The sequence below is a fragment of the Argopecten irradians genome, chromosome 1 (assembly GCF_041381155.1).
Source record: "Argopecten irradians isolate NY chromosome 1, Ai_NY, whole genome shotgun sequence".
In the NCBI taxonomy this organism is placed as follows: domain Eukaryota; kingdom Metazoa; phylum Mollusca; class Bivalvia; order Pectinida; family Pectinidae; genus Argopecten; species Argopecten irradians.
The window spans coordinates 14,197,934-14,255,326 of NC_091134.1; the positions used below are offsets into that span (position 1 = coordinate 14,197,934).

General features: G+C 34.6%; 2 protein-coding genes across 8 annotated transcripts; one reads left to right on the plus strand and one right to left on the minus strand.

Annotated features, from left to right (window-relative positions):
* Positions 1-7,220: 7,220 nt before the first annotated feature.
* LOC138318563 (F-actin-capping protein subunit beta isoforms 1 and 2-like) lies at positions 7,221-17,968 on the minus strand. Its single transcript, XM_069261041.1, has 7 exons — positions 17,837-17,968; positions 14,774-14,863; positions 14,065-14,186; positions 11,713-11,826; positions 10,963-11,104; positions 10,331-10,513; positions 7,221-9,724 (listed from the first exon to the last, which is right to left on the minus strand). The coding sequence occupies exons 1-7, from the start codon at positions 17,837-17,839 to the stop codon at positions 9,560-9,562; spliced, it is 819 nt and encodes a 272-aa protein (XP_069117142.1). The 5' UTR covers positions 17,840-17,968; the 3' UTR covers positions 7,221-9,559.
* Positions 17,969-18,046: 78 nt separating this feature from the next.
* LOC138318529 (protein kinase C iota type-like) lies at positions 18,047-42,939 on the plus strand. 7 transcript variants are annotated; one of them, XM_069260984.1, is made up of 20 exons: positions 18,047-18,316; positions 19,983-20,080; positions 20,559-20,680; positions 21,159-21,248; positions 21,705-21,755; positions 21,978-22,063; positions 22,515-22,649; positions 22,963-23,050; positions 24,054-24,085; positions 27,024-27,065; positions 28,548-28,586; positions 30,257-30,421; positions 31,425-31,522; positions 32,314-32,450; positions 32,568-32,653; positions 37,218-37,305; positions 40,018-40,143; positions 40,398-40,477; positions 40,765-40,970; positions 41,254-42,939. In XM_069260984.1, exons 2-20 carry the CDS (start codon positions 20,022-20,024, stop codon positions 41,339-41,341), a joined length of 1,818 nt encoding a protein of 605 aa, XP_069117085.1. In that variant the 5' UTR covers positions 18,047-18,316; positions 19,983-20,021; the 3' UTR covers positions 41,342-42,939. The 7 variants fall into 7 exon arrangements, with proteins under 7 accessions (XP_069117085.1, XP_069117077.1, XP_069117094.1 ...); XM_069260976.1 differs by lacking the exon at positions 37,218-37,305 and adding an exon at positions 36,482-36,569 and having other exon boundaries at positions 18,049-18,316; XM_069260993.1 differs by lacking the exons at positions 28,548-28,586; positions 37,218-37,305 and adding exons at positions 29,436-29,450; positions 36,482-36,569 and having other exon boundaries at positions 18,049-18,316.
* The last annotated feature ends 14,454 nt before the right edge of the window (positions 42,940-57,393 follow it).

Here is a 57,393-nt window from a genome sequence, read left to right on the forward strand (position 1 = left end):
CATTTTCATTTCATGTTCAAGTTCCATTTGTCTAATATGGATTTCTGAAGTGACTGTTTCCTCTATACTATCTAATACACTAGAGTCAAATTTGCCATTGTCAACAAAATGTCTAATAATTACATTTCTTATTTCAGCTTTCCTAGTAGTCATGTTTATCTAGCTGTTGGTTTCAAATGTAAACTTAAAGTTTGCTCACAAATTTTGAGAATTTCTTAATTTCTTAATTGTGAAAGTTAGATTTCACAAATTAAATATCGATCCCGGACGAGTCCCCAATTTCTGTTACAAGAAAGAATAAAAGAAATGAGAAACCAGCAGCTAAATTCAAAAACACAATTTATTTGTATATACAATATTATACAGAGATGGTTTACAATATCTAAAGTACTTGGTGGTGGTACAAGAGCCATACGATAATTTAAAGTGTTACTTATCTGTATGTGAAAGTCCTGGTATAATCCTTAATCCTTCAAGGTTCCTAATTAACAATATTCACAACTCCACGAGGAAAATGAATGTCCACAGATAATTTGTAAAGTTCCAGGCAATATGAATAAATCCACATAATGCGTTTTAACACTCCACAGATAAAGTCACAATAGCTCTCTCAATAGAATATAATATGGCGCTGTACAATTCTTAATATGTCTAATTACAGGTCTCATTACAGTTCTGATTAGCCTTGGGCAGCTGGAGTATATATAGCTAAACCCTTATTCAAGAATATTTGAGAAATTTCTGCTTCTAGAAATATTTAACTAAAACAGTAGTATAAACAAATAAACACACAGAACTTTCTGGAAATAGATTATTCTAAATCCCTACTTATAATCAACATGTTTACAAACATGTATGTTTACACATGATGATATTCTAGGAAGTTATATAACCTAAATTAATCATATGAACTTTATAGGATGTATATAGGATGACATAGCTGTAGGGGTTATCTCCCTTATCTAATAACTACATGTATTAAGTCTCAAACACAACAATAAGCGCATCATTTAAACTGCTATCGTCCTAATTATATACCTCTCTCCCACGCAAATGGTAACCACATGAGGTGGCCGTTTTTGGAGGTTATATGTTTCAATTTTCAGAGACCTCAGTGAAGACAGGAAGAGCAACATTGTAAGCATGCTTGAGTGTGGACTCGTGGACAACCTCAATGAAAGGTAAACTGGAGTCGCGAAAAACTATCAATTGCATTTATGTAAGTATATCCAGTTTACGTTCTAAGTTAAATTGCAAATAAACTGTTCTAAATAATGTATTTGTATCAATTTGTGTGACTATACGCCGTGCGAAAACTCGACAGTGTTTGTCGCATAGCCCATTGTTGCACTGTCGCATGGTATATTGTCGCACGGTCGCATGGCATATTATCGCACTGTAGCATGACCCATGGAAAGACCCAATATCATGACTGTTTCCTGCAGAAATAAGATTAAAGGATCTCTTAAATATATTTGTCAACGACGGTTCACTGCAGTCACTGGAGATCAATATCATGTAAATCATTAATGACTGTACGGCATATTTTACAGATTCCCTTGTTTTTTTAATGGCATATTTAACAGATTCTCTTGGTTTTTTAATGGCATATTTTACAGATTCCCTTGTTGTTTTGTATGGCATATCTTACATATTCCCTTGTTGTTTTGTCTGGCATATTTTACATATTCCCTTGTTCTTTTGTATGGCATATTTAACAGACTTCTGTTGTTGTTTTGTATGGCATATTTGTCGTAAAAAGCAACGTACATATTTGCCATTTTGACTATACATGTAGTTACAAACGACGTCCACTTGCGGTCACGTGCGAAACTTCAAATGGGTTGATTTCTCTCACCTTCCAATGTTATGTGTTAAAGTTAAATCAATAAAGCAGTATATTAATTTTAAATTCAAACTGGTACAAGTTAATATTACATACTTGACCACATACTATCAATGTTTTCTAGATCTGTCAAATTGACGGAAATATGTAGCCGCGCGCTAGTTCGTGTCAACTCATCAATCCAAAACGGTACGTGTTTACTCATACTTTTACAAAACCAAAGGATTAACAATGAACATGATGTTTTCTGCCAGAAAGATTAGATGTGCAATTGAATGTAGACTATAACATTTTAACAATATCACATTTACAGTGAAGGGCCCTGTCTAAACACAGAAAACGTACGAAAAGTGTATGTTCGAGTATACTACCAATTCTACTACGAGCAAAATTACTTCGATTCAAAACTTTGGTCCGAATGGTGCAGAAAAGTACAGAGAGTTGCAACACAACCCATGTATCAGTTTGTCTAGAATTCTGTATGGCATATGCTCGACACTATAAAATGCCGATACAAAGAGTATTTTAGTGACTTGCCTTGTTTTCTGCCAAAACGGCCGGGGCCGCCATTTTAATTCGTTTAACACACCAACTACAGACCACGGAATTCCCAACCGTGGATACCAAGTGCTGGACAACAAGGCACAAGGGAGGAGATATAAATATTTTAATGCTGCCTAGCAACACTGCTAGAAGGTCCCAAGCCCTTGAAAAAGCAGAGGGGAAATATTTGTATTCGCTGGAAAAAAATAAACACTGCGATAAATCATGTAGTGTTGATAGCAGTTCCTATGGTGAAGTGGTTATCACACTTGTCACTATGTGGCAGGAGATCCGGGTTCGATTCCCGGTGGGAATTTCAGCACAATTTGTTTGTTACAGCTTTTCGGTCAGATTTTAATATCTCAAAACTTCCAAACAACGTTGACACTTGCTTACTCTTTACTTACTGTATCTTTTCGTCATTTGAACTTGACGCTCTGGATATACGGTGTATTTTTCCCACCTGAAACACTTTTCACATAAAACAAAGAAAAATAAAAAATAAAAATAAAAACATATTTCACTCTGACTTTCTCACTTATAATATTTAGTATTTCTTGAATGTCTTGGCTTCAGTCACCAGTATTTTTTTTCCTACGATGTATTTTGTTTCATTTTTTTTATTTGCTGAATTTATTGTACTTTCATTTGAAAATCTTCAGTGTTTCTAGATTTCAAAGATGCATTTGGTGTTTTGATGTCCCACCAAAGAATTTCTTTCCGGGGGTAGTCATTAAGCTTGCCATAAAACTATTCTAATCCCGAAGTTCGAACGATCCATACTGTACATCTATGATGGTATAAGGGAGGCAACTCTAGAAAAGAACCTCGCAAAACTCCTTGGACGTGTGCTTGGAAATTAAATGACGCTTTAGAAGTACGTTACAGAAAATTGATAATTTGACATGACATTTTACAGAATATAGCTTCTTTTACATTAAAATATTCGTCCAACCTATGTGAATCGTGAAGCAAAACTGAACCAATTGACTATCTGACCAAAGCACATGTAGATGTCTATTAAATAAAGTATTTATGAAGTTGTTTTAAAGGAAATTCAAGGATGAGGTGTTTACACAGTTCATTAACCATTAACACCCTTATCAACACAATTAAAGACCATTATACAATTCAAAAAAATATATCTTATAAATGATAAAGATGAAAAAGTGAAACCTAAAATTGAAAATGAATGGAAGAAAACGGGAAAAAATAATAAAGTTATGATAGCACTTTGTCACACAGTTATTTTCTTAAGCCTATTTAAATCCATATTTATCATTATCATTCTTTTGCCAATCCCCAACTTCCCGGCACAAAGCCGAAATTGTTTTTTTTTTTTTTTTTTTTTTCCCATTTTTATACGTTATTCCAATGAACATATTGTTCCTCCGTCTCCATCCTACCTTGACCTTTCCAACTTTTCTTTATATTTTTTTTCTTTCTTCCTAACGATGTTGCTATTTTTTTCTTCTAACCCTGTCTTTGGTTCCTTTCCTTAAAGATGCTAACCGCCGACAGAGCATAAACGATATTTTCCATTTGAACAATAACTACTGGTGTTAAATCGTATTTAAGGATTAACTTGAATAGATTTTTTATGTTATGGAGATATAACACAAAAATCTGAGTGTACTCTAAATAAACCGCGAAGCGGTTTATGATGAGAGTACACTCAGATTTTTGTGTTATATCTCCATAACATAAAAAATCTATTCAAATTAATCCTTATAATTCAATTTACTAAAGATAATCTCTTCAAAATTTAAAATTCATTTTGGGACTCTTTTGTCTATGAAATTATTACGCCGTCATCTCAGCCAATCAGAAGCGACGTTACAAACGGCGACGCCATTTTTTCCTTTATGGGCTGATAAAGTAAATTTTTAAGCCAATGGAAATGCTCGTAACAAGCAACATTGAATTATATACATATATGTCTAATTAAACACAAAAAATTATATAAAATAATTCATTTTGCCTTTGGTGCATGCGCAATCAGTACTTCCTTCCATACAGGATATAGTGCCACAGATTTTATTCGGGATGCAATTAATTATTTATTTTTTTTAATATTTTCAACTTGAAGTAAAATTAGAAGCTCAAACTTTTCAATAGTGTTTATGGTGTAAAGTAAGTAACTTTTGCAACTGAAGAAAAATACTAAATCGTCAGCCTCTGTTTTTGATAGTGAAAAAATATCATTTGTCAGCGGTGGAGCATCTTTAATATTCAGTGCAATATAATTTTTTTCTCATCTTCAAACTTCTACGCAAAAAATCATTTTTAGTAATTATTGTATGTGTTTGGATGTATATGCATGTGTTAAATATAGAAGTTATTTTTTTATAGAATGTGTGTATATGTATTGAGTATATTAGTATATTGTACTGAATGAAAATCCAGAATAAAAAGATGATTATAAAAAAAGTTGTTTTAAAAAGTATAATTGAAAATCGGTAATATTAACTCGTTACATGTATGCTGACAAGGGATTTTTGAGGCACATATCAGCAAATATTGTACTGCTAATATAACTAAGTTGAATACCTATAAATCAATGGTTTAGGGCTATTTAATATTATTTTTTCATAGCAATGGTAACTATCACTGAAGTGTGTGATGTGTCACATCATATGCATCAATTCATATGTGACAACAATTAGGTTTGAACGGATTTACTCGAAAGGCAAGTTTTATGAATAACTAGTCATTTTACAAAAAATATCGTCGGTGACCCACGGTTGATAGCGTGATGTAGTGCAATCGCCCGTGGGTCACCAACGATGTATAAAAACCTGTTACATAGTTTTCATGGTATCATGCCAATCAAAATTTCGATAAAAGAAAATCAGTCTTCATGCACATCTACAAGTAGTTATCAACATTGTTCGAAATATCGTTGAAATTGCCCTGTACTTCAGCAGTTGTTTGGATAATGATTTTCTTAAGAAAACGTGTACATTTATGATGACCAGCTAGTTTACGTTGGCAAAAGAAAAACTACATGGTATCAAATATTGGGTTCATTGAAATTGACCCAGAGGTTAAGAATTTTTCTATAGACAGACAGCTACGTACAGCTAGAACAATAAATACTAGTCTACTGCATTGTTTCGGCTAAATGAAAAGTGTGTGCTGGGTTAAGATCATTTAAGATTAGAATCAGTTACAGTTTGGACCCACGTATACTGTAGAAGGAAAATTTTACTATTTGTTCTATATAAAATACTACAACGTCTAAAAATGGTCTATATGCACTCTGGTGGGTCTAAATTGATATAAATATCCCTTGCACAAATTTTTGGCCTCTTGGTCATCTTCAGGTACATAGAAACACAAGAAAAAGCTAGGTGAAATCCATCTTGAACGTTTTGATATTTGATCAAAACGTTCAAGATGGATTTCACTTAGCTTTTCTTGTGTTTCTATGTATCTGAAGATGGCCAAGAGGCCGAAAATTTGTGCAAGGGATATTTATACTATTTAATGTTTATATATATTCTCCCTCTGGAGAACTAGTATTTAAAAGTTTAAATTGATATAAGTTGTTTCAAATCCCTGTGTATCTTATAGCTCACAACCACTTCACCAGAAATGACATCATGACCTTAGCCTAAAGCTACTAATGACGTTTCTTGTTATATAGTCAACCCTGATTTCGATCACGATTGGATAAATCACAGGTACCTGGCTCGATTTTGAAACAAAAGGCCCAGTGAGCCTGTATCGCTCACCTGGTTATTGTAATGCCAAGTAATGTTCTGATTACAGGATCATTGATTTACCTCTAATTTCCCTATTGGAACCCATTCTTTCTGCTCCAGGGGGGTCAGAGCCAAAATTGATACAAACTATGTTCGGTTACATTCCATGCAGAACTCTATGACTAGTAGCGATTTAAAGGCTTTATCTTTATTTCCCCTATTGCACCCCACCCCTCCTGCCCCCGGGGGATCAGAGCCAAAATTTATACAAGTTCTGTTCCCCTTCACCAAAGGATGTTTCTGGCTAAATTTGGTAACATTCCATGAAGAATTAATGACTAGTAGTGATTTAAAGGATTTACCTCTATTTCCCCTATTGGGCGCCGCCCCTCCTGAACCCGAGGGGTCAGAGCCAAAATATATACAAACTCTGTTCCCCTTCTCCCAAGGATATTTCTTGCCAAATTTGGTCATATTCCATACAGAACTCAATGACTAGTAACGGTCTAAAAGAAATGTTGACGGACGGACGATGCGCCGCGACATAAGCTCACCAGCCCTTCGGACCAGGTGAGCTAAAATCGACATCATAATACATAATATATGTATAACAATAATAGTAATTACATGATGTGATTTTTTTTAAACGAGCCAGTTACTTCTGGATAAATGGAAGAGAATATTTTCTGACTGCATTCAGACTGAATGTCTACAATAGATAGGGACTTCCTTTCATCTTTTTTTTTTTTTTTTTACTAATATGACAATCTTGACCTTTAATATAAAACGCGATTATCAAGGTCATTTATTCGAACACACTTCAAAGTCGGTGGCCAAGTGGTTTAGATGTCCAGACATATTTCCAAAAGCCCTCCACATCTAAGATGCGAGTTTGAATCCCATGTGGGGCATTTGCCATATACTAACCGTTGGTCAAAGGTTTTTCTCTGGGTACTCAAATTTTCCTCCACCAACAAACCTGGCATGTCCTTAAATGACCCTGGCTGTTAAAAGGAAGCTATTAGCGTCATACTAAACTAATAATGAACCTACCCGCATGGGGGGTAACTCTGTAATGTGCAAAGATGGAATAACTTCTTACCAGATAAAACAACACAACAAAATTTGTATTACATCAGCATTTTTTAATAATAAAATGTGACCTTGACCTTTAAGAATCATGATCACGTATGCCCTTAAAGGCAATAGACTTGGTACAGAGTGACCAAGCATCAAAATGATTAAGACAATTCAAAGCTGGGACGACATTCTGTCGCCCATAATATAATAGTTATATATATACACAGATATATGCCCTCAAAAGTTAACATGGAGAGCTATTGATAGCTATTGTTATATCAATGATTTCTTTCAAAAGTTGATCAAATTAAATTTAAATTAATCTCAAAATTATAGTAATGAGCTGTACTTTACTGTGAACTTGGAATTTATTTCTGATAGATATGTATATTGTTAGATAAAGAAAACAGAACAGATGTTAGTATACAAAACCCTATCATATTGATATTGATATCTCACTAATTACTTTTGTTAATCATAGCATCTTAGAGGTGTCTAGGGAAGATTTTGTCAAACACCTGCTCAGGGATATACATCTGAGAAATAAGAGTTTGACATTGAGACAATTCCTTCTACAAAACAATAGCACTACCTTTATCATAAGAATGACATTGATGAATTTTCTTGCATTTTTAAAACTCAAAATCTCGCAACGAAATAATGATAATCTCAGTTCTTTGTAATTTTAAAAACCGCTTCTAATATCCTGTATCAACTCATTTTGAAGAACAAAAGCTACATTTTAATTTGTGTTAAAAACTTTCAAACTCCCACAAGCATTCTTGATTTGGCCTAGAAAGGGAATCCCTAGCCTTTGATTTTTAATCTAGTGTTAAATTATAATAACAAATAAATACTTCAACAAAAATCCTACTAAGTAACAGTGCTTATAGTGTATATATATATACAAGTTCATACTGGATAATGAGGGGCGCTATAGAATTTATATCTGCATTCTGGTGTTATCTACATATATTGCCAAATCTGTCAGTTTAGTCATTTGCTAAGTGTATGATGTGAGTCACCATCTAAAACCACTATGATACAGTAGTTAACTGTGTCAGTTACCATGGTAGCAAAGTGATGCTAGAACCAGCAGCAGAAAGTAGTCACTAAATATAATCACTATAAGTTACCATGGTAATCAGGTGATTTTAGTAGTACCAGTAACCATGGCAACTAAGTATTACCAGTAACAGTTACCATGGTAACTAATTAACATCAGAATCAATTACCATGGTAATTGGTTGTTTAGTGATAAGTTTTAAACTTATGGAAATAAAAGAACTGCTACAAGATTCATAGTAACCAAGTGATACTTGTATCAGTATCCATGGTAACTGTTACTAGGGTAACTTAAGAAATAAAGTGTCTGTTTCCATGGTAACTGATGGTTTCAATGGCAACTTCAGTATGAGCAGCATAGGTACCTGAGTAACCTAAGTATTATAGTATAATAGCATTTATGTTATCTGTTACCATAGCAACAAAGCTATGTAAGCATGAAGAGTATATTTACATTGATGGCAGTGAACTGTAAACAGGATTTCCTGGATTAACTCTAATTTCATAAGCATCTTAATCTTATATTCCTGTCTACTACATAATTATGCGTGTTAACGCTTTCAAGTACTGGCTGAATTATCAAAGTTCAGAGGTCACCTGAGAGACAATTTGGATCTCTATGATATACATATGATGGTGCATGATTGTCTAAAAGGTTCTAAACATACACATAATTTCATAAGCAGAGTAATCCATTACACATGTTAAAACTCTCAACAAAGTGGCCTACAGTATAACACAAAAAGTCTTTTTACAAGCCAGCAAATTAATGCTACGTCCAGTAAATTAAATATCTTGTTTCAGTTTATACAATTACTGTAAATTAATTCAATTTGTAATAAAATTATAACTTGTAACAGAATAAAGAGGAATACATGTGCATAATTTTCGTTATTCTGGAATATTGTACAGCATGCCGATTCACAAAATTTGTTCTTTCATACATGCAATCAATAATTAAGAAATCTCCCGAGATGGGAACTAGCTTTTTGTTAAGCTTCTTGTAAGGGAACTTTCAATTGGCCAAGAAATGGCTACTGGTTAGTTTCCTGTAAAAGAACTAGTGATTGGCTAGACCTCTGTAACAGAACCTCCCATTGGCTAGTTCCCTGGCTATAGACTGTTAGTAATTGTAGATGATGTGCTGTTTCGATGCTTGTTCGAGCCTGACAAGCTGATTTCCCTGATCCAGCTCCCCTCATGATTCTATCACACACCAGAATTTGTCACCAGCACATTTATGTTGCGTTTCTTTTATATAAGGAAGTGACATATGACCCCTATCACTGAGAATGACCTATGACCTGGAGGTCGTAGCTCACTGAGACTGGATGCGGTTTTGGAGAAATCCTTTAAGTTCCTTTCTAAGGTCATCTTGTTTCTTGTCGTTGATCAGGTCTACAGACCGTAGTCCATTCACAATGTCTCTGGTCTTACCAAAGTATATCTCATTTAACGTATTCCTAATTTTGTTCTCCATTTCCTGAAAAAGAAAAGTTTATGCAAAGTATGTTGAATTAACATCACAAGACTTATCAAACGTATTTTCATTTACAGTAAACATAAACAATTAAGGATTTGGAAATATAAAGGACATCAAAAATGGGTAAACAACCAGAAATTAATTAACATTACACTGATTGATCAGTAAGCTTTATAAAGCTGTTGGCAATCCTGATGGTATCCAGGGCCCATACATTAAATTTAAGGAATCTCTTAACTTAAAATTCTCCATAGGAAAGCATCACAGATTTTAAGGAAGGATCCTTAACTAAAGATTTTTCCTTGACTTCTGTAATGCTTTCCTATGGAAAATTTATGGAATTCCTTAAGGTTAAGGAATTTTCATGAACCTGGACCCAGGTATAAAGGAAACTTAGAATGGCTGATTTTTCCTAAGATACAACAGGGAATGTCAAAAAATGATTCTTGAAAGATGCTGTTTTTTATAATTATTATTTTCAATTGCCTGTTCTTATATTACAATGTCAGCTTTAAGTTATATACATTAATGTATGAACAGAAAGAAGAACACAGCAAGACAAAATGATTTACAGAAAGTAGCTATAGAGAAGGAGTGACACCGTACCTCCACCATCCTGCCAATGTTGTATATGTGAGGCGTGTTTTCACCAACAGTACAATCTTGCTCTATCTGACGTGTAAGACTGCCGCCCAAGTTCATCACTCCAGAGCTTTCCTTGGAGGTCTGGAGCCACAACATGGCTGTAGATGTGAGTTTGTACTGAGCACTGCGACCACTTGACCTCTCCTGTAACATAAATCAAATTTCTGGGTTTAGAACCTGCTTTATCACATAAACTTAATATATTCCTCCTAAAATACATTGATAGATACCTAAAGGGCTTAGAGTAATCATGTATGGCAATGAATTTCAAAATGTGACTGTGAAAAGTGTTGGATGTAAATATGAGATTTCCAATCCCTAAAACAATCATATTTCTCCTCATATCACCATTTACTGCCCTCTAATCCAACTCCATTGAGTACAGATCTAGATGTGGAACTAACTCTATATATACTCTATATAAGTTATCTCCCCTTGCAATTAGGTATTGATTGTGACGTCATGTGTTTGTGATTGTCACGTCTTAGTAGTTTAGATGCAAGTTTTATTCACAAAATAATGACATTATAATTGTTATCTCCCTCCAAAGGAGATAAATCTAGAAGATGCAAACACAGAATTCTGAACCCTACCTGGACTTCTATAACATGGAGAGAATCCCAGCAGCCTTTGATGTTTCTAGACCCATCACCAGCCTTTTTAATGAGTATAGCACCAGCAAAACCATGGTCGAGGTCCCATAGATAAACAGAGGATACACCACCCTCAAAGTACCTGATGGAATAAAGATGTCACACAATCATTAAAAGATAGGATTTTACTACCAAGTAGATAAAATGTAATTTTTACTAGTACTACAATTCCCTAATGAAATGTATGTAGAACCTAAAATGGAAGATAAAACGCCTGGGATCGGATGAGTCATGACACCGGCTTTTTTTTTATGTGAGGTGTATAAAAGATGTAACGTCATTTCAATACAACTTATATGTAACCAAAAAAACAATAAAGGCAAAGAAAAACATCACATGTGACCGATAACTAGATTCACCTACTATGCTTTCTTACTATTTCTATGTACCATGATAAACTTGGTGAGAGGGTTTTAAAACGTAAGTACTGTTATTTTCATTATATTTGATTTCATCTAAAAAGTTATCTACAGTATAGCAGGTCAGTTTAAAGGGCATTATATTTTTAATTTTGAAAATTTTGATTTTCAAATTGTGAATTGTTGAGACATGTTTGAATCATATATAACCAGAAAGACAGGTCATGAAAAATTTAAACCAATAAAATCTTAATTTCAAGTTCAGAAAATTTTAACCTACATGAAAAACATAAGATATGGTATTTTGAATAAAACATCTGTAAAGTCCTACATTTCTCTGTATTGGTCGAATGCGTTGTTGGCATCAATTTCTAACTTCCTTAATTTGTCTGACGGCATGGTTCCATCTTCCAGGGGAGGGTCGTAGGAGTTGCTCCAGGGTGACCTAAAATAACAACAGAACAAATGGTGTGATAAACTGATGAATCCTGCCCCACCTTGAATCAACTCTATGAATACGTATGATAAAATGAACTTGCAATTGTCTCCAGTCTGAAACCTGATGCGTTAGATACTCATCACCATAGGGACAGTCACCACTTTTCTTTTGTTACTTGTAGAGGTTCAACACAATTATAAAAGTATAGAGCCAATGCTGAGATTCTGTAGATTCTGTTAACCTGTGAAGGTTATATTAAATAGACTGGTTCCTGCCTCAGTAACCTCCCTTGTGTATGATTCACTGAAGACCGGTAGCAAATAACCATCTTACGTAGGAATTCCTGCACCAGAGTATGCATCATTTTTGCGCATGAAATGTCATCATGGAGACAGTTTCTTTCGTTAAGAGAACATAACGTCATTAACATTGTTCCCATAAGCATACTAGGCTCTGTTAGCATGAAATAATTTCAAAACTTTAAACCTAATTTATTTTTGTTTATCTATTGTCCTAATACCACATTTATTCTTTGCATGAAGGCTCGTCGCTTTGTGGGTAACAGGGTTTCCCATGTCTTAAATAAGTAACGCCTGCAAAACCAGATACAAGATTTACCAATCAGAAATTCCTAATGGTTACATTCTACCAGTCGCAAGTGAACGGAGCGCAGCCAGGCGGAAAGTACAGAACTAAGGGAAGGGAATAGGGCTGTGGATTGTCTAACATGTGGCGATCTGATCCGATCCACGATTCAGGGTTGACGATTCACAGATCGGACCACGAATCACCAGTTAGATACAAGCAAAAGATTCAATTGAAGTAAAACTGTTTGAATTGATAATAAAACCAATTTTAGCAGTTTTACATTCCTTATCATTAAGCAATAAGAGTTACAGGTGAAGTACAGCAGGATTCAGTCACTGTAACTGTAAAAAAATCAAATCATTTGAATTTTGAAATAACGTCATCTCAAAAATACTACTGCACATCAATAACGGCATGAATCAAAGTCAAACCATCTGTGAACAGGTACACTGTATATAAATTATCATGGTAAGGCATAAATCACCATATCAAAACATTTCATTGTTACTTTTACTTTGGTCAAATACAGAAAAACATTGAAATTAAGAAAAAAAATAATTTAAAATCTATAAGAGTAGTTACAATTTACTTTGGTTCTAGGCCTATAGTTTTTATTTTCAATCAGGTGATTTATTATTTTGACTCATAATTAGCCTACCTTTCGTTTTTGACATGGGGTTCACATCTACAGTACTCAGTTGCCTAATATAATATATTCGTATTTTTAGATATTTAGACCCGTAATGAAAACGAAATCGATAATAATCTTTTACATCTCTAGTCAATAAATATGTTTTATTATTATTATTTTATGAAGAATTCACAACATTGCATCGAAGTGTGGGTACGAAAATAACATGTTGCTAGCTTTACTTCACGCAGCTCTTGTGTACTTCCGGTCTACTTCAAAGTAAAAACATCGATGATATTCAGACTTTAGTGTACATTCTTTCACATTTTTGAGCTATGACAGCATTAAAGAAGGTATTATTTTTTTGCTTTTGAAAGATCGCGATCCACAAATATCAGGAGTAACGAATATTCGTATCCGATCTTTCTCAATAATTCGTGAATACTCGAGTACTCGGATACTCGTTACAGCCCTAGAAGAGAACCAGTCTAGGATATTTAAAGCGAATAGTCGGGCAAAGGAAACCAGTCTAAATGCATTCTTTGGCCTTCCAAAAGTCCTTGTATACCATAATGATGGTCGAATTCTGCTTATGGTGTCCAGTTTTGACCATTGAAATTATGGGGAAGCCCCGTGTAAATTTAGCACAGTTCTAAATATAAATTTGTATAACTGTTTGAAAACGAGGCTGCGTGGATATGTCAACATATGCGTTAAGAGTGAACTGCACTGATAGCCGGTCGGGAAGATGTATTAGGATTCCTATAATATATATTAATTTCTTCGCATACAGAGCGATTTTGATGGAAGCTTTTATTTTTCTATTTCATAAGAAATTATACTGGATATATTAATACCATTTTTACCGAATTTAGCCTTTGTTTGTCTAACTATTCGCTTTAAGAGAGTTTAAAATCACACAGCAGAATATTGAAAGCTATTAGTATGATTCGATAAACTTACCCACATAGTTAATTATGACAGTGTAAATTTGGATTTGAAACCTCAAGGTGACATTATCTTACCTATAAGAATCGCCATCTCTGTTATAATCACACAAGAGGTAGTCTTTGCCCACAGTTTTGTCCCTAGCTATCTTCAGAGGTTGGTCCACAGAGGAGAGTAAATCTTCACATAGACTTGGTACCTGGTTAAAATAGAGAATTATAGTTATAAGCGCCATTGTTTCCTTCTTACCATAAGTAGGAGTTATGTGCATTAACTCTTACTAGCTACTATTCTGTCTTTGCATATTACAGAGTTAGGTCCCTTGCGGGAAGGTATCGATTGTTACGTCATTATTTTGTGAGCGCAATTCACATCGTTTTCTCCAAAACGTATGTCGTTATGATCGCAAACACATGACGTCACAATCAATACCTACCCGCAAGTGCAGATAACTCTGTAATATGCAAATTCGGAATACCAGTACTTAATGTTTTCAGTTTGCAAGCAGTATGATGAACATTTTGAGTACTTCATTATTTTGATGAGAAATATATAGATGACATGATCTCTAGATTTGCATTATTAAGGAATATCGATGTATTTCAAAGAATGTGTAGTAGCTAGCACAGGTATGAAAAGGACACTCAATTATGCTTGCATCTGTTGAACACAAAAATGTTGTCGTCTTCATGTGTAAACCTTCTACTAAACCAAATTAATGTAATCTAAATTTCTCTGAGATATGAGTGAAGTTTCAAAACCACAATCCATATGGATTGGACTTACCAAGTCGATGAGATCTGTTAGGTTTTTCTCTATCTGTTGAGGAGGCAGACGCCTCATCAAATCTAAAGCGCAATCTAGCTGTTGTTCTGTCTGTAAAACAAAAAGTCTCTGTTAAGCAACATAGGAGTTAAAAGAGCTTACAATTAAGTTAAACTGAGTTAGTGAGCTACATTTATCTATGTCCAAATTCAACAAAAAATGATAGCAAGACTGGGTAACAGCCTAGGTATCCATGTCTTTAGAACAAGGTTGTGGGCAAAAATATATAACATAAGCTAATAAAACCCTAAAAAATATTTCAATTTACATGTAAATACAATTGCTGCCATTTTGTGGGTTACATCTTAAATTGAACTTTAATCTGGAATGTTTTTCAATTTTTTGAAAACCCCTTTAAAATTATATAATAATCAGCTAAATATGCTTAGGCTAAATACATTATTGGCTGACAAAAATGGGGAAAATAAAAGAAATTGGACCTGTTCTTTAAATATGATAACCAACAGGTCTACTTATGTCTCCGAGTCAAGGTGAGTGGCATTTACTTTTATGTAGAACTTATTAACATATATATACATATAGACATTAGACAACCATTCAGTATGAAGACGTCTGTGAAGGCAGAAAGGCCTTGAAACAAAGTCTTGAGTATTTTTATTATTATTTTTTTTTCTTCACTTTTTGATATACATACCTTTACAAGGAAGTGTTGATTTTTTTTACTTTACATAGACTACTAGTATATGTATGCCATTTATTTTGATCAATAAAAAAATTGTCAGAACTACTGACGGTAAATTCTTAAACATACAAGGAAGAAATTAAATAATCAGTAAATTAGGTCATGATCAGGTGTGTCAGGACCGGAGGTCTAATCTCTCTTATTTGTTAAGCTTTCTTCTGAAGTATCAGTTACAATTACCACTATGTACTAAGCCTTTATTTACTGTTAGGAAGAAATTAAATAATCAGTAAATTAGTTCATGATCAGATGTGTCAGGACTGGAGGTCTAATCTCTCTTATTTGTTAAGCTTCCTTCTCAAGTATCAGTTACAATTACCACTATGTACTAAGCCTTTATTTACTGTTATAATACAATCACTGACTATTTGTTACATTACAATCGCGATATTAAATAAGTGGATGCTTGCATGTTTGTTTGTCCTGCAGGTAGAGCGTTAGAATTGTACCTGCTGCCCCTTTTGCATGATCGTAAAAGGAGACTCAATTTAGGTTCTTATCTTCTTTTCTTTCTTCCTACATTACTTTATTCTTCCTAACATCTCCCTTGACACCACCTCACTTTTGGCCTTTGGTTGAGCGCTCGCCCCTGTGAGGAAGGCTCTGGATTCTGTCCCCTGGCCGTGACACACCAAAGTCTACAAAAGTGGTAGCGTCTGTTCCTGCTTAGTACTCAGCATAACGGGAGTAGGACGACTGGTTCGCCCGTTGTTAGTATAATGCGACCGGGTGGGGTGTGTTGCTTGGTGTCTTCGGCGACATGCTTCAGTGATCATGATATAGCACTATAAAAAGGGCAAGAGTTCCACTATACAAGAAGACTCAACATGAATATACTGCAGTCTCCCAAAACACATACATCACACAACATACACGCGACACACCGCATACATGGGAGGCCGTCCCTACATGACCATAGCTGTTAATAGGACGTTAATTAATCAAACAAACAAACAGACAATTGCACTTTTGTCTCTTTGTATGCAAATGAAAAGTTGAGAAACATGCTGTTGAAATGAAATTGTAATTTTACCATTTTGAAGCTTAAATCAAACCTTTTAAATAACTCTATATGACATATCAATTTGGTACATGCTTTTAATATATGGTTATTCCAAACTGTCTCAAGGACACTTTTTTAAATAAACATGATTTGGTTAGTGGGCAAATTAATAAATTATCTTCAGTGACTATGCTATATATGTTTATGTTATCTAGTTTATAGCAGCAGAGTTATCCTAAAATATATTTTGGGAGGCATATAAATTATCATGTGGTAATATTCCATCAGTGTACAGCCATTGAATATGCCACCATTTCATTTCAAATGTGCTTTAATTTTAAATAAAGTAATGTGGTTATAATTATGACTAAACCTGCTGGATGTTGCATCCCAGAAATAGCATATTAATACAAATTTATTTACCCATTATATCATCAAGGAAAAAGATTTTTAAGAAAGGGAGATAGCCTTGGAACAGTGACCATGCATGTAACTCAGTTGGTACTGGGTATACATAGGTATACATACTGAGTATGCATGAATTAATACGAATTACAGTCTAATTGTCTCTTCTTTGGTTGCAGAATTAACACCAAACAATATATCCATGGTGGTATATATCTTTCAGGGTGAAAATTGAAGATGTCTATATGGCAAAATACACAGGCAAAAAATAGAATCTGTGTTGCAAGCTACATGTTGATCGATCATTGTCATCTTCTAGCTTAGTCTGTAGAGCGGCTTACCAGTAAGTCCAGGGTCGCAGGTTCGAGCCCGGCTGGCAGTACAAATGTTATTGTTTCCTATCTCAACCAAATAATGTTGGACTAAAAATATTCACATTGGGCTAAAAATAACTCGAATTGTCATATAAATTGTATTGTCTCTTGTGTGACTTATATGTAACTACATACAGAATTGTGTATTAAGTGTAATCTATAAAACAGTAACTTGCTAATATTAGTCATTTATGTGCAATACACAAATCACACAAAAATGTTCTAATAGTCAGCATATTTTCATTTTGCAACGAAACAAAGGACAAAGCTTCATGGTCGAGCTTTTACAAGGCAAACATCTGATATCAATTTATCAATAGCTTAGGGTAACATTGCGTATAAACTTATCGTAAGTTATCTCAACGATTTTCTGACACCGATCTGAACATCACAAGCGACTTGGACACCTCCCATCCAATGATCACTCCTGTTGGCGAGTCGTTATTATGCGTTGCAGACCCAAAGTACATCTAGCACACGTACAATTCAACAACATTCGTGAATCGACATTTCAATATATTAATTTCATCGATACAAACCATTTTATAACTATTTTTTCTTCAATAAATCTCTTCCAGGAAGCGATAGATCAAAGAGTATGGCTTCTTTCAACCCGGTCCCGAGGAGTTCAGAAAATATACAACTAACATCCGGTTATGTATTGATACGAAAACATCAAAAGCCTTCCGAAAATCCGTTAAGGAATTCCCTTTTAGGATTGACCAATCAAATTGCAGAAATGATTTTTCTCCATTTTTGGGCAGAAGAGAGGATTTCACCTTTCAAATAAGAAACACTTTCTACCACCTAAATCAAGATATTTTGACACCAAGAGTCTTGCATATGTGTACAAGACATACTTTGTTATTAAAGAAGTGTTAGGAATAGCAGAAGAACAAAATTCTGTTCTTGATCGGCTTACAAATCACGTGACTTCCGGTTTATTGTAAACATGGCCGACAAGTATGAGTAAGGTGCCGAGCTATCCAGCCTGATGTCACTTTCTTGATTTGTAACTGGTAAATGTTGTGCATGATTGATATGCTTTAATCATAGTATCTTACATAACACAAAATCAATGATTAAGGTTTTTGTCCACACAAAACCATCGATGAATCATATTCATTTTGAAATTGTCGCCCAAAAAGAAACTCGAAACTTATTTCCTGAAAGGTTAGAATCTGCAGAATTTTAACATATGAATGTAGTCATACATTGTACACTGCTTTTTTATTCGAATTGATGAGTGGCAAGACACATGATGATATGATATTGGTATAATGTTTCTTGGATAAAATTTTCTGCAAATGTATCTCATTGTTTTTGAAAGAAACATGCCCAGTTCAAATTTTGTTCGGAAATAAATAAACAATATAGCCTACATTGTACTGGCCAACGCCCTTCTGATATGAACATTAATTAGCAGATACAAGGTTATAGCGTAGTAGTACTAGGGTATTGACTATCATTAAATAAATGCAAGGTACTGCAAGTTAAGGGATCGCCAAATAATAACATATCGTCTCGCGAACCAATCTGGAGAAGTCATACTGGAAAAAATTGTCAGCGAAAAAGACATAAGAGTAACGGTAGATGCCAATTTGGACTGTCGGTCCCATATTCAAAATTCTATAAATAAAGCAAACTCAATCCTCAGCATTATCAGAAGATCGTTTACATATCTGGACGAAACAATGTTTAAACAGTGTTTAAACAGTTATTTAAGGCACTGGTAAGACCGCACTTGGAATATGCAGCCAGTGCATGGAGCCAATATCAACTTAAAGACTGTCAGGATGATAGAAAACGTACAACGAGAGAGCTACCAAGCTTCTACCAGGATTTAAAGATCTGTCATACGAAGAGCGATTAAAAAAACTGAAACTCCCAACACTTAAACATCGCAGGATTAGAAGGGATTTAATAAACGTTTTTAAGATTGTAAAAAAAAAAATTCGACGAGAGAGTTACCTCTAACATATTTGTTTATGATACGAACGAAAGAACTCGAGGCCATAAATTTAAGCTGTATAAACAACGTTGCAACACAGAGCTAAGGAAAAACTTTTTCAGGTTTAGGGTAGTTGATACCTGGAATTGTCTACCAGAGTCTGTCGTTAATGCAGAGACTACTAAAGATTTTGAAGATACTGCTAGATAACCATATGAAGGACAATATCTATAATAATTACTGATAAATAATTTTATTGAGTACTTGTTTACAACTTTACCAGTGACAATATAATTAGTTTATATTATGTCTTATGATATGGACATATAGGCTTCTAGCCTGCATCCATTATTTTCCATTAAATCCATTAAATTAAATGTAAACGATATTGTTTGATAAAAAAAACATGTATACAACTTTATAAGATAATTGTTTAAGATTATTCAACATCCATGATCAACATATCTTTTCACTATCATAGAAAGAGAGGAGTACATGGCTCAGAGTTCTATTATATAAGATGATGGATACAAATTACCTTAGTAACATATGTCTAATGTTTTTTGAAGGAATTTTATAAAACAAATTGGTAAAGGCTTAAATTACTAAAGCATTTATACATTTTTTTTTTATCTAGGTCTTATTTTGTACATTTTAAATGTGTTTATTTGTGCTAACATGAAGCTGCAATGTTACCAGTTAGTACAACCATTTGTTATTTTTTCTTTCATCAGATTGATACCAGATTGAACACTTGCAGACACAGCTTCAGGATGCCAACTGTTGATCGAGATGAAGAAAATGCTATCCGCATGAAAGTTGGATACAATGGGTAACACTTTACTACACATTCTACTTCAGACCTTATATTTATCTGAATATAAACCTTCATATCCTAACTGTGAAATCAGAAACTAACTCTGAATCACCCAGAGCAACATCATCAAAGCTATATTTACTATATAAGGTTAAAAAAAAATCTGTTCATTGGCAAAAAAAATAGGGTTGGTAGGTAGGGATTTTTTTTAAAGTGTCATTCACTCGAAAGTAATGGCTGGAACCAGAGTCGTATTTTTTTTTCATAGAAAGGTGGGAAAAAAATTAGGGTCGGTCGAGTAACACTTAACAGACATTTTTTAGCCTAATGTAAAATGTGTCCAATGCATAATATTGTAATTTCAAAAATTTAGCTAATCTTATGATGTACATGTAATTGTAATTTGAATCAAGAAAAATGTTTTGCCTCCATGCTTTATACAAGTTTAATAATCCTTATTCATGCAGTTCAGAAAGTTATGTTTATTTTACAGAGACATTCTCATCACTAGCGTCAATGTTGAGATCAGCTACCTTGACTTCTGTGCAGAAATCAAGGATATATGCAAGTTTGATGATCAGCAGCCATTTACAGTGAAATGGCTGGATGAGGAAGGTAAAGAAAAACCAGATGATAATCCACTATTCAGTCTTAATAAGTTCAGTTAAAAAAAAAGATAATTGATAATTGCAAGTACATACCCTATAAATCTTATAATATTTATGATGAAGATGACGGAGGATAGATGCTTGCCATTGAAACATCACATACAATTTAAGGAATATCTGATAATATTCTTTGTTTTTATATAAACATGAATCTGATCTAGAGCACTAAAATTATTTAAGACTAATGAATCTGGATCCATTTTATGGAATCTCTATGAATTGAAACCCATGAGCTCAAAAAGATAAATGTTTTATTATAATATTATGGAAAGCCTGCCGACTGAACTAGAGTTGTTTAAAATAACTACACAATGACAGACTAATTTTACTTCCATATTAGTCACTTGGGATTACAAGCAGCACTCCAAGCTTTTACACCATGACTTTATTCGCATCAATATGTTTTCTGTGTTTTACTAATCCAGGTGATCCGTGTACCATTTCCTCCCAGTTGGAGCTAGATGAAGCCATCAGGCTGTATGAAATCAACAAGGACTCTGAGATCACCATTCATGGTCAGTTCTTCTCTTAATGTCAGTTGTACATGTTATATAATTAAGTAATGTGTTAGATGAATGGTTAAGATGACCTAAAGTAACTGGCAAACTGATTGATTAAAGTCAGGAAGAATGAGTTTCTACTTGCCATACTTGTTTGAATATATATTACCTATGTACAAAATGAACCTCTTCAAGAATGAAAGATTTGGACCAAATAAATAGCTATGTTGTTGAACGTTGTTACCTTAGCTCTTATACTGCGAAGACTTTTTAATTTATATTTTATGGATCACAATTTAACTTCATATTCAGTTAAACCAATTTGAATCACTTGTTTTAGCGTGATTGACTGTATATGATGTAACCTTGTAATCTCAAGTCTATTGGACTAAGATAAAAAAATTGACAGTAACAAGAATCTGATCAATGTGTTTCGATTAATCAGTATGTATATTATATATGTTCACACAGTGTTTCCCAATGTACCAGAGCGACCAGGGATGCCATGTCGCGGGGAGGATCGTAAGTTTTATACATCTAATCAGGGACTGGCAAAGGCTTTTTAAAGCCATGTATAACTAGAAATGGTATTTTTTATATCTGTGTGCCTGTCTGTTTTCAATGTCAAATTTGGTAGATTAATAATTAATTATAGCAAAGGAGATATTTTAGTAGCCAACAGCTTCATACTTTAAATACAAACAAATTATCTTGCTTATTTCACTGAACTTACGATCCATACAGGAAACATGTACCGAAAAGGTGCTCGGCGATGGAGGAAGCTCTACCGAATCAACGGCCATCTTTTCCAGGCAAAGCGCTTCTCCAAAGTATGTTTGAGCGATTTTCAGTAAACACAGGGATTAGTGATATATAGCAGTTGTCATTTAAACTGCGCTGAACTCCATACTAATTTTGATAGTCAAGTTTCTTCCTCACCACTCGAAGTTGAGCTTTGGATTTTTTTCATAATAATTAGCCTGTAAAAGTAGGTCAGATTGTTTATGTATGTGGTATTTGTTACCAAATTTCATGACCTTGATCATAGTGGGTCTCTATTAATATTCAAACATGAATATATTTTACTACAACCATTAGTGAAACAAGCAAAATGTTGCAACATACCGGTATGTAAACTATTATATACTGGTACTGTGATATAAGAAATTGCATTTTAAAAATGTATAAATGTACACTACATTTATAAATGTAGTACACGTACATAGTGTAAAAAGACATCTGAATTTACTTAGATTGAACAATTTTCTATTTTTCCCACAGAAAGCATTCTGTTCATTCTGCTCGGACAGGATCTGGGGTCTTGGTCGCCAAGGTTACAAGTGTATAACATGTAAACTTACTGTCCACAAACGGTGCCACAAGTTCCTCAAGGTCGTTTGTGGGGCTCCAGTCATGGTGAGAACTAAAGAGGATTTCCTAGGAATGGGTTTCAAGTTAATACAAACCTGAAAGTGTGTGTCCCTTTAAGTCCTTTACCATATTTATCCATAGACCAACTCAATTTGCCTTCTTCTTCTTATAGAATATAACTGCCGATCACTAAATTTTTGTAAAAGTTCTGCTTTTGAAAGATCTTGAGAAAGTTCCTTTCTGAGATAAGCGCAAATTTAGTTGGATCTGTAGGAGAACAAGAGTTTTACAAAAATAGTGTATACTAATTAAAGGTCTATGAGTGATTAATCATTATACATTTGTTGATTGTTATCAGCCTCCGACAGACACTCGGCCAGACCAACCGCCTGCCTACAATTCAATGACGTATCCAGGCAAACATTCCAATGGGGACAACCCTACAGGTAAGCTTCGAGATTTGGTTTTTCATCATTTAATTATAAAAAATAGATGATTTTACAAATATGTTATAGAGTATTATACTCTTGTGGCTATGTATAAATGTAAAGTCTATTGAAGAAGTTGACGCCAGAATACGCCACAAAGGCTAATTCTTTTACATAACCAAGAAGCAAAATATGGCATAAATGTATTGTTCTACATTTCTTATGAAACATATAACGTAAAACATTGACAAATTCCACGACATTGTTAAGTATTTTAATTAATATCGTTGAAATAACAAATCGTTGATCAATGCGACTAAGCAGGTACAATATGGACGCTGTACCCATACCCGAGCCAAAGTCACACACGTAAAATAAATAAACTACATAACCACTGAGAAGGGTATAAAATGATTTAAGGCAAGACAATTCACCTGATAAGGTAAAAACACTACTGTCAAACCGATTTGAGCAGTTCTAGATAAAAATTGCATTACTCGACGAGCAAGGGACAGGGTTCGGCATACAAGAAGTTCGATCACACTGTGTAATGGCGGACAGCGAGCGAGTTTGAACATCTACATACATGTCACAAACATGGGCTTTTCAGGCATATCACAGTAAAACCGACTGATCTAATTTCCATTAGAACTGGGTTTTTTCAATATATAATGTTCCCTTAGACTGAATTGTCCCTTTAAAGAAATTGGATACGCCACAAACATGTAAGTGAGTGACATATCAAATTATTTAAGGAGTTTAATCAGTTTTAATATTTTATAACTATGACCGTAAGATTTTATTCATAACATAATTAATATTAATGAAACTATAGGCAAAACTTTCAATTTCATTTCTGTACAAGACAAAGCAAATTATGACTAGTATGTGACATTTCTGAAAATTTACTTCCATGTTGTGACTTTTGTTAGATCCTTTTTCCATTAAGTTTGTGGAATTTATGCCTAAGATGTTGATAGATTGTAGACATTGATGTATTTTTAAATTGGTTGTGTTATAGACCATGGGACTTCGGTGGAGGTTGATAAAGAGGTAAGTAAATACAAACATGTCTGGTCCAGACGTTATTTTTTATTCTATTCCTCTTGGTGTCTAGTTTTCATACCACTGGGCAGGGCCTCTCAGTTCACTTTTGGTGTTAGATTCTTCCTTGCTGTACTTTGTCTCAAACAATATGAGAATTCTGAGAATCTAGTCACCCCTATATATAGATAAAAACGTTTCTGATTTGTCTTTGAATTTTCAATAACTATATTAAAAAAGACTAAACTAATAATAATTTTTTTTCAATTGTCTGCTTTAATGAAAGAAACCTGGTTTTTTTTAGCTCACCTGGCCCGAAGGGCCGGTGAGCTTATGTCATGGCGCGGCGTCCGTCGTCCGTCCGTCCGTCCGTCGTCCGTCCCGTCCGTCCGTCCGTCCGTCCGTCCGTCAACATTTCCTTTAAATCGCTACTAGTCATAGAGTTCTGCATGGATTGTAACCAAATTTGGCCACAAACATCCTTGGGGGAGGGGAAACAGAACTTGTATAAATTTTGGCTCTGTCCCCCCCGGGGCAGGAGGGGCGGGGCCAAATAGGGGAAATAGAGGTAAATCCTATAAATCGCTACTTGTCCTAGAGTTCTGCATGGATTGTAACCAAATTTGGCCACAAACATCCTTGGGGGAAGGGGAACAGAACTTGTATAAATTTTGGCTCTGGTCCCCCGGGGGCAGGAGGGGCGGGGCCCAATAGGGGAAATAGAGGTAAATCCTTAAAATCGCTACTAGTCATAGAGTTCTACATGAATTGTAACCAAATTTGGCCACAAACATCCTTGGGGGAAGGGGAACAGAACTTGTGTAAATTTTGACTCTGGTCCCCAGGGGGCAGGAGGGGCGGGGCCCAATAGGGGAAATAGAGGTAAATCCTTTAAATCACTACTTGTCATAGAGTTCTGAATGGAATGTAACCAAATTTGGCCACAAACATCCTTTGGGGAAGGGGAACAGAACTTGTATAAATTTTGGCTCTGATCCCCCGGGGGCAGGAGGGGCGGGGCCCAATAGGGGTAATATAGGTAAATCCTTTAAATCGCTACTTGTCATAGAGTTCTGAATGGAATGTAATCAAATTTGGCCACAGACATCCTTTGGGGAAGGGAAACAGAACTTGTATAAGTTTTGGCTCTGACCCCCCGGGGGCAGGAGGGGCGGGGCCCAATAGGGGAAATAGAGGTAAATCCTTTAAATTGCTACTAGTCATAGAGTTCTGCATGGATTGTAACCAAATTTTGCCACAAACATCCTTAGGGGAAGGGGAACAGAACTTGTATAAATTTTGACTCTGGCCCCCCGAGGGCAGGACGGGTGGGGCCCAATAGGGGAAATAGAGGTAAATCCTATAAATCACTTCTTGTCCTAGAGTTTTGTTTGGATTGTGACCAAATTTGGCCATAAACATCCTTGGAAGAAGGGGAACAGACCTTGTATAAATTTTGGCTCTGACCCCCTGGGGGCGGGAGGGGTGGGGCCCAATAGGGGATTTAGAGGTTAATATTAAAATTACTTCAGAAAAGAAACAATGAACCTGTATTCAGAACATTACTTGGCATTACAAACCAGGTGAGCGATACAGGCCCTCTGGGCCTCTTGTTTTTTCAATTTTGTAACAAGTATTTTTTATTTTGTCATTTAATATTAAGCTGTTAATTAAATTAATTATTAAACAATTTGGTAACAATGGTATTTGAAACAGTGTGATTAATAATGCTAATATTTGATAAAGTAATTTTGCTGCATAGTTTTTAAGCGTAATAGATATAATTAATCTGAGTAAAATCATCTGGTCATAGGGCTGCCGCGATACGGCAGAAGCGTACCACGATATATTGCGATACACAACAACTGTATTGTGATATGTATTGCAATATTTTGACCTTAACATATGTGTTGTCTATTTTGTATATATTCCATAATAAAAACACCCATTACATTATACAAACATACAGTGCTATGTTATGTAGTTTTACATCGATTTGAACCATGTTGTTGAGTAACAAAAATGTTCAAATATGTTCTTGTTTTAAAAAAATATGAGTCTGTTTGTGAAAACGCTAGGCTAACTGTTACAGACGATCGTAACCTAATAATGCAATAACTAAACATGATAGTGTCTGCAAAATATTTACACTTTTGAACCTAAATGATGAACAAATTTACGTACAATTGTCCTGGCAAAATAAGCTTACGATCGTGATTAAACTTCAAAGGGCTGACCGGCTTGCAGTGTTGTTTTGACACACGTGTAGGAAATCGAAAATGGCGGCGGACGATGAAGCCTGAAAAAGCTGGCAAAATCCCTGCAGCCATGTATTCACCGGGCCTTAAATGTGTTTAGAGAATTAGATATTCCGGTATTGTTGATTGATGGAGCGAATCAGCTTGATAATATTTCAGAAACTAGCCTAATGTAATATTGTTTATATTCAACGTCATGCAAATGTTTGAATCATTTGAACATTATACACGTTAGTTACAAACATTTGACCGACATCTGAATCGAATGAAAACGAAAGGGATACCCACATGGCTTCATATTATCGGAAAGGAAAACAAATACAACTTGCTGGTTTTGTTTTAATGACAGGACGTTTTAATTATATCAAATTAATGAAATTATGATACTAAGAAAATATATCGTAAAAAAACCGGTACAGGTAAACTGTATCGCGGTACAATATTTTTTTGGTGGTGTATTGCAATATCCCAATATACCGGTGAACCGCGGCAGCCCTATCTGGTCATAGCCTTATTTGCTAAGTAATCTGGTTCAGACAATGGTAATGAACAAGTCATGAATGGATGATTTTAATCACATTGAATTAAAATAAGTTTAACTTAATATTTAAACAAAAATAACAATTATGAAAAGATAACTGCTAGACAATATTTACAAATCTAACACTATAAACGATTTCTTGTTTAAGATTTCACTATCACAGGAGGAGGTGTCTGTTAGTTCACCAGAGGTACAAAATCATCTCCCTTTATATACTGTGTTGATTGCCTCCCTTTGTTTGATAAATTGTCTCCCTTTGTTTGATCACTGTATTAAAAAGGCATGTACTATCATCACAGATCATTTGTTGTTTAGTTTGTTTGTTATGCATAACCAGAAAGATTAAACCAAGGGATGCATTTAAAAATTACTTTGAAAACACTGCTCTTTTTTCAGTGTATTTTGAGAGAAAAATTTCTTGAAATTTAATCTAAGACTAGATTAGTTTAGAGTATGATTTTGATTTTGTGTTGGCTGATTTAAAAAGAAGAAAAAAATGAAGGAAAAAAATAACATCAATACACCTGTATCCTATAAAACATAATTTTTTCATAAACTATTGGAACTGACAAAGGGATAAAGATATTTTTTTTTTGTGTGTGGCTAGAGTAGATGTTGTGTGTATTATAAAACCATTACTCTGAAGCCAGCAGTATACCAGGTATGGGGAATGGCAGTAGCTAATATATGTAGTATTATTACCTTGGTCTGACTTCAGAAGTATGCATAGAAATATAAAATCTAAAGTCTCATCTGCACCATTGAGTGTAGAAAAAATTATCAAAATCTGAAAATTTGATAAATTCAGAAACACATGTTTGATATTCAAGTGAAAAAAAATCTAGTGCAATGATATAAAAAGACCAGTTCAACTTTATGTATAAAACAAAATTTGGTATTAAAGGATGAAATATCTGTTGAAAATATATGTTGAAATTGACTTGTGCTGAGATTTTGGAGTTACAAGAAATGTTGATACTTTTGAGAGGAGTTAACTTTATGATTCTTTTAGGGGAACTACTTACCTATGGCAATTAGTTTTGCAAAAAGAATCTCTATTTATTTTCATTGCCTGAAGCTTTTATCCTTATTTACCTTCTCGGCGTTGGCAGTGACAATGTTGATGTTACTGTGATTTGTCACATGTTCTTTAGCCAGTCAAACTCAACCTTCATACATCAAAGTGCTTGCCTGGAATTGTTTTGCATGTCTTCAGGTTAAATATTTAGGTAATTTTCTGAAAATGTAAAATTTATTTCTGCATCAAATAATCATATTTTAGCTACTTTGCATTGGCTGTGACCTCGACAATTTTGATATTTCTATGACATATTTGCCTTGAGTTAATCAAGCACAAGCTTCATACACCCTTTTTTATCAAATACTGGGTGTTCAAAGGTCAAGATTGCTGTTACTGAAAAAAGAACCATTTTTCCATGTAATTACTTAAGTTGTAGGTATCACATTCACTAAGTGAACTTTTGTCAGTGAGCTTTGTATTGACTGTCAAAAATCACTGGTTATTAAGTATAAGCTGTTTTGTTATTGACTAGTGTTACGTTTAAGCTTCATATAGCCAACCTATTAAATATTGGTCTTCTGTGCTAGATTATTGTTTTAAATTATGAATTTTCCATCTGGAGTAATATGTATGTACTTATGTTTGGATCAGAAAAAACGGAGTAAAGATGTCCGAAAACATGATGTTAATGTATGTATATGTCTCACGGTGGCCAATATATCGGAACATCACAGAATTATAAACAGACATATAACTACATTAACAATGTATCTCTCTTTAATTCTCATTTAGTGTTTAAATGTATGCATGTTAACATACCAACAGTGCTAATTGATATAATATGATTTTAATGTTTATCAATTAAATTTCTTTTGGTTCCCTACTGTTATTTCATATATAAAAGATTATGTAATCGTATATGAATTGGTCTAACATCTCAAGCTCCTATATCAGTATATTCAGATATCAGAATGATATTATTACGTTGTATTAATATTATATTTCATCGATTCATGGAAACGAGAACTTAAATATAAAATTATATGTATAAAATGTTTAGGTTACGTTCTGATATTGGGTTGCACTAGCATAACAGCCTCTGGATTTATCATTAAATTAACAAAAACTAATTATGAAAATAAATGATTTAATTGTTTTAGCTGTGAAGTGATATCATAGAACATAATAAAGAATTCAGTAAGAACAGAATGTTTTGGAATGGGTAAAATGATATAATTCATTAAAGGCAATCTAAGACAAGTCTATGTCCCTAATATTAATTTTGAATTCCGATTTGAAGTGTTCTTCAATGTATACACCATATTTATGATAATTAGCACCCTTGTGCCTAGACAAACCCTTCCCCTGTTCTTAGGGGTGTTCAATTGGTTCATAAAATGCTTTCCCTGGGTGCTAATTACGGTAAATATGGTAGTACTATGATGTATACCTGTTGTGTAGTAACGTTTTGCTGTTGTATTTTTGTTGTACTAACACCTGTTGTCCTTCTCTGTACCTGGTTACCATGGATACTAACAGTCTGACCAGTCAGGGGTACGTACAGTAGACTGGAGATTTCATTTAATTGTTATTCTTACTAACATTTCTAATGTTACATCTAGTATATATGAAAACAACATTTCAATATTAATAAATCCAATAATTATTTCCAAATTTCCTAGACTGGCTACTCTATTGATTTTTTTTAATGATGATTTTTCAGATGATTTTAAGTTATCTCCCCCTAAATTAAAAGGTAGAGATGATCTACATGTTGATGTCTAATCAACCTTTTGTAATTATACATTTATCTAGATCTCTCTATCTCATAATGGCTAAGATATCAGAATTGTAATGTGGAACAAAAATCAAAATCTTATTCCCTAGTAAAATTATGGGGAAAATCTAATATGTAGCTTTCACTTTCTGTCCCTCATCTAATAATGAAGTAATATTTGAGTTAAAATGCAGCTTTTAAATTTATGCCTTTTAATTCAAAGAAGAAAGTGTCCAAATGCTGGTATAAATATTCTAACCACTTTATTTTTCAAGGAAATAGGAAAGAAAACAGGTTTAGACAAATGAAGGAACATCTTTATTCACTGAACATTTAATTGAGATAATAGGATTACATTTTAATCTGTCTTTACAAGAAATATGTAACATGATAAGGAAGCTAGATAAAAAAATTGTGATATACAAATTATTTTCTAATTATGATTTATGATACAAAATTGTTGTGTTCTGATATGAAAACATTTCAAAGTATATATGGGGAAGAAAATTGAAGCTTTAACAAATATATCCCTGATATTTTTATGCTGTTACCATGTGAACACTTTCTGTTGTCATGGTTACAGATGGGATCTGAATCTGACGGCAGGACCGTTTCTATGGACGAGTTTAACATGCTACGTGTGATAGGACGGGGTAGTTACGCCAAGGTACTAATGGTAGAACAGAAGCGAACAAAACGTATCTATGCCATGAAGGTGATTAAGAAGGAGCTGGTGAATGATGATGAGGTAAGGGTCACAGAGGTCACAGGGGTCATGAGATAAGGGTCACAGGGGTCAGAAAAGGTTATGGAGGTCACAGGGGTCACACAGCAATGTCATCTTTGTAATTCAGATCTCAATATTTGCGATATTTAGATGTAAAATTGGGAGCTGCTTCAGTGAATGCATTAAAGTATTTTGACTTATTTGTTTTTACTCTTTCAATATTACTCTTTTGACACTTATACAAGTAAACATTTTAAAATTAGATTTGGAGAGAAGTTTGATATATTGATAAGAAATGGTGCATCAATAAAAAAAAATATTAATGCTCCATTTGGATAATTTCTTGACAGTTGTCCTTTCATCTCAGGTAAATAATTATGTTAAAAACTGAAATTAAATATTGAGAATGCTACTCTGAAATAGTAAATGTGTATATTAATATGAAATTGTTTGTCAATCCCCTGACCTATTCTGATCAGCGTATCATACAAGAACTTGTATAAATTCTGAGGACATTAGTTGTTCTTTATGTATTTTTCTGTCATTCTGACCTGTTTTTTTTATCTCTTTTCTGTGATGAAATGATGTTGTTCCTGTCATTGATAACACACTATTTTACACTTATTATACGCTTTCCTTCAATTGTTTTCAAGACAAACAGAATAATCAAACTTTTCTCTATTCTTTTGCTGATATGTTAAGAATAAATTGAATGATTTTGATGGTATCAGAAATAATTCTTTACACACAAAATAGTACATGTATATTGAATACAGTACTTACCTGTAAAGGAAAGATAAATTGCCTTAAAAGTAATAAGAAAGGAAATTGGCTTTAAGTGAACATAAATCTCTTACAAAGAACAAAAAGCAAGACCTGTTTACACTGTTAAAATTATTGTCAAAAAATTATTGTATCGGCTTACTACAAAGAATTTGTGTGAAATTTGATACATATTTATAGTATTCTTCGGCTATGAATTAATCTTGTCGGACCTGTTGTTATTTCCCTCCTCTGTTTACAGGATATAGACTGGGTCCAGACAGAGAAACATGTCTTCGAGACAGCCACTAATTATCCATTCCTTGTAGGACTACATTCCTGTTTCCAGACACCCAGTAGGTTAGTGACACATTTTTTCTGAACTATAAAGAGTTTATGGGTCATATGTCAGGTTTGTAAATTAATCCCATTTTTTGAAGTCACAAGAACAAACTGTATCTGTTTACCTTAAAGATGCTCCCCCGCCGACAAATGGTGTTTAATCACTATGAAAAACAGGAGCAGACGATTTAGTATTTTTCTTCAGTTACAAAAGTTACTTACTTAACACCATTACCACCATTGAAAAGTTTGAGCTTCTAATTTTACTTCAAGTTAAAAATATGAAAAATAATTAATTGCATCCTGGAAAAATTCTGTGACACTATATTCTATATGGGATGAAGTACTGATTGCGCATGCACCAAAGGCAAAATAAATTATTTTATATTATTTTTTTGTGTTAGTTAGGCATATATATACACGATTAAACACCAATTATTGTTCAAATGATTAACATCATTTATGCTCTGTCGGCAGTGGAGCATCTTTAACAGTATTGAACATGCAAGATGTTGGTAGCTTCCTTGAATAATGACCTTGACCAACTTCACCTTGGGCCTAAATCTAAATGATTCTAGTTTTGACATTTTAAGATACTGATAAGAAAGGAGAAAATTTAACTGTATTGTTTTTGATAAAAAGAAGGACAAATGGTAAGCCCTAGACAGCATTTATGAGGTTGTAGACACAGTTTGATATTTTAGAGTTGTCTCCCCTTTCTTTTTCTAATACTATAGATTGTTGAGTGCTCTATTTGTAGGATTTATCTCCCTTGTTAGTTTCAAAAACATGTGTATTTCTGTTTGTAGGTTGTTCTTTGTGATAGAGTTTGTAAGTGGGGGAGATTTGATGTTCCACATGCAGAGACAGAGACGACTGCCAGAGGAACACGCCCGGTTCTATGGAGCTGAGATTTGTTTAGCACTCAACTTCCTTCATGAGAGGGGTCAGTGTTTGTTTCCTCTCTTTATTATGTACAAAAAATATTTTGTATTCCAACCTAGTAGTTTGTATATAGATAAGTGGATTATATATCCTAATTCTGATTTTGTTCTATCCGTAGGTATTGTATACCGAGATTTAAAGTTAGACAATGTATTACTGGACCAAGAAGGCCATGTCAAACTAACTGACTACGGAATGTGTAAGGTACGGTATATGTAGTGTATGTATTGTATATTTATATTGTATGGCTATTGAAGCTATCGTTATAAGTGAAGTATATACCAGGGTAGATGTTGCTGTTTTATCGTTTAAACTTGTGACTCCTTCAGTGTGAATTCTGTCTTTTTGATTTGTAGAATTATCTGACCCGAAGGGTCAGGATGACCTATAGTCATCATGTTTCGTCCGTCGTCGTCCGCCGTGCGCCGTGCGCCGTGCGCCGTGCGCCGTGCGCCGTGCGCCGTCCGCCGTGCGTTAACTTTTCACATTTTGAACTTCTTCTCAAGTTTGACCAGTGGGATTGAGCTGAAACTTACCTGAAATGATCCTGAGATGGTCCCGACAAAGTGTTGTTATTTTTCTGGTCGATCCGAAATCCAAGATGGCCGCCACAGCCGCCATCTTGAAAACACATTTTGAACTTCTTCTCAAGTTCTACCGGTGCGATTTGGCTGAAACTTGCATGAAATGATCCTGACATGGTCCCGACAAAGTGTTGTTATTTTTCTGGTCGATCCGAAATCCAAGATGGCCGCCACAGCCGCCATCTTGAAAACACATTTTGAACTTCTTCTCAAGTTCTACCGGTGCGATTTGGCTGAAACTTGCATGAAATGATCCTGACATGGTCCCGACAAAGTGTTGTTATTTTTCGGGTCGATCCGAAATCCAAGATGGCCGCCACAGCCGCCATCTTGAAAACACACATTTTAAACTTCTTCTCAAGTTCTACCGGTGCGATTTGGCTGAAACTTGCATGAAATGATCCTGACATGGTCCCGACAAAGTGTTGTTATTTTTCGGGTCGATCCGAAATCCAAGATGGCCGCCACAGGCACCATCTTGAAAACACATTTTGAACTTCTTCTCAAGTTCTACCGGTGCGATTTGGCTGAAACTTGCATGAAATGATCCTGACATGGTCCCGACAAAGTGTTGTTATTTTTCGGGTCGATCCGAAATCCAAGATGGCCGCCACAGCCGCCATCTTGAAAAACATTTTTAAACTTCTTCTCAAGTTCTACCGGTGCGATTTGGCTGAAACTTGCATGAAATGATCCTGACATGGTCCCGACAAAGTGTTGTTATTATTCGGGTCGATCCGAAATCCAAGATGGCCGCCACAGGCGCCATCTTGAAAACACATTTTGAACTTTCTCAAGTTCTACCAGTGCGATTTCGCTGAAACTTGCATGAAATGATCCTGACATGGTCCCGACAAAGTCTTGTTATTTTTCGGGTCGATCCGAAATCCAAGATGGCCGCCACAGCCGCCATCTTGAAAACACATTTTGAACTTCTTCTCAAGTTCTACCAGTGCGATTTGGCTGAAACTTGCATGAAATGATCCTGACATGGTCCCGACAAAGTGTTGTTATTTTTCGGGTCGATCTGAAATCCAAGATGGCCGCCACAGTCTCCATCTTGAAAACACATTTTGAACTTCTTCTCAAGTTCTACCGGTGCAATTTGGCTGAAACTTGCATGAAATGATCCTGACATGGTCCAGACAAAGTGTTGTTATTTTTCGAGTCAATCCGAAATCCAAGATGGCCGTCACAGCCGCCATCTTGAAAACACATTTTGAACTTCTTCTCAAGTTCTACCGGTGCGATTTGGCTGAAACTTGCATGAAATGATCCTGACATGGTCCAGACAAAGTATTGTTACATCTCTGGTTGATCCCAAATCGAAGATGACAACCATGACACTATGTATAATTAAGTTCCTATATTTAAAGGCCCTTGGGCCTCTTGTTTGAAATAAAATTTGTTGAAAGAAATTGAAAATGATCCTGACATGATCCTGACAAAGTGACACCATATATAATTAATTTTACTATTGTCAAGGTAGTCAGATGACCGTTAAGGCCCTTTGGGCCTCTTTTTGATTTGTAGAATTATCTCCCCTACTAAATGGGTATTAATTATGGCATTATTAGTTTGAAGGCAAAACTTTTTCTCATGTGACAAATATCATGTTATGCTCACAAACAAATGGTGTAACAATCAATACCTACCACCAAGGGCAGATAACTCTGTAATATACAAATACAGAATACTTAAGGTCACTCAAGGTCATCTCATGATCACTCAAGTGGTATCCCAGTCGGATGTTTAGATATCATATCAGTGGTTTTGACAAGCATTCATACATTTGTGTGCCACTGAAATAGCGTAAATAGATCTTCAGATCTCTTCTGTAGAAGAAACCAATGAATGGCATATAGGCAAAGATGCAGTCAGTGTTTGTGTTTGAATAGTGTTTTAAAGGGACATGAACCTAAATAAACCATGCAAATTTGAGTAAAATACATATTTAAGACGTGTCAGATACCTTACTAAGTAATATATATCAGTTATTGTGCAAGTGTGTCAAATAAAATAATTATAATGGAAATTCCATCTTTCTGTATTTTGAACCAGCCTGGTCTCGTTTGACTTTTGACTTATCATTCATACGCTAAATGCATATTGTTTTATAACAAATATGGCTTAAACTTCATTTGTCAACCATCCTAAATTAGAAAATAATCATAAAATGTGGAAAACTGATATTCCTTGTCATGTCAGCAAGTTTCTTGTTCATCATAACTTTGCTTTCGGCCAGCTTTCGTTTTGTGTTCTAAAAATAGAATATGACGGTCTATTTTTATCAATTTTGAGGTAGGTATTCCCCACGTTTTCCTGTTGTTTTAGATAACCAATCATTGTAATAAAATATTCATTAAACATCTGAAAACCATATCTAAGCATACAGAACAAATTATTTAAGGTTCATGTCCCTTTAACAGATGGACTGGTTATCTATAAAAACAGATTTACCATCTTCATTCAGTTGGTGCAAAGTGTAAGCGTTACAGATATTGTGAATTTGATCAGTTTCAAAGATCTACACTGCATGTGTGAAATCAGGTATTTCTTCCTTACAAAAATCCTGCTGAGGCATGTATGTGAACACTCACTTTTATCGGTCAAGATTTCAACACAGCTCTAGGCAGAACCAATCCAATGGCAATGTGATATTTCCACCTGGATCATAAGATGTAACTGTTACTTGTTGACAGGTTTTGAAATCTTGATTTAAATATGTATGAAAAGACTATTTTATCACATAATATTCTTGATCTGTTATGATATGGTAGATAAAAAACGTTCTAAGATTGCATGAAATTGTAGAATTCATATATGGTAGACATGTGTCTGAAAAAAGCTATAAAAAGTCTTTACGATTGTTTTCATCTGTTAGCCATTGTGCTAGACATTAGTATTATCATTTTTGAGTCTCTCATTCATGATCAGGTGGTTCATTTCCCAGCTACAACATATTAATAAGTCTATTGTGTGTTGTCTACTAAGGTATTGAACATTCAAGCTTATCTTTAAATCTATTATTTAATAAGATAGACACTAGACACAGCCTATGTATAGGTCTATGGTGTGTTAGCTGTCATCCATCTCTGTGTCTGTGTTACCAGTTTAGGTAGCATCCACCTACAATTAACTAGTAAGACTGTTGTCCAATGAATAAAAAACGGAATGAGGAAAAAAAAAGAAGGGGAAAAAGTTTCTCCAATAGCATTAATTCTTAGAAAGACTTTGTTCATCACTCAATAATCTCACCAAAATTGCTATAAAATCTTAATTATTTACAAGCAAAGAAATATTTGTATAACAGTATCATTTATGATTCTGACGATGAAAAGCAGATAAAGTAAATAATCCTAATAAAATGGTCTTTAATATTAAAAGCCACAAAATAAGGATTGATAATGATAGGGTCCTGATTTTACTCTTGTTATTGACCACCTAGGAGGGCCTGAGGAATGGAGACTTGACCAGTACTTTCTGTGGCACCCCAAATTACATAGCCCCAGAAATCCTCCGCGGTGAAGATTATGGTAGGTTAATCACCAGTTCTGACTAGACCTGTCAGGTGGTGGTACACAGTAGAATTGGTGTGGACACAGTATTCATGATTTTATCCTCCACTAATTTACTTCTCCTTTTCAGGGTGTTGGAGTTTTTCAGAAATTATTTATCTAGTTATCTCCCATGTCTAGATTATCTCCCTTTTCTAGATTATCTTAGGCCAAATGACATAATAAACCCATGCAATATTGGTTAGAAGCATATTTTTTGCACAATTGTTTAAAATCAGTCTTTTAAGCTCATGATTTAGTTAACTAAAATCACTTTGTATTTTATGTGTACATTAATTTGGTTACAGATAATTGTGATAAAGGGAGATAACTGGATTTTTTGTATATATGAAGTGTGTAGGTCAATATGAATCGACAAACCAATCAGGCTACTGCAAGCTTAATCCAGGTAAAATTCAGAATGTTTATTTCTAATTCTTATCCGTCGTTCCTTCAAACTTTTACAGGTTGTTTATGTCATGAATAAAAACCATTTTGTCCTGACAAAAATTTCAATCGAAGAAACCTAAGAAGCTTGCAGTTGTTTTTTTGTTTGTTTGTTGGTTTAGACCAAGTAACAAATTGTAACTTTTGTAACCTCGTTGTCTGACACATTGTTTGTAACAGGAGGGGTTGTTGCTAGGAGACCGGACTAACACTTTCTGTGGAACACCAAATTACATCGCTCCCGAGGTGCTCAGGGGAGAGGATTATGGTATACATCATATCTACATCATCGATATGCATGTACATCAGCAAATATGCATGTATATCATCACTGATACATGTGTACATTGTCATAGATATTCGTGTACATGTCAAATTTCAGTGTAGCTGAAATGCATTTATATCAGGATTATGCGTTAACGTGTACATGTCAATGTTCATTGTCAAATATGTGACTGTGCATTTTGTCACAGATAGGTGTGTACATTGTCACTAAAATGTGTGTACATTGCCACTGATATGCCTGTAAAGTGTCACTGAAATACATGCATCATCACTGATATAAGTGTAACAAAAAATGTGTACATGTCATTGAAACTTGTGTACATTTGTCACTGATGTGTGTGTACAATGTCACAAATACATGTGTACATGTCTTGGGTTCATATCACAGTTACGCATTCAGGAAAGACAGGTTCCTCGGGTCAAACAAACACAAAAAAGATATTTATTGCACAAGCTTCAGTTTTACTCACCTTCGTCACATTGTATTTCGGAATATTATATTAGTTCAAAATGTAGAAAAAGATTTATTCAAAATACAATAGTAAATGAATTTACATACATTTATACATTGTATTAAATACAGTATGGTTAGTGGTGTCAGCATACCAGTGTATTCATACTACATATAAATGATCTTGGAAATCTTCTGATTTATGCTACCATGTACATTGACCCTTTTCCTATTTAACCATTGATATTGGATGCCACGGTCACTTATACAATTTTGTACCCAGAAATCACTTTGCTTAAGTCCCTCTGACTTTCCTACTGTCACATCACCATGTGTTTGACCTGAGGGATTTATGTCTGTGGCTGCACGTACTGGGCTTCATAAGGTCGTATCTCATAAATCTAATAAGTTGAAAAATTTTAGCACTTTTACACAACAATTCTGAGCTCTATAGCTAGCATAGGGCTTCAATATCCAATTGGCTCAGATGTTCCATCATTCTATAACTAGCCCCAAACTGTATCATTGAAGTAGATGTATTTACATGATAAAAAAATCAATAATTGTACAACCATGTAATATTCAGTGTATACAGATTCTTAATTTCAAGTGAAATCTTGGTATTTCTTCACATATCTTTACCAGTTATCGGGTCAAGTCTATCCAATGAACATATTCAAAAAGGAGAAGATCTATGTAAGCACTGCCTGCTGTCTAATCCCATTGAGTTTTGTCAAGTCATTGTTTGGTAATGAAACATGTCAAAAACAATTGATGGTGGTGGTAGGGGAGGGGATGACACTTTTAGTTCCGGATACTTTTCCTCTATCGCCTTGTCACATCTGCTTGTAGATCCCTTATTAAATGCAGAATTACCTTGCAAATCATGGTCTGCTACCATATACAGTAAAACACAGTTATAACAAACACGCATACACCAAATTTATGGTTAAAACATAATAATTTTCATTCCCCGTCAATGTTCCTATACTATATCTATAATATGTGTATAACGAACTATGCTTATAACAAAGTTATTTTTGTATTCCCCAACGGTTTGTTATAACCATGTTTTACTGTATTCTAAAAAGAGTTCTGTCTGTCTTGTATATGGAATTGGAGCTTATTCTTAAGTAAATAAGGATGTATGCTAAATATGGATACACGGATATAGTAGTTTACTGAGAATGAATTATCAGTAAGAGAATAAGTTAATAAAGCAATTTCGGTTCTTCGTGTTATACTCATTATCATCCCCAATATTCTAATGTCTGTATATGTATACACTACCATTACTTTACAATTTGATATTTAAGTTGATCAGGTCTTAAAATATGTCTGAATTACTTCATATATTGTTAAAGGCTGTGATGTACTTGTCTTGACAATGTATTACTAACATTTGAGTTGTACATATATACAAAATGTACCCGAAAATCTGAATGTATGGGAACATATTCCATCCTTGCATACTACAGAGTTATATGTCCTATCAGATGGGTATTGATCGTGACGTCATGTGTTTGCAAGCGTAACAACGTCATTTCCAGAGATTAAAAAATTTGTGTACCCACAAGTGAGTTAACTCTGTAATATGCAAACACAGAATATGATATGTACTATTGTGTATAATTAATATTTCATGTTTAACTCTTATTAAAATGTTTTATAATATTCATTATATATTCATGTATTAGTATTTATCATATATATTGAATTATGTATTTTATAAATACACATGAATGAATATATTATGTTAATTAAGGTTGGAATTTAGACCATTCAGAAGGAAGTTATCATTAAGAATATGGTAGCGATAATTGATTAATCAAATACAGTTTAATTAAGCTTCCATGAATATAAATGTAGGGGGTCAATGTAGAAATTTCTGATGATAAAGTTTTATATATGTAAGTAGGGTTCCATTTTCATGTCTTTAACCCTTAGTCAGTCTTATGAGATATGAGTACCATGATATTGTACATATGCCAGGGTATTGGTTGTGTACTTACTTTTATGTCTCATTAATTTCACTATAATCTCAAAAAATTAATTCAAAATCAATGGGTGTAAAGTATATTCACATTTTGTAATTACGTTTTATACAAAATAATTTGGAAAATATTTGAACTCTTTCATGAAATTATGCAAAAGTTTGAATTTTGCGAAAATAAATTTAGTTTGGTTGCCCTATACACTATAGACTGGTTTATATATAAAACATTCAGTTTGGATGTCCTGTAGATTTCAGTGTCGACTGGTGGGCCCTCGGAGTACTCATGTTTGAGATGTTAGCCGGAAGATCACCTTTTGATGTGGTTGGAGCAGCAGACAATCCTGATCAGAATACTGAAGACTACCTCTTCCAAGGTGACTTATCTCCCTTAGATATTTGTTGGAAGAGTTATATCCCTTGGACTATATATGGGAATCCTTTTTTTTGTATAAGTTGATTTTCAAGTTCTATTTGTTAAAGAAATCCTTAATAAATCTTCTCAAATATCTGCAAATGCTATGGGATATTTTCTTTGACATTGCATAAAAAGCACAATTATTAAAACAAATTAATTTTCAGACTCTCAGTTGTCGGCAACCTAATGCTAATTATTAAATCATTATTTCAGTTATTTTGGAGAAAACAATAAGGATTCCCAGGTCTCTCTCTGTGAAGGCAGCGTCTATACTCAAAGGATTCCTGAACAAGGTACAGTGGTTCAAAGTTGAAGTAGATATTATATTAAAACTTTACTGAGGTTAAATATTCCATCTGATATGGAAGTTATATCAAGCAATAGATATGTAAATCTGCATTTTTTGTGCATCCTGAGCCTATTTAGTCTTTTGAATTTCTGTATATTTATACTGTATTATACCAGAACTCAGATGACTGTGAAGATAATTGACCTATGTATTCTTAAGTGTTGTCTGTTAGGTAATGTTGTTTGAATCTCTTAACCTTAATCAATACACCTTGACATTTCTTATTCATAGAACCCTGTGGAGCGTCTAGGATGTCATCCTCAGACCGGTTTCTCCGACATTCAGTCACATCCATTCTTCCGATCCATCAGCTGGGAGTCTCTGGAACAGAAGCAGATCCCACCGCCGTACAAACCCCAGCTTAAGTCTGACCGTGACCTTGAGCACTTTGACCCTGCATTTACTGATGAGCCAGTTCGTCTGACACCTGACGACCCGTAAGTTAGATTAAGGAAAAATCTGATTCCATATGTAGTTTCCTTCAAAAATATTCGTCTAATAATGTACCTTTTTGAAGATTTCTGTTTTCATCCTTGAATGGGTATCAGTCAAGTGGCCATGGTTTTCTTCCAAGTACTTTGGCTTTTTTTTCACCGCCTAAATCTTGCAAGTCCTTAAATGACTATCACTGTTAGTAAGACCAAAAAAAAAAGCATTTTGCAATTGATAGCTTATAATTTTCATTTGTAATTCATGTAATTGATTTATTGTCTTTTACAGGAAAGTTATAGACAAGATTGACCAGTCCGAGTTCGATGGTTTTGAGTATGTCAACCCACTGCTTATGTCAATGGAGGATTGTGTATAATTGTATCCATAGCAACGACCTTGACCTTTCGCAGCTTGGTGCTTTAGTACAGCATGGACATATTGTTACCCTTATATAGAAGGACATAACTAGAGTAAATGGACTTGACCACTCCAGATGGACTTGACCATAGACAGCAAATTATCAATAGTGGACCAAAATTGCCAAAATGCTTTTTTCTACGTCACTGAGCTTTGTTTACAAATGTGGTTGTGATGTTTTCCCAAGTCTGGTTGCTATAGAAACAGTACAGGTGATACTCCTGCTAACTGATAGTAAGTTCTGTGTAAATTACTTCCCAGTAATATTTTCTCTGTCGTCAGTAACGTTGCTGATTAATGTTTCTGTTTTAAAGTTAAATGTGATATTTACACTAAGTATGGACATTGGGATTACTTACAATATGTCAACATCATGTACATGTGTGTAATGTTTTTATCACAATTATAAGCTACTTGTTGGCCATCACATTAAAGATGTTGTCCTTGACAATGGGTGCTGATGACCTTGAAAGTGTCGTTGACCTCGACCGTGATATTATTGATTAATGCATGCCTATTCAGTTGAGGATCAAATGAATATGTTTCCTAATGCTGACTGATCTTTCATATCATTGCTATGCAAATTGGTGTTGAAGTCTTTCTTGGTTGGTTTAGTATCTGTATTATATAATTTGCTGTTGATAGCTGTTGTCAAGCCCCTGTTGGCTTAGGTTATGTTATAATTATGAAGGAAAAGTTTTTATTCATTCGTCAAATGGAGATTTGTATTCATTCTTCACAGATTTTAATAATGTGCAAAATTACAAGAAAGGAGATAGTATATATGTTGATTTATAAAGTTAACTGGCATTCCAGATTCTTTAGATATACAATGTACAAACTGAAGAGCTCTTTACAGAGCTGGACTGAACAACATGAAGTTTAGAGTAGTGGAAAGACTGATTAAGTATCCAAATGCAGAAGTGATAACACATATCTTTTGACAATATAGATAACTTTGTTACATTATGGTGGAATGCCTTTGTGTTATACATATATATACATGTACAGATCAATTACTTCTATGTAATACTGACTCTCATAATGAGAATCGTTTCAATTTTGAATTCTGTCACTTTGTCACTTATTTATCAGGGTGGCTAAAAATCCTTTTCACTAAAATCTCAAACCACTAGTAGTTTTGTCACTGGTGTTTGTTACCATGGTGATGCTTATCGTCAAGTGTGTTGCCATGGTGAGGCTTTATATCAAGTTCGTTATCGTGATGGGGATGTTTACCAAGTTTGTTACCATAGTGAGGTTATTTGTCAAGTTTATTGCTATGGTGATGCTCATTGCCAAGTATGTTGCCATGGTAAGGCTTCATGTTAGATATATTACCATGGCAAGTTAAATGTTAACTTTTATATAGGTTGTGTTCCTTTTTGGGCCCAGATTTCCACTGAAGTGTAACAACCTGTGGTATTTAGGTATGTGAAATGAGGTAGTGCTTGTGTAAGACACTGTCGTAAAGAGCTTGTTGAAGATCCTGATGTAAAGAGTTTGTTTGGAGAACTTAATGCATAGAGCTTGTTAAATGCCCTGTTGTAAAGAGCTTGTTAGCCTGAGGTAAAGAGCTTGTTGGGGGCCTATTTTTAGAGCTTGTTGGATCCCCTTGCCACTTCTGATTCCTGTATTCTTGCCTTATCTATTGCATGTTTATACCTACGCATGTTACAATTTTACCGTTACATGTTAATGCTGTGTTAATTTTGAAATGTTCATTCCAATTTAACTAGTCAGGCAATAATCAAATTACTGTATCTCCACTTCACATCGCAGGGTAGCTTCAGTCAGGCCCCATTCCTTGTATGTTTTAAGTAATGCTTCAACCTGTTCTAAAGACTATAAGTATTGTACCTGTAGTAGTGACCAATGCAGTTTCTCCTAGTAACATGTCATGCTCGCCGATTTAATTGAAAGAAAATCTTCATTATGTAAGTTTTTGTCAAATTTGTATCAAAGGAAGACAATATTCTCTATAAATTGATATTAATTCATATGTATGTTCAAGGACAGTGATTTCATTTACAAAGCTTACTTTGAGGTCAATTGAGGTTTTTTACCACTTGCACTGAAGATTAGAATTTATTTTTAGTCTTGATATACTTTACACCAATGAAAATTGATGTAGCAATTTAACTGTCAATTGTTGATTGACTAGTTGATCCTGGTGAACTTTCCAGCCTGAAAAAATTAGTTATCGATTAGTTGAGCCTTTTTAACAAAGTATGTGTTGTATGTGCAATCCAAATGTTCAGCATTCCTCATGCAAATATTGAAGACTAATTCCATTGAATTTAAAATGTTCAGACGATTCTAATGATATATAGTTATGTGCATAATTATTTTGTTTATAGCATTTAGAGCGAATTGTATATTAACTATATATAGTTATGATACCAATTGTGTCCATCTTGTAGATGAATATTTTGCCTGTATTTGTTCTCTGTTAATCAAGTCTAATTTGTGTTTGCATATCATTTATTAAGAATTTATAACATTTTTGTAAAAAAAAGAAAGGTATTGCTAAAGGTTGTGATTTATGTACCACTAGGTTCTGTTATGTACCATTTTGTAGATCTATAATGTGTGTCCTGTGTATTACAAACTATTCAGTAAGCTAATAGATCTGTTTATTTTTCTATGTGAAAATTTGCATATATTTTGTTGATGTCATATCATGTTTATTATAAATTCTGTTTTTGGTTATGTGTGGATTATATTATCACATTTTTGTAAATTTTCTGCATATGATTCCTATGGTTTTGATAACCATCCATTACCTTAGATTCTTACAATGTATGTACATAGCTTGTTATCAATGTACGTGTATATTATGATACAACATGTGAAGCTGCAGGTATCCAATTTCAAACGGTCATTTTCATGGAAAGACATGAATTATGATGTCAAAATTTGAGATATACACCCAAAATATACAAAATACAATGAAGTCTTGTGATATCAAAGTTAGAGGAACAAGGCTGTGTTTGAGTTTAACATGAATATTTGGGTGAAGTTTGACTTTGGTCAGCAAGATGCAAGATACTTTGATAGTTTTAAATAACTAGGCTAAATGGTACCTGTGTTATGACCCATGAACTTGAAAATTTAAACTGTTTTATAGAAAAATATGCCAATCAGAAAATTTTCAACATTCATAGCTGCTGTGTTGTGACTGTGATAGTGACCATGCCAGTTTTATGAAATCTTAAGAATTACGAAGTTAATTTGAAAAAGGATAATGTTTAAAAAGTAGAACAATCGTTTTACAATTTCCAATGTGTTGTGAATTTTGACAATGACCATATAACATTTTGGATCTTTTTTTAAGACATGAAGCAACAATTGTCTGAGGTGTACTATTTTGAAGTGCTTTATCCTCGTACATGTTTATATCTAGCCATTACCTTTTAAGGAGCTATCTGTATTTGGTTTGTGTAAGAAAACTGGGTATTTTTTTTTTTACAAAATTGTTAATGTCATTCTCTCATGAAAAATGACTTATCACAACAAAAAGACTGAATTTTGATGTACAGCACGTTTTGTACAGTACAACTACAATCAGTTTGCTTTTCTATGCATCGTGTTGTGATATCAGACGGCTCGCTGACTGGCTGCAGTGGCTGTAGGTGCTGAATTAGTGCTGAAAGGATTGATCTGTGTGAATCAGACTCCAAGTCTATTTGATGTAAAAGGTTATGTAGATTAGATAGATTGTAAAAATCTGCAATCCCTTTTCGTGAATTTTTGTTATCATCTGTTCGTCCATGAAATAATCTGCGATTACTTTTTGGTGAATTTCTGTTTTCGTCTATTCGACCAATTGATATTATACTATCATTACATTGAAGAAGCCAGACTTATTTCTGGCTATTCAGCCATTCTGTGCTGTGGTTTGATGTTGTGTAACTTCCTTACATTCACAAGTTGTGGTACCATAAGTGTACCTGCCTACTTCTAAGGCGTTAGCGGCCAATAGAAATATACCGTATAATGGCGATAGTGTGTAATATTAGTAGTATGTAATATACATCCCATGTATAATTCCTGTTTCTGTAAAGTTTGTACAGTTATTTTCTATTTACACCTTAAGGTTTTGTACACATTTCCTTGTTATTTCCAACTGTTATTGCCTTGTGTTAAAAGCCTTGACCTTTGATGAGGTGATGGCCTTGACCTTTGGTGCTTTTAATGGTTAATTGGGAGACAGTGTCCTACACACATGTATGCATTATTGTGTATGAAATCGCTTTTTTAAATTATGTAAGATTATGTACTGGTATGAAATGACTGAAATTTTCAAATTAGATTTTTTAAAAACGTTCACTATCTATGTATGTTTTTTTTTCTTTTTCATTTTGAAGCAAATTTGTGACTTTTTTCGGCGTTAAATTCTTTCTGTTAATCTGAATGAAAGATTGTCAAATATTGAGGAAGAAAGTATATAAGTTTAAAAAAGAGGAGAAATAGGCTACTAAGTGCTACCAGCATCAATATACCAAGTGTTGTTTTCCAAGGCTTCTTTTTAAAAAAGACTTTATTCCATATTGTGTGTATTCATTTGGTAATAGGGAGAGATTTATGATATTAAAACAGTACTTTCTAAGACCTGTATGCGGTAGATCAAACTAATAATTATCTTAGTTTATATATCAAGGACATTAATAATCACTAACCCTAACTGTAAACACTTTATTCATCAGTTTATGTATTAACTTATCATCTGCCAATATAGAAGTGTCTCTCCACGAAATCAATATAAATTATACATATAGCTGCACTATTTACATGTTTTCACGACTACATGTATTGTTACTGAGAGCTTGCTGGATGTCTGTAATAGATGGTATGGAATAAAAACTCTTTGACACCGGAACTCATTGTTGTGTTTTTGTCTAATCTGAAAAACGAGGATAACAATGATAATTTATCCATTTCATTCTTTTTTTATATGAATTTTACACCAAAACTGCAATACAGGGTAAATCGATACCTCTGTCCCATCATTTGACATTCTTCTCTTCGAGATCCGAAATATATAATTCAATCTTAAGAGAAAGGTATTTCAAATGAATAAATAACAAGATTTAATTGTGACGGGTGCCGTCACATAAAGTTCCCCCAAACTCCACAGAGCCTAATTTGACAAGAGTGACCTCCCCTAAATGATGATCTGACATTGTTTTACCAGTAAATAAATTTTATTTCGCAGAAAAAAGAAGCTTTTTGAAAAGTCAAATCATTTAAATTTAATATATTAGGCACAGCAATGTCTGTCAATGTATTAGATTTGTGTTCTCGGCCATGTTCCTTTTTGTTCAACTTTGACCAATTGCATGCTGTGGCGGCCATCTTGATTCCCGATTTGCACATTTACAAAAATGACCTCAAAATAGTTTTGTCACTAGTAATAATATGATCTATAACTTAAAAAAACAACAACAAAAATTATCTTGGACCTAAAACGGATCCCTGCTGATCAGTCAATAAAGGGATATAACTCTTAGTGGTTTTAGAATATTTGAAACGGTCACAAAAATTGTTGGGTTTTTTTACTTATAATTATGGTATTTTCACTTCATATATTGAAAACAATTTTCTGTCGAATTGGAACAGTCCTTTAATATCTATAAGCAGTTAAATTTTGACCAATCAAAAGCCGTGGCAGCCATCTTGGATGCCGGTTAGAGATAGAATGGAACCAGTCTGCATATTGATCATGTCACCAGAAATGAACTCTCAAAATTTTATGGGGATCTGACTTTATTATATTTAAAAATGTAATACCAAAGGAAAAAATATCATTCATATCTTTAATAAAAAATAATAACAAATAAAAATGGACCTAAAACAGCTCCCTGAGGAACTCCAGGAGATCTGGGTTCGCAATTTGAAGTGGTCACAAAAAGTTTTTTTTGGCATAAAAGGTACTGGAAATATTTACACTTTATACATTTAAAATATGATTTAATCTACTCGTCGGCAAAAAATTGCCTTTTATTTTCAAAATGGCAGCTGTGGTCAGGATCATTCATTTTATATACTGTTATATCAATGGAAAAATTATCTTTTATATCAGAAAGACACAACAACAAGAAGTGGACCTAAAATGGATCCCTGATGAACTAAAAAGGTTGTAAAGGTGGGGTTGCAAAATCCGCCCATGCGCCGATTCTTTTTCCAAATTTTGCAGTAATAAAGGTCTAGGTACATAACTTTTTAAGTGCTTTTTATTTATTTTGTATGCTTAAAAAAGGCATAAAGGGCCTGAAATGATGTTTTCTAAAATTAATTTGGGTATGTGGCAAGGGGACCCCTTGTGTCCATCTTTTGAACATATTTTTTTTTTATTTTTGAATTATTTTTGATAATAAAAGATACTCCATTCTTTATTTTATATCCATTTATAATAATATCTACAAATTATTTTTACGGCATTTGATTTTGAAGCAAAAAAAAAAAAAAAAAAAGCTAAAATTTTTGTCAGGATAAAAATCGAGGATATTGGGTTTGCTCGAAATATTTGGCATGTTATCGATTTTGTCCACACTTTTAAACCATTTTAAAACATGCTATAGGTATAATCTTATAACAGATACTTTTGAAAAAAAAATAAAATCCGGGAAAATAGCATTTCATAGGCTGAAATGTAGCGAGGGAAATTTTCTAAAAAATCAATATTTGCCCTAGTTGACCATAAATTTAAAATTGATCACAGACACCATAATAAAACAACAGTTAGTGATATTTTTTTGTTAATTAACATATGTACTCTAAAATTATTGCATTTTTAATTACAGCATTTCCCCAAACAGTACATAAAAGCCTAACAACTAGATATGCTCTTGGGTGAAAGAAATAGTTTCACTTTTTATATTAGAAATCAAATAATTATTGGAAAGAAGTATATTTTCGTCAGCACCTTAAACGCAAAAGATACAAATTAAGATTATCCACCTCTCTTATGTAGATAAAAACTATTTTAAATTGAATTAAAAATGATTGAAGAGAAAAACAGAGTTACATTTGATTTTCAAATAAAATATTTATAATTTAAAAATAATACCAGCACCACAAAGGCTACAATTTTAATTTTGAACAATCAAATGGCTTTTATTTCGAAACAATGGTAACAATGTATTTAAAACTGTTACTATCTCATTCGGCATACCCCATAACCCATATGTACCAATTTTCACTAATATCTAATGATATCTAATTTTCAACCAATCAGAGACCTCCATTTTGTTTCCATGGCAACCAATCTTCTAAAAAGTGATTCCATGTTACTCAGCATATTCTATTACCCCTATATACCAATTTTCACTTAAATCTGAAAATATCTAAATTTCAACCAATCAGAGGCCTCCATTTTGTTACCATGGCAACCAATTTTAAAAAGTGTTACCATGATATTTAGCATCTAAAATTATTGCTGTACACTGATATTCACTTATATTGGACTCTGGAATCATAAACTGGAAATGTATAACTAGGTACATGTATACAAAAATGTACTAACAAAGAAGTGTTCCGTTGCACTCTCTATTTCTTAGTCACTCAAAACATGTTTTCCCGGATTTTAATTTTGAACCTAATTTACACATAGACAGAAAATGCCATGGGATTATTTTTAATTGAGGGTAAAATTGTGGGCAAAACCAGTAACAGGGTGATATGAGATGACAAAGAGCAATGTTTCGTTTTCGTTTTTTCCAAAAAGTGTTACTTTTTCTAAAAACATGTTATTCAAACAAAATTTTCCGTTAAAAATCTAAAAGAAATGACTTGAATATAAAGTATACGATCTACTCAAATGATTTATGAAAAAAAATGTGGAATATTTAACAAAGGCAAAACCTTTTTTGGCGTGTTTGTGCAGATAGTTTTGATGAAAACGATTACAAAGAGTTCAGGGACAACTAGTAGTACTTTCAATATGCAAAGTTTCAAGAAAATTGGGCTGTGGGCAGTTTCTATGGGATTTTAACATTAGCTTGAACACAACCTTTGAAACAGTCCAGAAAATTATGTATTATATTTAGTTATTTACATAATAATGGTATTTTTCACTTAAATCTTATTTAAATTACATATTAAAACCGATTCCAGGCAAATCGGACCAGTAGTTAGATATACCTAAGCAGTTCAATTTGAACAATGAAAGCGTGTGGCGGCCATCTTGGGTGCTGGTCTGAAAAATGAAACCGGTCGACACATCTGCAGGGCACCAGAAATGACCTCGCAAAATGTCAAAAGAATGAATACTTTATTTTTTTACGAATAGGGTTACAATACCTCGCGATTTCAGGTACCTTTCAGGTACCCGTAGGGTGTCCATATTTCGCTATAAAAATCATAAGTTAATTTATGTCCAAGAAATTTAGTTTGTTCAACTACTGGATTTTTAATTCCATTGAGTGTGAGATCGGGATCGTTGTGCTATTTCCGTATTTGACAGAAATGCATGCCGACAGATTTTGATCTTGAAAATTTAAATCGTCAGCCCAATTTTGTAATTTGCCTAAATATTGTCTTAGGTGTCGTTCTATAGTGTGCATGATTTTTTGTGTGTCTGTAACACAGACTCTTCTGTAGATTGACATTTGGTTCTGCTTTTATTTTTTATGCCAAAAAGTGTGAAGACAGGATACCACTCTGAAGGACACTCATATCCTGTTTCTGAATAATTTGAACACGTTCGACTTTGGCAAATGACCACGTATACCGATATCAAGGGAGATCGTTCATGAATCCATATTGCCAAGTTATGTTGTACACCTTTTCAAGGTCAAAGAATACGGCCAAAGGTTTCTCGTATGTTTATAGCCTGACTAAGTGGTCTACCGTTCCCCTGCGGTTTCTAAAGTCGCTTTGCAGAGGACTTAGAATAAAAAGAACGCCATACGTGAGAAAAGAAGAAAATGAAAAAATACCAGTATTGTAAGAATCCTACTAATAAGGCAAACTACACACGAGCAAAACAGCCCAAAACATAGTACAGCCACTAACTATTAACTTCCAAAAATCATTGGATGAAGAATGTGTCCGAGAGATTTGGAAAACAGCAAACATCACAGCCATCCACAAAAAAGGTCTAAACAATCCAGCAAGCAACTTTAGACCACATTATGAATCACATGGAAACAAATAACCTTTTCTCAAACATCAGCATGGCTTTAGAAAAAAGATACTCCTGTGTTACTCAACTTATTGATGTGTTAACCTTTTGGACAAAGGAGCTAGACAGCAAACAAACAAACAAACAAAAATCGATGTTATCTACTTAGGCTTCCAAAAATCTTTCGACTCTGTACTACACGAAAGAAATTACAGGGATATGGGATCCGTGGCTCGCTTTTCCTGACATGGATAAGTGTCACAGAAACAGCAGAGTGAGCGTCTTGTGAAAACGATGAAGTGTGACTGAACACTAAGTGTGGTAAACCATTACGAAGACAGTGGATCTTAAATTGTTTTATACGAAGGCCGAACGTTGTGTTGAAGAATACCGATACTATACTTACATACTTACGAGGCTCTCATTCCCGGGAACATGAAACCCACTCAGCATACGAGCTCTCCTGAATTAAATAAAATTTTTATTCCCATGGAACGATACTAATATGCTTATATTTCGACTGTTAAAAAGATTGAAGCGTCTTGGCTTGTGATTATAGGACATAGCTTTAGTGGTGTACAATACGTCGGGGTTGGAATCCAATTTAATTTTACTCACCCACAACAGATCGTCGTGGCGTTAGACATACTATCTAAAATTCTCTGGCCGTTGAAATAATTTAAGATTACTATTGGTATATCCTGGTTAGGGCTCCACGCTACACAAATACAATTACAAAAGTTTTCAAGTTAACATCATGACACAATTAAGAATGCAAGGAATAAGTTTTAAGTACATGAAATCCAGATGAGCATGTTTTCCTCTTTGTGTGACAAATAAAGACCCTAGAAAATTTCCAAACTTACCACGTAATGCCTCTATAAGCAACAGGGCCTTGTGTTGCCAGACGCTATTTAATAACCTAAGAAAATCAAGAAAATCCATGTTGGTATACATAAAATTTATAACATAAGAACTGCTTGCGGTGTGTACTCATCTCCTCGCCTTGGCCGATTGCCTATGCAGCCTGGCAACAAGGGCAATCCTCAGACAGTCACATTTAAGCCTTTCGTTCATTACCAGCATGACGTCATGCTTACTTTTTCCGTTTGGAGTTGAGAACACCAGCATTCATGGAGAAGTGAAATATCATGAGTTTGCCTGTTGTTTTATGCAAATCTTCTGCTATAACCGTGAATAAAAATTGTGGAAAATTCATTATGAACCAAGATCGGCATTGTATTTGGTAGCATTTTATATCATTATCATTTTTTGAAGTTGAATCATCAAGCGATGGTAGAAAGTTTGAAATACATCTTCCTGTACTAATACACACCCTTGTTTTTTGGAGACTTTGAATTAGTCATATTTCAATTTTGTTCCATTAAATACTGAATCAAACTTCTTTATTTTTTTATCAGGTATGGCGTATAACAAATGTTAGAAAACGGCATTCTGATGTGCAATATTAACTACAAGACACCGATGACCATAGGACGTCACCCTGAAAAACACTGCCATATGTAACTAATTTCTTATTCTACACCAGGCATGAATATTTTTTATGACAATTGTTACATTTGCCAATTTTTCAAAATAGCGATCGTTGTCGTAGACTTTTCGATAAGTTTACGTGAACCCCCACTCTCAGTTTTGCTTTGAATAAGGCTAGCATTTCCATCAAGGCGCACATTCGGATGATCCCAAAATAACTTATTCTCTAATCCGGTCTCAATCTGATTAAAATAAGGATCTGTGTTTTAATCAGATTGTAATCCGGTCTATTTGTGTTTTTTTTTTCAAAACAATTTGAAACCTGCATACAATTTACAATGAATGTACCTATTTTAGAACATAATTGATTTTCAAAATGTCTGTCAAAGAAGGGAACATGCTTTATAAAAATATTGCCGTGGCCCTGACAACATGGTCAGGCTGTTCGTAAAGGATCTGCTACCTCTGGTTTTCCAAGGTAGAAAAAAGGCGACTAAAATTTAGGATTTTATCTTAACTTAATTTTTTTTTTGCTAATATCTCCCTTGACATAGCCTCATTATTGATCTTCTGTTGAGCACTTGCCCCTGTGAGGTAGGCTCTAGGGTCTGTCCCCTGGCCGAGACACATTAAAGTCTATAAAAGTTGTAATTTCTGCTCCTCCTTAGCGCTAAGCATATCGCGAGTAGGACGACTCTTTTTTATACCGTTGGTCAGTATACTGTGACCGGTGGGATGCGGCATTCACTGATTCAGCAATTTATAAAAAGAGGCAAGAGTTCAAGTGTATAAGAAGGCACAACACACGAGTATACCGCAGTCTCACAGAACACGCACCGCGATACACTACATCACACGCAACACACAGCATACATGGGGACGGAGGCCGTCCTTACATGACCATAGCTGTTTAATAGGACATTCAATTAAATCAATCAAACAAAACAAAATAATGGGACGTTGATTATATCAAACATAAACAAACAAAATAATGGGGACGTTGATTATTTCAAACAGAAATAAAACAAAAGTTCAAACTTAGTAAGGCACTGGTACCAGACGTTGATTTGGCGCCGGCCACACAGCGGAAACAAAGCCATATGTTTTTCCTCGGAATCGTCGGGAGCACTTTCTTGTGCAGCTCTTTTTTCAGGTCTTCTGACAGCTCAAGTCCTTGACTGAACATTCTCATTGCATGTAAAGATCGCTTTGCCTGGCATGAGTTAGTGGCATGGAAACGGAAAATTGAGTTTGCATCACACTACATATCCACATTAGAGGCAGACTAGCGTGGAAAACTCTCACTTATTACATGTAGTTTGAGTGTCCACTTTAAACTACTTGCAGTCTTCTTTGATCTGCAGGGCAGAGCCTCCTGAATCACCCCATGGCCAGTAGCTTGTCCCGATGTATACCGTCTAGGTAGTGTTATATATATATATATTATAATTGCCTAGTCTTGCTTGTTTTTCCATTACAAATTATTATGTGTCTAGAGTTCTTGTATAAATCAAAGTTCAATTGGGGACTATGGCTATGAAGATTATTATTAATTATGATTTCTTCAGGGATATAACTTGAGCCTACAATGCCAAGTCTTTGTCATGAGAGCCCTGCAGGTAGGGCATTAGCATTGTACCTGCTGCCCCTATTGCATAATCGTAAAATGCGACTAAATTTAGGATATTGTTTTCTCTCTTCTTCCTAACTGACTTTATCTTTCCTCAGCCTCCCTTGGCACCGCCTCACTTCTGGCCATGAGTTGAACGATCGCCCTTGTGAGGAAGGCTCTGGGTTCTGTCCCCTGGCCGAGACACACCAAAGTTTATAAAAGTGGTAGTTTCTGCTCCTACTTGGCGCTCAGCATACAGGGAGTGGGACGACTGGTTCGCCCGTTGTCAGTATTATGTGACCGGGTGGGGTGTGTTGCTTGGTGTTTTCGGGGCATGTTTCAGTGATATAGCACTATAAAAAGGGCAACAGTTCCACTATACAAGAAGACACAACACGAACATACCGCAGTCTCTCAAAATACGCACCTCGCACTTCACACACGCTACACACTGCATACATGGGAGGCCCGCGCTTACATGACCCTGGCTGTTAATAGGACTTTAAAATAATCAAACAATTAAACAAACCGTTGTCAGTATAATGTGACCGGAAGGGTGTGTTGCTTGGTGTCTTCGGTGGCATGCTTCAGTGATATAGCACTATAAAAAGGGCAACAGTTCCACTGTACAAAAAGACACTACATTATTATACCGCATGTCTCCCAAAATACGCACCTCGCACAACATACACGCAACATCACAGCATACATGGGAGGCCGTCCTTGCATGACAATAGCTTGTTAATTAGGACGTTGATTAATCAAACAAATATATAAAGTACAAACCTAGTAAGGCCGCTGGGGTACCAGACGTTGATTTGGCGCTGGACACACAGCTGGGGAACAAATCCATACGTTTTTCCTCGAAATCGTCGGAGCACTTTATTGTGCAGCTCTTTTACAGGTTTTCTCTCAAATCCTTGATTGAATCATTCTCATGCATGTAAAGATCGCTTTGCCTGGCATGAGATAGTGGCATGGAAACAGGTAATTGAGTTGGAGTTTAGATCTGTCAAGTATTACTTTGCATTAAACTACACATCCATCCTTAGAGGCAGACTAGCGTGGCAAACGCCACACTTATTGGCCATGAGTTGATCAGGCAAAGCCTCCGATCGCCCTTGTGAGGAAGGCTCACTGGGTTCTGTCTGTCCCCTAGGCCGGCCGAGACACACCAAAGTTTATAAAAGTGGTAGTTTCTGCTCCTACTTGGCGCTCAGCATACAGGGAGTGGGACGACTGGTACGCCCGTTGTCTGAATAATGTGACCGGATGGGGTGTGTTGCTTGGTGTCTTTCGGCGGGCATGCTTCAGTGATATAGTACTATAAAAAGGGCAACAGTTCCACTATACAAGAAGACACAACACGAACATACCGCAGTCTCTCAAAACACGCACCTCGCACTTCACACACGCTACACACTGCATACATGGGAGGCCGCCCTTACATGACCATGGCTGTTAATAGGACTTTAAAATAATCAAACAATTAAACAAACCGTTGTCAGTATAATGTGACCGGGTGGGGTGTGTTGCTTGGTGTCTTCGGTGGCATGCTTCAGTGATATAGCACTATGAAAAGGGCAACAGTTCCACTGTACAAAAAGACACTACATTAATATACCGCAGTCTCCCAAAACACGCACCTCGCACAACATACACGCAACATCACAACATACATGGGAGGCCGTCCTTGCATGACCATAGCTGTTAATAGGACGTTGATTAATCAAACAAACAAACAAAAGTACAAACCTAGTAAGGCGCTGGGTACTTCAGACCATGGCCTATTGCTTAGCAGTCTGGCAACAAGCATTTGACGTCACAATAAGCCTTTCATCATTACTATTATGACGTCATACTATTGTTTCCGTTTGGAGTAGAGAAGACCAGCACATTAATGGAGAATGCGTTATTGCCGTGAAAAAATAATTTATGTAAAAGCATTAAGGACAAGATCGGCATTCTATTGGTAGCATTTAAATCATTATAAGTTGGTGGCGTGAAGCATCAAGTGGATAATGTCTGTTGTATATAGTTCTCGACTAGAAATATGGAAATTCTATTGTAAAATACCAACGTTGACATAATGATATCATTGGCATTAGATAATTTATGAAATGCATTTTTATAATAATATATATTCTAACAAACATCCTTCTTTATGGAAACTTCAAATTAGTCATATTTTAATGAAATTAAAACGTAAATATCAATTACAGACCTTTGTACCATAAAGACCGAACCAATCTTCCTTATTTTTTTTTTCATTCTGAAACTGCCCCACATACTGACGAATAAGTACTGTCGGATTGACTTGTGCTTTATCCGTCAATACAAAATGCTTTATCTGTCAACACGAACACGTGAATTTGTTCCATATCTAACGGAACTTTTTCTAACTTGACCAAGAACTTTAACCTTCCGGTGAATGAAACGTCATCCAATCTCGCTAAAATGTGACGTCATATTCACCGGAATGACGTAATTTTTACGATATCGAAAATCTCGTATGGCGGTGTCGTCTTTTTCTTGGCTCATAGCAAAGGTATGTATAGTAAAGGAGTTCTTTGATGTTTTTTGAGTATTTTTATGTTGTTTCAATATTACACACTGAATAGAATCACTGTTTGGAATTGCGCTTATATATTTACCACGGAAGTAAAAAGGAGTAGGCCCACACTATCATTCGATTAATCTTTTCCTCCGCATCAAAGAAGCGTCTCGCTTCGACCGAAACCAAGTTAATAACTGACAATTTACTTTGGTTTTGAATGTCATAATGGTTGCAGGATAAACAGAATACACGGTTAGTATTGTACAATATATGGTTTATTTTGGTGCGAGACTTAGGAAAGCCGAGTGTTTCTAAGACACCAAAATAGCCGAGTCATCTCGGCTTTCCTAAGTCTCGCACCAAAATAAACCGTGTATTGTACAATACTAACCGTGTATTCTCTTTATATTATCTATCTGATGTGCATATTAACTACAAGAAATCCGATGACCGTAGGACGTCACCCTGAATAAACTCTACCATATGTACGTACATACATGTACTGTATGTTACGATTTCCATTGTGCAAAATGATTTCTTGAAAATTTATTCTCCATCAGGCATGCATTTTTTGTAACAAGTCATTTTTTAAAATAGAGCTCGTTCTCTACATTGTACATTATCAGCTCCTCATGGCATGTATATTAGACTGATATGTATTACATCAGTACGCAAAACATAGTCGTTGAAACTTTTGCCAGCTGATGAAAGCTGTTTTTCCCCAAAATAAATTCCAAAATGATATTTTTAATACCGGTTTATTTTGGTCGCTTGTTGACTTTTATAAGAAACAATTTTTTTTTTTTAAATTGTGGATCCAAACAATTAAAGTTAGTAACATAGGACTAGCTGTTACAGACCTACCAATGAATTTTGCCCACGAAACCAATTTAACAAAACCCAGTGTATTTTAGTAGTACTATGACCTAGAACCTGAAAGATGCATTTAAACAATTAAAAAATGTTGCAGTGACCTGTGCTTGGGATGATTTAATGTTGCCTTTCCGAGGTGTACATCAGGGTTCCCTTTTACGTCCAAAACAACTGACTTTATATAAGGCCGTTTTCGATTATACGGTTTGACTGGTTGGACCTAGTTGTTCGTTTATTAATTAAAGACGGATTTCGATTTTAAATTGTTTTCAGACGAGCCTTGACAAAGCCCTCACAGGCCTGTATCAAAAAAGGTCCGTCAGGTTTAATACTTGAAATGACTTTAAC

Bases quoted from the DNA above. Each gene is read 5' to 3' on its own strand.
- LOC138318563 (XM_069261041.1), bottom strand. The intron at 11,827-14,064 runs GTAAGATAATGT...TTGTTATTTTAG, and splicing joins AGAGATGGCGATTCTTATAG to GTCACCCTGGAGCAACTCCT. The intron at 9,725-10,330 runs GTACGGTGTCAC...TTTCTTTTTCAG, and splicing joins ACATTGGCAGGATGGTGGAG to GAAATGGAGAACAAAATTAG.
- LOC138318529 (XM_069260984.1), top strand. From the start codon at position 20,022: ATGCCAACTGTTGATCGAGATGAAGAAAATGCTATCCGCATGAAAGTT. The intron at 23,051-24,053 runs GTAAGCTTCGAG...GTTGTGTTATAG, and splicing joins CAATGGGGACAACCCTACAG to ACCATGGGACTTCGGTGGAG. The intron at 40,478-40,764 runs GTACAGTGGTTC...TCTTATTCATAG, and splicing joins TCAAAGGATTCCTGAACAAG to AACCCTGTGGAGCGTCTAGG.